The sequence below is a fragment of the Elephas maximus genome, chromosome 12, assembly GCF_024166365.1.
Source record: "Elephas maximus indicus isolate mEleMax1 chromosome 12, mEleMax1 primary haplotype, whole genome shotgun sequence".
NCBI lineage: Eukaryota > Metazoa > Chordata > Mammalia > Proboscidea > Elephantidae > Elephas > Elephas maximus.
Window position 1 is genome coordinate 98,933,300 of NC_064830.1, and position 72,089 is coordinate 99,005,388.

The 72,089-nt window shown below is 42.3% G+C and overlaps 1 protein-coding gene across 3 annotated transcripts; it reads left to right on the plus strand.

Moving 5' to 3' along the window:
* Nucleotides 1–11,284: 11,284 nt before the first annotated feature.
* On the plus strand, nucleotides 11,285–45,899 carry LOC126087140 (cytochrome P450 3A9-like). Of its 3 annotated transcripts, none has more exons than XM_049904229.1 (15): nucleotides 11,285–11,370; nucleotides 13,261–13,354; nucleotides 14,767–14,819; nucleotides 16,951–17,050; nucleotides 18,195–18,308; nucleotides 20,656–20,744; nucleotides 23,625–23,773; nucleotides 25,011–25,138; nucleotides 30,724–30,808; nucleotides 31,614–31,774; nucleotides 32,945–33,174; nucleotides 39,400–39,562; nucleotides 40,322–40,604; nucleotides 43,062–43,238; nucleotides 45,780–45,899. In XM_049904229.1, exons 1-13 carry the CDS (start codon nucleotides 11,300–11,302, stop codon nucleotides 40,415–40,417), a joined length of 1,533 nt encoding a protein of 510 aa, XP_049760186.1. In that variant the 5' UTR covers nucleotides 11,285–11,299; the 3' UTR covers nucleotides 40,418–40,604; nucleotides 43,062–43,238; nucleotides 45,780–45,899. The 3 variants fall into 3 exon arrangements, with proteins under 3 accessions (XP_049760186.1, XP_049760188.1, XP_049760187.1); XM_049904231.1 differs by having other exon boundaries at nucleotides 32,948–33,174; XM_049904230.1 differs by lacking the exons at nucleotides 43,062–43,238; nucleotides 45,780–45,899 and having other exon boundaries at nucleotides 40,322–41,451.
* Nucleotides 45,900–72,089: the final 26,190 nt, after the last annotated feature.

Here is a 72,089-nt window from a genome sequence, read left to right on the forward strand (position 1 = left end):
GTTCACGCCCTAGCAACTAGAGAACCACAGCTTTGTCCCCTTCATGGGCTGGGCTGGGAGCTCTGTCCGGGAACTGCCCTTAGAAGCCCTGGACAGCACTGGTTGCAGAACAAAACCACTGGTAAGCACCTTCCCCCGTCCTCAGGAGTGGCTTGCTCTCTGCTTCCTAGGCTCAGGAGAGAAGAACACAGCTGAGTGAGCCTGTTACACAGCCAAGACGGCCAGATGTCTCCAGCATCAAAACAAAGATTCACCAACTTGGGTATCACCGGTTCACAGTGTTCTTCAGCTGTAGCCTTCAGTGACCAGCTGGTCTGCTTTCCACAAAAAAAGCATCCCTAGGACATAATGCCACATGAAAAACATGGACTTATTTTAATCGGCCCACTAGCAGGGGCTCTACTATATAGGTCAACATAGCTGCACCCACCCCACAAAACTATTTGGGGTTGACTCAGGTAAAGGATAACACAAAGTGGGCTTCCTCCTTTCTCCGCATGTTCCCTACCACCGCGACCTCCTCCCAACCCTGAGTAGAGGCAATGGGTGACCCCCGTTTTCCCCAACCGATGAAAGGCAATTACTTCATTGTACACAGAGACACTAGTTATCAAGGGGCCAAAGGGTTCACAAGAGTCATGAGGCAGTGCAAAGGGTTAATGTGCTCAGCTGCTGACTGAAAGGTTGGAGATTCAAGTCCACCCAGGAGTACCTCTGAAGAAAGGCCTATGAATCTACTTCGGAAGACCAGCCATTGAAAAACCCCATGGGGCATAGTTCTGCTCTGACACATGTGGGGACGCCATGATGTGGAGTCAACTCAATGGCAATTGGCAACAACAAAGGGTTGACAACAGAAAGCACCCGACTGCATTGAGCTGGCAAGTTCCAGGGAGGCCATAGAGCCCCCAACAGCCTTCACTGTGTGATTCTAAGGTGACAGCAGTGGTGACTCTCTGAAGCCTCAATGGTCTTGCTCATCCTGGTTTGTACCACAGAGTTTTTTATAGTGCTAAGAAAATGCCAAACCAAGGACTGGTCTCCAGGTTGGTGACAAAGTCTTGCAGTACTTCCTAAGAAGAATGAAAGCTGTCACAGTTGTTGCTGATTTCTGTTAAATTCACAATTAAGTTTTTTTTTTTTAATTGTGGTAAAGTATAAAAAAAAGCAAAAATTGCCAATTTAAGCATTTTACATTTTTAAGTGTACAGTTCAGTGGCGTTAGTTATATCCACAGCATTGTCAACCATCACCACTATTTGTTTCCAAAATTTTGTCATCACCCCAACAGAAACTCAGGGCCCCTTAAGCAATAACTTCCCATTTTCCCTTGCCCTCTGCCCCTGATAACCACTAATCTTTCTGTCTGTATGAATTTTCCTATTCTAGTCATTTCATGTAAGTGTGAACATGCAATGTTTTCCTGATATTACATGTGTCTGACTTATTCCACTCAACATCTTATTTTTAGGTCTCATCCACGTCACATCATTTCTCTTTATGGCTGAATAACTTCCCATTGTATGGATGGACCATGTTGTGTTTATCCACTCATCTGTTGATGGATATTTGGGTTGTTTTGCAATTAAGTTTTAGAGGTTTGGATTTGCCGTGAAGTGGAATGATTTTCAGATTGTTTTTTTTGGGAGCCATGGAAAGTTTTGAAAACCTTGTGACCAAACAGCCATTTTTTCTAAAACCGTTGGTTCACCAGATGCTTAGTTTAAAATTATTCGAACATGTCCATGGCTTTGCTTGTACAGGCACCTCAGTATTCGCCAACATTCTTTCCTTTTAATGGCTTAACTCAATTAATGGTCAGCAGGGGCACAAATTTCAACCTGGTCTCCCCAGGTAAGGCAATTTTCTGCAGTCGTCAAGCAAATCACTATATTATAGGGTTGAATCTGATCCAAACTCCAATACTTTAATAAAAAATTACTATTTCTGGGGCACCTAAAAAAGCCTTCTGGAGGCAAGGCCAAGATGACAGAATAGTCAGATGCTGTCTGTCGCGCTTCTTACAACAAAGACCAGAAAAAAGCAAGTGAATCGAATATATATGACAATCTAGGAAGCCCAATCATCAAAGACAAAGCTGAAGAATCTTAGCCGCGGTGGAAGGAAAGACAATTCAAAAGCAGCAGAAATGGGGAGCTCAGATCATGGGGTCGCTGGCCCCCACTAGCTGAGTCTGCACAGTCCACACGAGCTGAGGCAAACAGAAACATTCCAAGCCTAGGCCCACCACATCTGGTGCAGTCAAGCAGCAACAAATATGCACGCACCTCCAGAACCAAACAGGAGAGACATCACACCTGCGAAAGTTAAGTGCAAGCTCCCAACCTACCGTGCATGCTGGAAAAATAACCCTTCCCTACACCAAAGCTTCACAGTAGAGAAACACTCCCTTCCCCTCAGTCATCCCCTACCCTGCTCCTACACCAGTCCCATGACATTCAACAATGCCACGTTCCCTAAGCCAGGAACTGAGGATAGGTTGGGAGGCTCTGCCCCTTCACCCAGACACTGGCATAGGAGGTCTATAGACTTGCAGCACATTTTATCCCCATGTAGTGCCTTGTGTGCAGGTTCAACTCTGCATGCACACCCTTGTTAGCATAAAATGGGCAGGGCATACACCTGAAGCCCATTTTCACTTGTAGCAGCCAGGGAGAAGTTACAGATTTGTGACATTCAACACCACCCCACTCCCTAAGAAGGGGCCTTACCCACCCGCACTGGGGGCCTGAGGGCTGGTGGTACCACCTACTCCTTCTAGCTGCCCATTACAGGGGTCTGAGAATTAGTGGTGCATCCCAATTCCTCCAGCCAGTGGTACTGGGTGCCCAAGGACAGGCTGCACTACACGCTGTAGAGGACAGGGACACACCCTCCATTCAGGCACCCAGGGGAAGCCTATAGACCCCTGCCTTTCCCCACACATCACCCCCCCACTGCAACCAGAGACCTGTGCCTGCTGTGAACACCCCCACACAGCCCTGCCCACCTAGAACTGTAAATGAGAGCCTGTACCACGCACTCAGTGACCAACAACTCAGACAACTATGCCCTGAGTAACTGCACTCCTGAAAGAACAGTAAGCAGACTCTCAGGCTCACGCACATAGTAGCTACTCAGACCACCTGGACGTAGTACGTGAGAGCTTCAAAGACACCAACAAGCAAAGTAGCACACGTGCCCAGCCTACACTGATATATCAAAACAAAACAAAAATACAGGACACAATAAAGAAAAATACAATAAATAAATAAAAAGAGTAACTTCTTGATGCCTCGGAGAAGCAGGTCAAGATGGCGCCAGCAAGTGACCAAAATAAAGAACCAGAAAACCTTCCAGAGAAAGATAAGGCAATGATACTAGCTGATAAAGAATTCAAAAGACTAATATACACAGCTCTCCAAGAGATCAGAAAGGAGATCAGGCAAAACTCAGACCAAGCCAAGAAAACATACAGACAAAGCAATAGAAGAATTCAAGAAATCAATAGAAGAGCAAAATGACAGAGTAAACAGGCTGCTAGAACCATACAGGGACAGTAAGTAGAAATCCAAAAGATTAACAATAAAATTTCAGAATTAGATAACTCAATAGAAGGTCATAGAAGCAGAATTGAGACAATGGAAGTCAGAATTAGTGAGACTGAAGATAAACCCCTTGACACCAATTTGTTTGAGGAAAAATCAGAAAAAAAGAATAAAAAAAAGAAAGCCTAAAAATTATGAGGGGTACTATCAAGAGAAAAAACTATGAGTGATCAGAGTACCAGAATAGGTGAGATAACAGAAAACACAGGGAGAATTTTTGAAGACTTGCTGGCAGAAAACTTTCCTAATATCATGAAGGACAAGAAGACATCTATCCAAGAAGCTCAAAGAACCTCATACAGGATAGACAGCAGAAGAAAGTCACCAAGACATATAATTAAACTTGCCAAAACCAAAGACAAAAAGAATCTTGAGAGCAGCTCGGGATTAAATGAAAAGTCACTCACAAAGGAGAGCCAATAAGACTAAGCTCTGATTACTCAGCAGAAACTATGCAGGCAATAAGACAATGGGATGACGTATATAAATCCTTGAAGGGGGGGAAAAATGACCAGCCAAGAATTACATATTCAGCAAAATTTTCTCTCAAATACAATGGCAAAAATAGGCCATTTCCTGATAAAAAGCAGTTAAAGGAATTTGTAGAAACCAGACAAAAAATGCCAGAAATATTAAAGAGAATCCTCCAGTTACAGAACCAACAACATCAGACCATAATCCAAGACTAGTGTTACCAGATTAGGGTCCATGCCCTGGAGCAGTCGAGCCAATGAAACGTACTCCAAGTCAGAAAGAGTGAGAAAGTTTAGTAAGGGGATGTACACATCACCAGGGACCTGACAGTAATACAGGCTATCTCTATGGCATCCCAAAGAATAATTTTACATTAGAGCTTATATAGAATTTTTACAAGGGTTAGAAATGTCTTTGTAGACCACAGATGGCATGGCTGGAGGAGTTATTCATTACAAAATAGTGACAAAAGACTCTTTATCAGACTTAAGAGATATACGCTGGACATCTCTTTATCATCATAGCTATCAGGCACCTGGGCTCTGATTTCCCAGTGGGAGGTTGTAAGTCATAGGTGGTTGGACAGAACAAAACACAGTTATTTGCATCAGAATAAAACAAAGAACAGAGTCTTTAACATTAGGTCAAAACAAAGTAATTAACAAAGGTACACAAAGGAGGAGGCAGACAGAGGAAGAACAAGAATTTACATGTTTATCATGGTGTTAGTATGTCCAGCTCTCAGTTGCCCGTTCTGAAAAGGAGAAAACATGCTGGGGAGTATTAGGGTCACAGTAGGACACAGGACAGGTCAACCAGTTATCAACCCAGATAGAGAATTCACAAAAATAAATCAAAGCTAAAAGACTGACAATAGGGTACTAGAGATGTCAATATGTAAGCAATGACAATACCAAAACAAAAAGGAATATATGGTATAGTCTTAGAACTTCCATATGAAGAGGAAATTAAGGCAAGATGAAGAAATAAAAGGCTGCTTTAAACTTAGAAAAATAAAGGTAAATTTAAAGGTAACCACAAAGGAAGCTAACAAACTTACCCATCAAAATAAAAAAGAAGAAAAACATAAAGGCTTAGCAAACATAAAATCAACAAGAATGAAAGAGATGAAAAGAAAATACATAAACAAAAAGAACTCAGCACAGAAAATTAAGCATAACCAAGTAACATTCAACAACACACACACACACACACACACACAATTAAAATGACACCAGCAAATTCATATCTATCAAAATAACACTGAATGTAAATGGCCTAAATGCACCAGTAAAGAGATGGAGAGCAGCAGAATGGATTAAAAAAAATAATAATGTGTCTATACACTGTCTACAAAAGACAAACCTTACACACAAAGACATAAAAAAACTAAAACTCAAAGAATGGAAAAAAACATATATCATCCAAACAACAACCAAAAAAGAACAAGAGTGGCAATATTCATCTCTAATAAAATAGATTTTAAAGCAAAATCCACCATAAAGGATAGGGAAGGACACTATAAATGATTAAAGTGTCAATACACCATGAGGACATGACCATAATAAATATATACCCACACAATGACAGGGCTCCAAAATACATAAAACAAACACTAACAGTATTGAAAAGAGAAATAGACAGCCCCACAATAATAGTAGGAGACCTCAACACACAACTTTCAGCAAAGGACAGAACATCTAGAAAGAATTTTAATAAAGATACAGAAAATCTAAATGCCACAACCAACCAACTCGACTTTCTAGACATATGCAGAACGTTCCACCAAACAGCAGTGAAGTATATATTCTTTTTCCAATGCATGTGGAACATTCTCCAAAATAGACTGCATTTTAGGCCACAAAGCATGCCTTAACAAAATCTAAAACACTGAAATAGTACAAAGCATCTTCTCTGATCATAATGCCATAAAAGTAGAAATTAATAACAGCAACTGCATGGGAAAAAAATCAAATACATGGAAACAGAACACTTTGCTTAAAGACTACTGATAATAGAAGAAATCAAGGATGGAATAAAAAAATTCATAGAATCAAATGAGAATGAGAACACATCTTACCAAAACCTTTGGGATGCGGCAAAAGGAGTGCTTAGAGGTCAATCTGTAGCAATAAATGCAGACATCAAAAAAAGAAGAAAGGGCCAAAATCAAAACATTGACCATACAACTCAAAAAAATAGAAAGAGATTGGCATAAGGAACCCTCAGGCACAAGAAGAAGGAAATTATAAACATTAGAGTAGAAATAAATGAAATAGAGATTAGAAAAACAATAGAAAGAATCAACAAGACCAAAAGTTGGTTCCTTGAAAAGATCAACAAAATTGACATACCATTGGCCAAACTGGCAAAAGAAAAAGAGGAGGAAGCAAAAAACTTGAATAAGAAATGAGATGGGTGATATCACAACAGACTCAACAGAAAAAAAAAAAAGAAAAAGATCACAAGAGAATACTATGAAAAATTGTATCCCAGAAATTTTTTTTCATTTTAATAATGTTTTATTTAAACTGATATGTCTGAAATATTATCATTTCAACATGTAATCAATATACAACATTAATGAGATATTTTATATTTTTTTCATCCTAAGTCTTTAAAATCCTGTGTCTATTTTACACTTGGTAGCGCAGTGGCATAGTGGTTAAGTGCTACGGCTGCTAACCTAAAGGTCGGCAGTTCAAATCCGCCAGGTGCTCCGGTAGCTATGAGTCGGAATCGACTGGACGGCAAGGGGTTTGGTTTGGTTTTTTTGAGCGCAGTCTGCTAACCAAAAGGTCGGCAGTATGTATCCACCAGCCACTCCTCGGAAACCACATGGGGCAGTTCTAGTCTGTCCCATCGAATTGCTATGAGTGGGAATCCACTCAAAGGCAAAGGATTTGGATTTTGGTTTTGGTAACCTAACCTAACCCCTTGTCCTTGAGTTGATACTGACTCATACTGCACGTCTCAATTTGGACTAGTCACATTTTAAGAATTCCATAACCACATGTGGCTAGTGGCTCCAGTACTGGACAGCACAAATGTCTAGCTTGATCCGGATGGTAGTTACAAGGGTGTTGTGGTTGTTGTTAGTTGCTGTCAAGTTGGCTCCGGCTTGTGGTGATCTTACGTATAACAGAAGGAAATGTTGCCCGGTCCTGCGCCATATTCATGATTGTTGGTATGTCTGAGTCCACTGTTGGGACTGTTGTGTCAGTCCATCTCATGGAGGGTTTCCCTTTTTTTCCGCAACTCTCTACCAAACATGATTCCTCTTCTAGGGTTTGGTCCCACCTATTGACACTTTTTTTTTTTTTTGACATATCCGAAGTAAGCAAGTTGAAGTCTTGCCATTCTCGCTTCTAAGGAGCATTCTAAAAGTATTTCTTTCTTTTTTTAACTATGCTTTAAGTGAAAGTTTACAGTTCAAGTTAGTTTCTCATACAAAATTTATACATACATTGTTACATGACCCTAATTGCTCTCCCTATAACGTGACAGCACACTCCTCCTACCTAACTACCCCCTCCCTCCCTCCTCACCCTCATAACCGTCAAAGAATGTTTTCTTCTGTGTTTAAACCTTTTCTTGAGCTCTTATAATAGCGGTCTCACACAATATTTATCCTTTTGCAACTAATTTCACTCAACATAATACCTTCCAGATTCCTCCATGTTATGAGATGTTTCACAGATTCACTGTTGTTCTTTACCATTGCATAGTAGTACATTATGTGAATATACCATAATTTGTTTATCCATTCATCCATTGATGGGCACGTAGATTGTTTCCATCTTTTTGCTATTGTGAACAGTGCTGCAATGAACATGGGTGTGCGTATATCTATTCATGTGAAGGCTCTTGCTTCTCTAGGATATATTCCAAGGAGTGAAATTGCCTGATCATATGGTAGTTCTATTTCTAGCTTTTTAAGGAAGTGCCAAATCGATTTCCAAAGTGTTTGTACCATTTTACATTCCCACCAGCAGTGTATAAGTGTCCCAGTCTCTCCACAACCTCTCCAACATTTATTATTTTGTTTATTGGATTAATGTTAGCCTTGTTGGAGTGACATGGTAACTCCTTGTAGTTTTGATTTGCATTTCTCTAATGGCTAATGATTTGTGAGCATTTCCTCATGTATGTTAGCCTCCTGAATGTCTTCTTTGGTGAAGAGCCCGTTCATATCCTTTGCCCATTTTTTAATTGGATTATTTGTCTTTCTATTGTTGAGGAGTTGCAGTAGCTTGTAGATTTTAGAAATTAAGCCCTTATTGGATATGTTGCAGCCCAAAAAATTTTTTTCCCTGTTTGTAGGCTGTCTTTTTACTCTTTTAGTGAAGTCTTTTGATGAGCATAAGTGCTTGATTTTTAGGAGCTCCCAGTTATGTAGTTTCTCTTCTGGTGTTTATGCATTGTTAGTTACGGTTTGTATCCTATTTGTGCCATGTATTAGTGCCTCTGGCATTGTCTCTATTTTTTCTTCCATGATCTTTATCATTTTAGATTTTATATTTAGGTCTTTGATCCATTTTGAGTTAGTTTTTGTGTATGGTGTGAGGTATCGGTCTAGTTTCTGCAGATGGATATTCAGTTATGCCAGCACCATTTGTTAAAGAGACTATCTGTTCCCCACTTAATAGACTCTGAGCCTTTGTCAAATATCAACTGCTCATAGATGGATAGGTTTGTGTCTGCGTTCTCAATTCTGTTCCATTGGTCTATATATCTGTTGTTGCACCAGTACCAGGCTTTTTGACTACCATGGCAGTATAATAGGTTCTAAAATCAGGTATTGTGAGGCTTCCCACTTTGTTCTTTTTCTTCAATAATGATTTACTTATCTGGGACCTCTTCTTCTGTGAAGTTGATGTTTTGTTTCTCCATCTCATTAAAAATTGTCATTGGTATTTGGACGAGGATTGCATTCTATCTGTAGATTGCTTTGGGTAGATTTGACATTTTCACAATGTTGAGTCTTCTTATCCATGAACATGGTATGTTTTTCCATTTATGTTTCTTTCCACTAGTTTTTTCAGCTTGAGAAACATCAGATGTGTTCTCTTTTGGTTTTCAATCTCTAGCTGCCATTTAAGATACTGGTCCCATCCAACCCAGAGCAAAGAAGACTGCAGAAAACCAAAGACACAAAGCAAATACTAGCCCAAAGGACTAAAGGACCACATGAGCCAGAGACTCCACCAGGTTGAAACTAGAACTAGATGGTGCCCAGTTACCACCAATGACCACCCTGAGAGGGAATACAACAGAGTCACAGACACAGCAGAAGAAAAATGTAGAACACAATTTAAATTCATATAAAAAGACCAGACTTAATGGTCTGATGGAGACTTCAAGAAGCCCTGTAACTATGGCCCTCAAACACTCTGCTAACTCAGAACTGAAACCACTCCCGAAGCCTGCTTTCCAGGCAAGGATTAGACAGGCTTATAAAACAAAAAATAACTCAAGTAATTACTGTGCATCTTAGTTCAATCAAATATACAAGAAAAAAATGGGCAGCTCCTGTCCAAAAGCAGGAGGAGAAGGTAGGAAGGGACAGGAACTCGATGAATGGACAGAGGCAACCCAAGGGGGAGGGGTAAAAGGGGCATGCTGTCATATTGTGGGGATTACAACCAATGTCACAATATAATATGTGTATAAATTTTTGAATGAAAAATTAACTTGAGCTGTAAACTTTCACCTAAAGTGCAATTAAAATAAAAATTGCAGTAAATAAATGATGCTTCTGTTTCTGTCCAATTCTCCAACAAGATGGCGTCATTGGCCTGCTGGCTTTGTGGGTCCCAAGAATTCCACGGGGTCTCCAAGGGACTGTTTCAAGAAGAAAGTCCCGCTCAGGTGAGAGTCCAGTCGCCCCCCTCCTGGGGAGGGGACATTTTGGTGAATGCTGAGCACTAGAGAGTTGGGGACTTGCTTTCTCCAGACACGAGGGGTGAAGAAATGAGACTAAAAGTCAAACAGGCCACAAAAAAGGTCCCCAGGGGATTTATGAATGGGAGTCTAACCAGCTATGTAAACCTTCACTGAAAACACAATAAAGTATTGTTTTAAAAAAATGACATTCTCGGGGGAAAAAAATGGAATTGCTATAATAAAGTTAATGTAAGTTTTGAACTACAAAATATAACAACAACAAAAAATGACCTAAACATGAACTTACCATAGGACCCTGGACATTCATCCCAATGAGAAAAATTTATGTCTGCACCCAAACCTGCAAACAACGGTTCACAACAGCTGTATTTGTAATAGCTAAAATACAAAACAACCAAAATGTCCCTCAATAGGTGAATGGTTAAACCGACTGTGGAACATCCGTACCACAAAGTCTTGTCTTTACCATGTGGACCTGTGATGGTGCCAAAGCAAGACAGCTCAAATGTTGGAGTTTTGAGTTCACCTGGTGGTGCCTCAAAATAAAGGCCTGGGAGCCACTGAAAACCCTATGGAGTACAGTTCTACTCTAACACACACGAGGGGCACCATAAGTCAGACTTGTTTCGATGACAACTGGCTTTCATTAGAGACAAGAACACAGATGCAAAGAGCTAAGTAAATTTCCCAAGATCACACATCAGTAAGTGGCTGGGTCTGAACTGGAATGTTTCTCAGTCTGAGACCAAGGTTCTCATCTTTTTTCTCCTCTCCAAGGAAAAGAAGGAGTTGGAAAGCAAGAGGAGACCTTGGAGAGGAGGCAGAGGAGCAAACACAGGACCAACTCAGGCAATGGTCCTGTTCTCTGGGGGCTGCAAGGAGAGCAGTTCCTTAGAAAGCAAGACTCCCATCCCAAGTGCACTTGAGCTCATGCAAACCAGGAGACAGATGGAGGCGCATTGCTGGCCATGGGGCTGTGTGACCTGCATGCTAAACCCCCAGGCTAGCTGGTGAGCAGATCTGAGAATTCAGAGGTTGTCCTGCCTTGCATGGGGGCCGACTAGTGACCTTGGGGCTCACCAGCTCCAGAACTAGCCCAGCATTCTGAAACCAAAACACATGTTATTGCAGGGAGTCAATGAGTGCCCAAACCTTCTCCTCCTCCTGGTTAGAGAGGGAGATGGTGCAAGAGGCCTCCCAGCAGGCCTGCCCCAGAGGCACATGTGACCTGCAGCCAAGTAAATAAAACCCCCAGAGCTGCCTTGCACACCTGTTCTTCTGCAGCTGGAGGCTCAGACCCAAGCCTAGCCATGGCCTTTCTGCCCAGCCTGGGAGCAGAGACCTGGGTGTTTCTGGTGACCTGTGGTGCCCTCTTGCTGCTGTGAGTCTTCACCATTTTCTCCCACTCTGGGTTCTTGTGGGAGGGTGGAGTGGGAAGTCTCCATCCAATGTGGGATTAACAAGGGGTGGGTGGGGGGAGCCCACATCCCTAAGATTTGGGTCCCTGAGATTGGTAGGTGGGGCAAAGAAGCAGTGGGAAGCTGTGGCAGGCTGGATGGGGTAAGGAGAGGTGGGGAGGGTGTGGGAGCTGGACTGGGTGAGGAGAAGCAGGAGTGTATAGAGGTACTCCTCTCTGGAAGAAGGAGGAAGCCCTGATCTGTGGACACCTGCTCAGCTGGCTGGGGTGCTTCTGCCCCTCTGAGTAGGGCCTTGGGGTTATACCCAGGATGGGTGCATGGGGTACCCAGGTGCCCACTCCACACAGGCTGGCCCTACCCAGTGCCTGGCATCTAAGCTTGAATTCCCAACACAGGACCCACTTTTCAAAGACCTTGTTTCCAAATAAGATCATGTTCACTGGCACCAAGGGACTAATGGCTCACAGGAACCCCAGCCTCCTCTAACCTGAGACCAGATGAACTAGATGGTGCCTGGCTACCATTACAGGCCACTGACCAGGATCACAGTAGAAGGTCCTGGTTAGAAAGGGGTTAAAAATGTAGCACAAAATTCAAATTAAAAAAAAGAAAGAAAATCCACCAGACTTACTGGTTTGAAAGAGACGGGAGGAACTCCCGAGACTATTGCCCTCAGAGGACCTTCTAACTTGAAACTGAAGGTATCAAGAAGGCCATCTTTTAGCCAAATAATAGTCTGGGCTAGAAAACAAACAATAACACTCGTGAAAAACGTGCTCCTTAGAACAATCAACTATAAGAGACCAAAAGGACAACATTTTGCCCAAAAGCAAAGATAAGAAGGCAGGGACAGACAGGGAAACTGGACTAATGGAAATAAGGAACCCAGGGAGGAAATAAAGAGGGTGCCAACACACTGCAGGGGCTGTAACCTATGTCACGGAAACTTAGTGTAAGAATCATTGATAGAAAAGCTAATTTGCTATGCAAACTTTCACCTAAAGCACAATTAAATGTTAAAAAAGAAAATCTGAAGAAATCATACATATGTAATTATTTTGTAACTTGCTCTTTCACATAAGTTTTGGAGCTCTATCACGTCAGAAGTGACATGAGTAGGACATGTAGGTCAGAGACAATGTTTTTCGTCCGGAGTTAGACATCAAGTCCCTGGGTAGCACAAGCTGTTTACACTTGGCTGCTTACCTAAAGGTTGCATGTTCAAACCCACCCAGCACCTCCACAGAAGAAAGTCCTGGCTATCTGCTTCTGTAAAGATGACAGCAAAAAAAAAAAAAAACCCTCTGGAGCAGTTCTACTTTGTAACACATGGGTTGCCTTGAGTCGGAATCTACTTGACAGCAACTGACAACAACAAGAACAATCCAACTGTAGAAATCCATACGGCAACTTTAAAAACAAGGTAGTACCATGGCGACCCCATGTGTGTCAGAGTAGAACCGTGTTACATGTGGCTTTCAATGACTGACTTTTCTAAAGTAGATCACCAGGCCTCTCTTCCAACACATCTCTGGGTGAACTCAAACTTCTAGCTTCAGTTAGAAGCCAAGTACACTCACTGCTTGCACCATCCAAGGACTCCCCTTCCCTCATCGCTCACTGCAAAAGAAGAAATGAGACAGGTGGACCGAAGGCGTGTTTTGGCTCATTTGACCAACTAACTAGCCCTTACATGGATTCAGGCCCTCAGTCTAATGACATTTCAGGTGTTCAGTAGTCGCATGTGGCTAGTGGCTACTGCATTGAACAGCACCAATATGAAGCATTTCCTTCATGGCAGAAAGTTCCACCGGACAGAGCATCTTCATTTTCAGCCTCTCTTTCCATCACAGGTATGGGATATGGCCATATAATTTTTTTAGGAAGCTGGGTATTCCTGGACCCAGGCCTCTGCCATTCATTGGGACATATTTGGAATACCGAAAGGTGAGTGTGCGTCGGAGTTATTCCCCACCTCCCGCCCCCCTGAACTTGGAATCTCATATCCAGTTCAACTAATTCTAATTCTTTTGCCCCATCTTGAACTTAAGAGGTAGAGTTAGGAAGACATGGAAGAAGGAAGACTAAAACCAAGGCCCAAGGCCAGGCTAAGGGGCCTTGTTACTGCAGTCTCCACAGGAGGTTTGACGGGCTGAAGGTGGAAATAATTTTTCATAAGCCCCTGGCTCAGATGGATTCGCACCATGGAATGTCTGGGTTTCCCTTTTTAAATTTCCTGGGAGCAAAGTCTTCCCCCTGTCCTCTGGGGAGATGAGATTTCATTCCCATATCCCACAGCAATCTCAGCACCAAATGGACGAAGCAGTAGCGTGGAGATTGTTGCCATGATAAATCTGCCCCTTGCAGCTAAGTTCTACTTAGTGGACTAATTTGGAGAAATAGATGCAAACAGCGCTGATTTTTCAGGTTGAAAAGTGGTAGAGTAGAACACTTGGCTTTCTGGGATTTCTGTCCATCCCTGGGTGGGAATTTTATCAGGCCTTAAATTTTATCAGGTTTAAATCCCTTAGTGGTCTCCTTTCTTAGATGGTCAGGATTTGGAGCTAGTCCAATGTCTAAACTTTTGACTTTCAGGTACCCTTTCCACCATGTTTGCCCATATCCAAATACCACCTCTACCATTATTTACTTAATGATTTTCTTTACACCAACCCCCCCCGTTTTTTTGTTTGTTTGTTTTTTACTTAAATCAATATAACCGTTGCCATCAAGTCATGCTCCAGCGGTGTGTGCTTGACTAGTAACCGAAAGGTTAGCGGTTCAAACCCATTCAGTGGGTCCACAGAAGAAAGTCCTGGCCATCTGCTTCAGTAAAGATCTCAGCCAAGAAAACCCTGTGGAGCACAGTTCCGCCCTGTAACACCAGAGTAAATCAATACAGCTTGATCTTAAGAAACCATACCTTAGAAACTCTGAATTTTATGTGCTATTTTTTTTTTTTATAGTTATATAGTAGCCCTGGTGGTGCAGTGTTTAAGAGCTATGGCTGCTGAGCAAAAGTTCAGCAGTTTGAATCCATCAACTGATCCTTGGAAACCCTATGGGCAGTTCTACTGTGTCCTGTAGGCTTGTTATGAGTCAGAATCAACTCGATGGCAACAGGTTTCGTTTGGTTTATACTTACATACCTACAATAAAAAATATATTTTTCTAATTTACCTTAAAATAGTTAACATTAACAGATCAAATATTTGTGCGTGTACATGTAAAATCATATCACTTGGGAAACAATGGACAGGGAGATGGAGAAGGGCCCTTGAGGTGTCTACGCAGTAATTACACAGCATTTTATGTACAGCCCTTTTATCACCTGTCTAACAGACTTTCTTCTTCTTCAGGGAATGTTAGAATTTGATCTGGAATGTTCTAAGAAATATGGCAAAATATGGGGGTAAGACTCTCACAATTAAGCCCTCTCCCACCCCCACAGGAAGGTAAGGCAGCTGGAGCCTTCTCTTTGGAGCAGCACCATGCTGGATAAATGTCCAACCCATCAGCCAGCCTGGAAAATGAGGCAGCAAGGCCTCAGTGTCCCCTGTCATCTTTGTCGTCTAACACCCCGACCTTCACAACCGATCACTCGTATAGTGGATTGGAAGACATTTCAATATCCTAGTCCACTTGAAAATTAATCAGCCGGTATTTGGGCCACAACTATGCATTCAGGGTCCTGAATCAGGCGTAAGACAAGGACTCACCCTTCTGAAATCTTCTTGGAGGAACTAATATCAGAGTAGAATCTTGACAACTGTATTGATGAGGACGTAGCAACTGGAACTCTCATACATTGCCAGTGCGAGTGTAAAATGGCGCAACCACTTTAAAGAATGGTTTGACAGTACTTTTCTAAAGTTAAACATACATTTAGTCTATGGCCCAGCAATTCCACCCCAAGAGAAGTAAGAACATGTGTCCACAAAAAGACTTGTACTAGAATGGTCATAGCAGCTGTCTGGGTTTTCTAGGGCTGCCATAACAAAATACCAAAAAATGAGTGGCTTTAAAAAACAGAAATTTATTTTTCAGGAGGCTAGAAATCCTAATCAGGGTATTGGCCATGTCGATTCCTTCTGAGGGTCCTGAGAGAGGAGCTGTTCCATATTCTTTTCAGAGCTTCTATTGGCAACACTTGGCGTTTCTTTGATGCTTGTAGATGTGTCTTCACATGGCATCTTCTCCCTGTGCAACTCTGTCTCTGTTCTCCCCTTTTATAAGACACCACTCAGAAGGGATTAGGGCCCACCCTACTCTGGTATGACCTTGTTAACTGATCACATCAAACTGATCACATTTGGGTATAGAAAAACCTATATATACCCAAACAAGGTCTCATTCACCGGTATAAGGGCTAGAACTTTGACATGTCTTTTTGGGGAACACGATTCAATCCATAACAACATCCTTATTCATAATCCAAATGCTCAGCAGAAGTGGGTAAAGGAACTGTGGCATATCCATGCCATGAAACACTTACTACTCTGCAATAAGAAGAAACAAACTATGGATACTCACACCAGTGTGCACGAATTTCACCAATGCTGTTTTGGGCAAAGGAAGCTAAACCTGAAGGAATATACACAACATGGTCTTGGTGTAGGGAGATGGGTGAGGGGATGTTCTATATCACATTTTGGGTGGTGGCAGTCACATTTGTCAAAATCGATTCAAAAGGAACTCTTAAGATTGCATTTCCCAAAGCAGAATGAAGGAAAAAGACTCCAGAATATTCTGTGCACAATAAGGGCTAAAGATTTCAACATGGCTGAAAGATACGGTGCTTGATAAAAAGCTGGGTGATAGGTAGGTGTGAAATAGTGAAAAAAATAATATTAGGCTTTATCCTTGTAGTTAGATACTCAGATTTTTATTTAAGCAATAAGGGGAAAAGCGAAAGGGGGGGGGGGAGCGTGTTGCTTAATAATAAAGTTCCTAGAAAGAAAATAACCAAAAAGCCAAGATTGCTAACCAGGAAACTGTGGGTTGGGAGACATGTTTTAAATAGTGAATTAAGTCAATCACAAAAGGACAAATACTGAATGATCTCACTTATATGAAATATCTATAGCAGGCAAATGCATAGAGACCAAATTGTTATCAGTGGTTACCCTGGCTGGCGCGGTTTGCACTCAGCTATTAACCAAAAAGTTCGTGGTTGGAACCTGCTCAGCAACACCGTGGAAGAAAAGGCCTGGTGATCTGTTTCCATAAAGATTACAGCCAAGGAAACCCTACGGAACAATTTTACTCTGTAACACATGGGTCGCCATGAGTCAGAATAGGATCCAGGGCACAAGACAACAACAACAACCACAACCAGAGGGAGTCGTTGTTGAGGGATCAATGAGTGTCTGTTTATGGTGATGGATAATTTGGCCATAATGATTGGTGGTGCTTACACAATGTGATTAATGTAATTGAAATCACTAAATTTTACAAGTGAAAAATAAATAAAAAAAGATATAGTCTACCTCTTGTAGACTCTTTACCTCTTGTCTTGTTTTGGGTATTGACGTCTGCGACAGCCTATATGAAGGCAGACAGCCTATCCTGGCCATCCTGGATCCTGATCTCATCAAGACGGTTCTTGTCAAAGAGTTCTACACCGCTTTTACCAACCGACGGGTAGGTTCTAATGAGAGCTTACTTCTTACATGCGTGTCCTTGAGAGCAAGCGAGTTCAGCTTGGGCTTTCTGCACTGGTGATTTCCTTTCCTTTGCTCTAAACTCAAGATAAGAAAGAATTATGAGTTAACATGCTTGAAGCTCTTTTGCATATTCATATTTGCATTTCCTGTTCTGAGGGCTTTGAAAAATACTCTTCAACTCTTTAAAATCATGTCAGAATTGAAGAGGTTGGTCAGTTGCCTGAGAACCGGTGGTGATTTTCGAAAATAAAGACAGTTAATGTGGAAATTACAATATCCAATGGTGGTATCTAAAGTAGTATCATTTATCCTTTTGAAAAGTTAAAATAGCCATATGCCATGGAGGGCTAGGATCTGAATGATAATGATGGATTAGAGACCCTTGCCCCCTTGCCAACTGGCAGTATCTCATGCAAGAGGGATTTGAGAGATCTTGGCTGCGGTCCTGTCCAAATATCTCCCAGTTCTACCTGTCATAATAACAGCAATGCCACCATTGGAGATTAACTCTTTGGTATCTCTAGAGCCAAGAGCATGTTTTAATCAATTTTATAATCACTCTTCCATTCACCCTCAGCACAGTCATACCAACATTAAACAGTGCCGAAACATGCTCGGCCCCAATTTTCTGGAAAGTTCTCGTCTACTCTTCTCAATCTATTATTAGTGGCAAAGGTTCCAAATCTGATCTTTAGTCCCATTTTTGGCTCAAACTGGCCTTGTGACCCTGGCACAATGCAGGCCCTTTACGTGCCTGAGTCTTCTCACATTTCAAACAGGGTGGGGGAGTGTGATCCACTCTTCATACAAGATTTCAACAATCTTCTCTCCAGTGTGTCGTATTAGACTAAAAACTAATCATTCAGAAACATTCATGCCTAATTATCTTTCTCACCTTGACTCTGGCAAAGACTCAGCACACCACCCCAAACCTACTGATACGTTATGCCTCTCCCCGACAGCCCACCTTTGCATCTCCCTGCTGAACACTCTAGAAAGAGGCAATGTCACACAGTATCTGATTGATTTTTTTTTTTTTTTTTTTTTTTGCTAATGTGTCTAATCCTCCCTTGGATAAACTCCCAAACTATGCCTGTTTTCATTCATTTAATCCTCTTTAGAACTTGGCTTTAAGTGGAAATCTGAAATTGGCCATCACTGAGGTAGAGGATGAGATGTGGAAGCGGATTAGGGCCATTATCTCCCCAACCTTCTCCAGTGGGAAGCTCAAGGAGGTAAGCGTGGGCAAGACAACCCCCAAAAGTGAGCAGGAGGAAGGCTGGGCCCAGGGGGCTCAGAGCCATGAAGAGCAGGCGGAAGGAAGGTGCCTTGGCAGGTGGGGAGGGGGCCAGGATCTTGGGTCTTGAAGCTCTTCCTCTTTTCCATCATTGGGTTCTCTTCCTCCTTCTCTCCTTTCCTTCTGTCCTTCCTTCCTCTCTTCTTTCTATCTTTCTGTCCTCTCCTCTTCTATTCCTTCTATGCTCTCATTTTCTCCCTCTCTCCCTTCCTTCCTGTCTTTCTTCAGTACAGATTTACCATGTGCCTCTTGTTGAGTGATAAACAGTGTGCATAAAATGCCATTTTACACTCTAGTGGCAGACTCAGCCATTGATAAATATTGATATAACACCTCCTTCTTTCAGGGGAAGTTAAACACCTGATTTCAAATTCTCTTAAATTCTTAGATTATAGGTAAACTAGAGCAACACCATTTTATCAATAATATGTGTAGCAACATGGTTTAACTAGTTGCCATTGAGTCAACTCCAATTCATGGGGACCACATGAGTGTCAGAGTAGAACTGTGCTCTATAGGGTGTTCAATGGCTGATTTTTCAAAAGTAGATTGCCAGGCCTTTCTTCCAAGGCACTTCTGAGTGGATTTGAACTTCCAACTTTTCAGTTAGCAGCCAAGCAAGTTAGCCATTTGCGCTCTGTGGTTTAGGCATACATATATCAGTACCATTAAGAAGCAGAGAAGAGAAAGTAGGTCACAGAACTCAAGTGTCCAGATACAAGTATAGTGACAACATTCTCTCTCTTTGTGAGTATCTTGTTTACCCGTTAATCCCTGGGGACCTGGGGCAGGGGTGTTTCGGTAATCGTAGGCTCAGATTCCAGGGACACGGGGAAGCCTGCAGTGGGAATGACCACACAGGGTTTCCCCTTCTCCTCCTTGGAGCCAGGAAAAGAGGAGAGTCTTGGGTCTCTGTCCACACTGAGAAGAGGTTCCTGTGCTGAGCTCACAGAATCTTCTGGAAAGCGTTTTAATAGCAGATTCTCTCATGAGAAAGGAATTTAAGGTGTGGAAGTACAGGGAAAAAGAGCCCTCTAACACTGGGAGAGAAGCAGAATACTTCCTTAAGGGAAACAAGGAGTGGGAAGGTGAGTAGGAGCCACAATGTTCAGTCCAAACAAGTTTTTAGAAGAAATTTAAAACTGCAAGCTCCACAATTAGCTTTCTTCTTGGATAGTCCTTATAAAATCTCCAGCATCTTGAAGGATAAGACAAAATTTGTACTATTGCAAATTTTCATTAGACAGAAACAAACTGAAACTTTCAATTTGGCTAGATTTTTATCTGTACTTGGCTTCTAGGCAAAAGGGGCCAGATGACAGCAGAATAAATTCATAGCTGGATTTAAAATAAAGTCTCTAAAAAAAAAAGAAGTACACCCAGCTTGTACCACTTGTGAAAGTCAACTGTACACATCTCTTTGCAGCTCCATGTTGGGACATCACATTGGTAGCTTGAAATTAGCCATGGTGGAAGTATTTACACCAGGGAAATTGGTAAACACCACAGATCAGGGCTTTTGCACTTGGAGAGCCATTGTTAAGCATTTCCCACCAGACCAAGACTATCCTTCCATCTAGAACTCAAGCCAATTTCCTCTCCTGCATGGTGATTGTTAAAACTAAAGTGGTTCTTAAGTCCCATATCCAAGAAAGATATGTGCTCATGGACACAACTTACAAAGGCAAGGAAGTCAAGTCAACCATCAGAAACATTTTAAGAACCACAGTGAAACAAAAGCCCATCTTATTAATCAGAACACCCCCTTCCTCTTTTAATTAACCTGAGTCCTCCTTTGCTTCAACAGTTCTGATTAATGGAGGTCTTCATGGCCCGATGTTTAAGAGTTTGGCTGCTAACCAAAAGGTTAGCAGTTCGAATCCACCAGCCACTCCTTGGAAGCCCTATGGGGCAGTTCTACTCTGTCCTATAGGGTCGCTGTGATTCAGGATCAACTTGATAGCAATGTGTTTTTTACAGTAGATATACCCAAGAGTTTCTTTTGGTGCTGGTTTCATTCTTGGGTGACACAAATATTTTGCACTCTAACTACTAACTGAACGGTTGGCTCCCTGAACAAGTGGCTCCATGAAAAAAAAGACCTGTCAATCTGCCTCTGTAAAGATTACAGCCAAGAAAATCCTATGGAGCACAGATTTACTCTGTAACACATAGGGTCAGCCGTGAGTAGGGATGAACTTGATGGCAATGGGGTTTTTTTTGTTTGTTTTGGTTTCTCTGGATACACCAATGACTGAATGCAAATGGCTATCATTGTTCTCCAGATGTTTCCCCTCATCAAACACCATGGAGACATTCTGATGAAAAACATTGAGAAGAAAGTGGCTCAGGATGAGGTGGTCAATGTCAGCGAGTGAGTATGGCCCTCCTGGAGGAATGGAGACAAGTTAGCCTCTTCATGGTGTCTCAGGATCAGAGCAAGATGAATGTATGGGGCTTTGGCTAGGAGCCCAGGCATAAATATTCAGGATGTTCTTATCTCCCTTTTATAAAAGATGGTAGTAGGAAGCAAAGGAGCCCTGGTGATGCAACAGTTAAGGGCTCTGCTACTAACTGAAAGGTTGGTGGTTCCAACCCACCCACCAGCTCCCTGGGAGAAAGAACTGGCAATCTGTTCCAATAAATAATACAACAAACAAAATCACATGGGGCAGTTCTACTCTGTCACATGAGCTCATCATAAGTTGAAATCAACTGGACAGCACCTAAAAACAACAGTATGAAGCAAGACAAGCCCCATTAGCTTTTCCCAGTCCCGTACCTTATCAGCATGGGCTAAAAGGCCCAGAGCCTAAATGAATTTAGAACAGGTATAAAAAAAAAGTACGGGAAGGTTTTACTAGCATTAGAATGATGACGCAAAGCCTCAGTCGTGGGTAACTCCTTGCACCTGCAGGCCAGGCCATGGAACGGGAAGGCAGGTCTGGCTATACTAGCTGGAACCTGTGTGGCTACCCAGACGCTGGGCCTTCCAGGCTGGAAGTCTTTCATCCCTCAAAGAACTGAGCCAAGATCAGATTCCTATTAAAATACAAACCCTTCTTTCCCCTAGCAGCATCCGTTCATCCCTCCTCCCCCAGGTAGGCCTAGCATTTTAGAAAGAATAAATGGAAGCTCATTTCTCAGAGGCAGCATTGACTGGAGATGAGGAAGGGATAGGAATGTGTCTACAGGGGGACAGTGGGATGGCCTTGAGGGAGGCCAAGGGTGAGAACTAAAAGCTGAAGGGCAATGAATGACAAGCCCTGCAACTTAGACTATTTACACAGTATTGGCTCCAGGCTGCTTAGCAGAAAGGAGGGAAAACATAGAGGGAGCCTTTGACACCATCTGCATCATCTCCCTTCATTCATTCAACATCTGAGTATTTTCTGAGCGGCTTCTGTTCGTTTCAGACTTGATGCCCCTACTCAGCCCTTTTCAACCTCTCTTTCCTCTCTTCTGTAAACAATTGGCAAAAGGAGAGGAGCCCTGCTGGCCCTACTTTCTGTGTTCTTGGCAAGGGTCTTCTGGTTTCTCTTTGTCCTCTGACACCACAGATACGTGCTGAATTGCTGTAGCTGCTGCACATGGTTATCTGAGTGTTAAAGCAACTTTCAACTTTGGCATTGGACAACTCCCTCAGTGCCATCAAGTACAGGGCATTGTTTTTAGAAACAAAATAAATCTACATATTTCAAAATCTCCATCTTGTTCAATGAAGCTTTGAGGGAAGGACAATTTTGCTTTGGAATACTGATCATTTCAAAGCATTTTCCCTAGTGATGGGCTGGGGTGGGGACAGAAAGACGTCTTGGACAAAGGTTTTTACAAAGATGCATATTTTACAAAGATGCCTTGTGGAAGAGGTTGTAAGAATGAGAAACTACGCAGCTCTTAAGTGTACACTTTGGTGAATTTTTACATAGCTACTCACCTGCAAAGGAGCCCTGGTGGCGCAGTGGTTAAAGTGCCCAGCTGTTTACTGAAAAGTTGGCAGTTCAAACCCAACCAGCATCTTCATGGGAGAAAGACGATATGCTGCCATAAAGATTACAGCCTAAAAAACCCTGTAGGACAGTTCTACTCTGTCATATGGAGTCTCTATGAGTTGAAACCAAATCAATGGCACCCAACAACAACAGTGGCTCACCTGTGCAAACATAAACCAGATTAAGATATAGAATATTTCCAGCATTCCAGAAGGCTTCCTTGTGTTCCTGCCCACACCTTTGCCAGGGTACTGCCAGGGTACTACTCCTCCACTGCTATCACTCTAGATAAGTTTTACCTCTTTTTAAGCTTTATACAAAAATAATCATGTAGTAGTAGTCCTTTGCTTCTGGCACCTTTTGTTCAACATTATGCCTGTAAAATTAATGTTGGGTGTATCCATGTTGGGTGTAGTTGTAGTTCATTTGTTTTCATTATTGTTAGTTTTTCCTTCTATGAATTTAACAGAGTTTATTTATTCATTCTACTGTTGATTAATTCTTGAGAATTTCCAATTTTGAACTGTTATGACTAAAGCTGCCATGCATATTCTTGTGTATATGTTTTGGTGGACATAAGCACTCATTTTCTGGGGGGTATATTCTCAGGAGTGGAATTGCTGGGTCATAGGGTCTGCATGTGATTGGCTTTGGTAGAAACTATATAACTGTTTTCCAAAGGTACAGTACTATTTTGCATTCATGCCAGTAACATGTTAGACTTCCAGTTGTTTCTCATCCCTGCCAACACTTAATATTGTCAGTCATTCTCATTTTAGTCATTCTGGTGGGTGTGTAGAGGTATCTTATTGTGTCTTTAATTTGCATTTCTCTATGACAAGTGATGCTCACCATGCTCTCTTGTTCTTTTCACTTATCTAAATTCTTTTCCACTTTTAAGGCCAGACTCATATTTTCCCTCTTCCTCGAACCCCTTTCTAATGGCTAACCTTCATGATTCATTCCTTCTTTGTCTGTTTGTTGGAAAAGCAGACAATTAGCACACTGCAGATGAGAGCTTAGTTGTTCTCTAATGGATTCTCTGATGTTCATTTCATAATTTTATTGTCCATGTCTTCACCGTACCCAGCAGAACCCTTACACTGCAGGTGCTCAGTGATGGTAGGAAGTTTGGTTTATTCTTCTTGTTTGCCCAGTGAGTCCGACACTGTGCTGGACTTAGGACTCATGAGTTGGCTCTTGAAAGCTTTGCTAACTCTGTTTCATTTCCTTACATTTTTAAGTCATCTTTTCCAATCCAGGATTTTTGGAGCCTACAGTCTGGATGTCATCACCAGCACTTCCTTTGGTATAGACACTGATTCCATCAATAACCCCGATGATATTATTCTACGCTGTGTTAAGAAGGCGGTCTCCGTCAGTTTTCTGAGCCCCCTGATCTTCCTAACAGGTACAAAGACCTCTTACGCCATCAAAAGGCAACATCAACACACTCAGCTTTGACCCTTGTCAGTTTTTTTGAACATGTCACGTTTCCCAGTACTTTGCCCTCCATGGCTCCTCCCACGGGGTTGCGAGAGGGTCAAATGAGCTAAGGTGTATGAGAGGGAATGAATAAACACAAGAGACTGTCTGCATCCCTAGAAAAATTTCTCCATTTACTACAGTATGATTTTGCAAAAGTAGATTTAAAATCATTTTAAAATACAGCAAATCCTTACTACACAACCCCAGTATATTCGAGGGTCTCCTAGCTCTTCCGATCGCACACCCACATGAGCAACAATTTTTTTGGAGCATGCATCACAATTATTTGTGTATTTATTTATTGATGAAGCATGCATATGAGTGACCATGCAAATATATTATGTACATAATTAAACATACACCCAAGTAGATGTTTTTTAAGGATGAAATAAAAATGATGTAGAGAGAAGTTTTGAAGACTATTTTTCCGTTCCACTATGGATTGTTCTGCACACCCCTAGGTGCAGAAGAGCATGCCTGTTCTGTTGATAAGAGGCATTTTTCTCTGGTGAGTGAGGAGGCTGTTAGGACAGTACAAGCATTTCATCAATAGCATGTTCGTCTTGACAGACCTCTTTACTTCCAGAGCTTTTTCGTGTTGGCTCGCATTCTTACCTTGCCAAGACCCTATTTAAGCCCAGGTAGCTTGTCATTCTGGTATGTCACGGACATGAGAATTGTGCTTAAAAGCAACATACGTGGGAGAGGCCATAAGAGGTGTAATGCTCCCAGGGTAAACTTTAGACTCAGGCTGGGCTGGAGTTCCAGCCCTGCCTCTTTCTCACTGTGTGACCTTGGGCAAGTTCTCACCTCAGTTTCTTCATCCTTAAAAATGTATATAATAATGGAAATGACCTCTGAGATTTGAGTACTGAATGAGGCAATGCATGTAAAGCCCTTGCCTCAGAGCACATGTTAAGCACTTAATTAATGGCGACTATTCTTTTTTTTATTCTTTTTTTTAAGCAGAGTTATCCATATTCTGTTCTTTTGGGGAGGTGGGAGTGGCTTCAGAAATCTCACTCCCTAATAGCTTTTTCTTTTTTTTTTTTTTTGCTGCCCAACCCAAGGTCCCATGGGTTCCATATGGGGTTTGGATTCTGTGCTGGGTGGCCCTGCTTGGAGCCTACTGATGTTTTCCTTTCTCTCACTTCCCTTAGGGTTGTTCCCTTTTCTTGTACCATTGCTGGAAAGGATGAATGTGACTCTGCTTTCCAGGAAGGAGTTGGACTTCTTTGTGAATGTAACCCAGCGTCTTAAGGAGCAACGGCAAGCAAGTGGACGCAGTGTAAGCCCAGGGCACCTCATGTACCAGGCTCCACTAACTCCATTATCCAGACACCAATCTGAGATCAGAGAGGCACGTCCGCCTGGGTGGTTCTTGCATACCTGTTTAGTTCAAACTACATGCTTTGAGGGTTGGGTCAACTATCTAAGAAATATCTAAGTCTCTAGAACTGACCTAAATGTTAATGATTCTGGTAGAATTCGAGTGGCTCAGGGTACACTAATGATTCAGGTAGGATTCCAGCAGTTTCAGGGGTAGTAGGCCAAGAAGCAGAGAAGCAGGACACAGAGTTGGATAGTCTAGAGTTGAAGGTGGGTTTTTGTGATGTTAGATTAAGCAAGAAACAAGTGGACATAACCCCTGCCCCTTTTGTAGGAAGGGTTTTGTTGTAAATAAAGATCAAGACAAGATGGTGGCCAGGTGGACTGTACCCCTCTGTTGGTACCCAGTGGAAAGGTAGGCTGGTAGAGCAAGGCAGAAAAATTGAGGAGACAGGGGTTCAACTTCTGACTTTCTCAAACACCTGTGACAGACTAAGCTAAACCCAGACAGTCGAGATTCCTGACTTCTCAGAAATACTCGAAGTCAATGTTCCTGGACCTAATCGTGTTAGTTGAGAGGAATGGACATGTCTTCAGCCCCAGGTTCTCTCATTTATCAAATGTTGACCAAGAACAGATAGAGGGGGTTACGTATGGAAGAACAAAAACACTTGGCTCTAGGGTAGGTTGAGTTGTGGAGTTGGTTTGTATGTGGTACCTGTGACATCATTCAGTGTTTGCTCTGAAAGCAATAATCTAAGACCTAAGAGATTTCACCACTGGATCTCTTACCCCAGCCTGCCACCGATTCCCGTCACTTACCGCTTGACTGTCCTTCTCTAGACTTAGATTGTGGTCCATTATTTAAACGTGCATGTCCTTTCGTGGAGTGATTCATTAACCCATTTCCAGTCATTTCTATCACATTATGAGAAAAGAATAACTTCTTATGACATTTTCCCATGTCCTAACAAATTAAGCACTGGGCTATTACCAAAAGGTTAGCAGTTCAAATCCACTCAGAAACGCCTTGCAAGAAATGCCCGGCAATTTACTTCCAAAAGATCACAGCATTGGAAACCCTATGGAGAACAGTTTTACTCTGTCATATCTGAAGTTGCCAGGAGCTGGAATCGACAGCAACTGAAGCAATTCTTCAACATACAGTTTACAATACCTATATATAAGCTTCCATTATACTAGTATGCCATCATTTATAACTGTTCTTTTGATTCTAATTTTTTTTATCTAGCCAGTAATGCTCCAATGAACAAATTTCTCACTGAGAAAAATAACTTTCATGTGTCCTTAGGGATGCAGGTGTTTTGCTAGCAGTTCTCACACTGTTATATCATTTCATCTCCAAATTGACCTTGCTGTACAAGTTTATTCATTGCTCAGATAAATTATATGACCTGCCCAAACTTATATGGCAAGCAAGTAGAGGGGCAATATTTGAATTCAAGTCTTGGAGGCTCCAGGTCCCTGATGTTTCCCCACTGCCCCAGGATTCCTCAACATAAACATATTTATAGAACCTACCCAAGCATGCATTGTCTGATATAGTGATTGAAGATGAGCCCCTCAGGTTGGAAAGTACTCAAAATATGACTGTGTAAGAGCTGCCTCCTCAAAATAGAGTCAACTTCAATGAAGTGAATGCAGTCAAGCTTTTGGAACCTTCGTTTACTGATGTGGCATGACTCAAAATGAGATCATTAATAATCAGAAAGTGGAATGTATGAAGTAAGAATCTAGGAAAATTGGAGGTCATCAAAAATGAGATGAAACACATAAACATCAATATCCTAGGCATTGGTGAGCTGAAAGGGACTGGTATTGTCCATTTTGAATCAGACAATCATATGATCTACTATGCTGGGAGTGACAAATTGAAGAGGAAGGGAAAGAGATGATGGAAAAGCTCAATATCATCAGTCAAAACAAGGCCAGGAGCCTACTGTGGAATAGACCATCCGTTGCTCATATGCAAATTCAAGTTGAAGCTGAAGAAAATTAGAGCAAGTCCACGAGAGCCAAAATACAACCTTTAGTATATCCCACCTGAACTTAGAGACCATCTCAAGAGCAGATTTGACATACTTAGCACTAATGAACAAAGGTCAGAAGAGTTGTGGAATGACATCAAGGACATCATACTTGAAGAAAGCAAAAGGTCATTAAAAAGGCAGGAAAGAAAGAGAGACCAAAATGGATGTCAGAAGAGACTGAAACTTGCTCTTAAATGTCGAGTAGCTAAAGCAAGAGGAAGAAATGATGAAGTAAAAGAGTTGAACAGAAGATTTCAAAGGGCAGCTCGAGAAGACAAAGTAAAGTATTATAATGAAATGCGCAAAGACCTGGAGATAGAAAACCAAAAGGTAGGAGCACATTCAGCTTTTCTCAAGCTGAAAGAACGGAAGAAAACATTCAAGCTTGGAGTTTCAATACTGAAGAATTCTACGGGGAAAATACTAAAAGATGCAGAAAGCATCAAAAGAAGATGGAAGGAATACAGAGTCACTGTACCAAAAAGAACTGGTCAATGTTCAACCATTTCAAGAGGTAGACTATGATCAAGAACCGATGGTACTGAGGGAAGAGGTCCAATCTGATGTAAAGTAAGGCTCCAGGAATTGACAGAATACCAATTGAGATGTTTCAGCAAACAAATACAGTGCTGGAAGTGCTAACTCTTCTATGACAAGAAATTTGGAAGACAGCTACCTGGCCAACTGACTGGAAGAGATCCATATTTGTACCTATTCCAGGGATAGGTGATTCAACAAGATGTGGACATTATCAAACAATATCATTAATACCACACACGAGTAAAATTTTGCTGAAGATCATTCAAAAGCAGTTGTAATGGTACATCAACAGAGAAATTCAAGCCAGATTCAGAGGAGGATGTGGAACAAGGGATGTCATTGCTGATGTCAGATGGATCTTGGCTGAAAGCAGAGAATACCAGAAAAATGTTTATCTGTGTTTTATTGACTATGCAAAGGCTAATCTACCATGTGGATCATAAGAAATTATGGACAACATTATGATGAATGGGAATTCCATAACAATTATGCTCATGCAGAACCTGTACATAGACCAAGAGGCAGTCATTCGAACAGACCAAGGATGTTACTGTGTGGTTTAAAATCAGGAAAGGTGTGCATCAGGGTTGTATCCTTCACCACACTTATTCAATCTGTATGCTGAGAAAATAATCTGAGAAGCTGGACTATATGAAGAAGAATGGGGCATCAGGATTTGCGGAAGACTCATTAACAACCTGCAATATGCAGATGACATAACCTTGCTTGCTGAAAGTGAAGAGGACTTGAAGTACTTACTGATGAAAATCAAAGACCACATACCTCAGTATGGATTACACCTCAATATAAAGAAAACAAAAATCCTCACAACTGGACCAATAAGCAACATCATGATAAACAGAGAAAAGAGTGAAGCTGTCAAGGATTTCATTTTACTTGGAACTACAACCAGTGGCCATGGAAGCAGTAGTCAAGAAATCAAAAGATGCATCACATTGGGCAAATCTGCTGTAAAAGATCTCTTTAAAGAGTCAAAAAGCAAAGGTGTCACTTTAAGGGCTAAGGTGCTACTGACCCAAGCCATAGTGTTTTCAATCACCTCATATGCGTGTGAAAGCTGGACAATGAATAAGGAAGACTGAAGAACAGCCAACTTCGAATTATGATGTTGGTGAAGAATATTGAATATACTATGGTCTGCTGGAAGAACGAACAAAACTGTCTTGGAAGAAGTACAGCCAGAATGCTCATTAAAAACTAAGATAGCAAGACTTAGTCTCACATACTTTGAACATGTTATCAGGAGGGACCAGTCCCTGGAGAAGGATATCATACATAGTAGAGGATCATGGTAAAACAGGAAGACCTTCAATGACTTGGACTGACACAGTTGCTGCAAAAATGGGACCGAGTAAAACAACGATTATGAGGATGGTGGAGGACTGGGCAGTGTTTTGTTCTGTTGTACATAGGGTAGCTATGAGTCAGAACCAACGGGATGGCACCTAACAACAACAATAGCCCAAGCATAGGAGAAGCACAGGTGGCACAATGGATAAGCCCTTGGCTACTAACCAAAAGGTTGGTAGTTTGAATCCATCCGAGGCACCTCAGAATAAAAGCCTGGCAATCTACTTCCTAAAGATCACAGCCATTGAAAACCCTATGGAGCACAGCTGTACTCTGACCCACATGGTGCTCCCATGAGTCGGAATTGAATGGATCGCAACTGATTTGGGTTTTGTTTTGTTTTACCCAAACATGACACTTTGTGGTAAGGAAGAAGGGAGCATATGGAATCCCAGTCTGAAGAAGTAAAGAAGTCCTCGAAGAGGGAAAAGAAAGGAACTTAAGGACAATTTTTATTTATTGAAAATGCAAATATGAAGCTGGGCAAAATGTTTGTAGCAAAGATGACAAATGAAGGGTCACTAACTTAATTTGAAAGAAGAAAAATTCAATAAGAAACTTACAAAGACATTCATAAAAGAGGAAACACAAATGCAAATAAACATATGGGAAAACCTTAAACCTCATTACCCACCAAAAACCCACTGCCGTCCGGTCATTAGTAACCAAAAAAGTGGAGTAAAAGAAGATCATAGTTTATTTTCCTATCAAATTAGAATTTGAAAATAATAGTATGTTATGTTGGTAAGAATCGGAGGTATGGGCCCCATTAGTGGGACTACACAGTTGTTCAAACTCTCTAGAAAACAGGCAATATGGATCAGAAGTCTTAATGATTCCCACCCTTTAACCTGGGGATTCCACTACAAAAAAAAAAAAAAAAATCCATTCACTTATTCCAATATAATAATTAGAACTATGTACAAAAAGATTCTCAAGAAATTTTGTTTATTGGAGTATTACTGGCAAAAAAAAAAAAATTAGAACCAAAAGAAGAGTGATATAAATGGTGGCATACTCATATGATGGAATCTTACACAGGTATAGGAACCTATGTGCTGAAGAATTTCTTAGGGCATGGAGAAATGTTCTAACCACAATGCTAGGTGAAAAATACCAAAATACAACATTGTACAGAGTGTGAGCTTATGTATGTAAGCAATCCTTGAGAAAAGACTAGAAAGAAACACACAAAAATGCTATAGCACAATCACACATATCTTTATGTATTAGATTATGAGTCACTGTACAACGTTTTTTAATTTTCAAAAATGTACGTACATCTAAAAATATAATTTGGACATAAGCATAATTTTAGAGATTCCTATTTTAGTATTTTTGCCCAAGGCTAGCTCTATAAATGAATGGAGTGGGAGGTGGGAGTAGGCGGGATGCAGACCAGAGCAGGAGGTGACTGCCTTCTGGTTTTGTTCGGACAAGTTCCCAAATGTGACACAGGCTAAAGCTTGGAAACCACAAGAGTGGCCTCTCTTCTTGTGGGAGCCATGAGTGCTTCTAAGACTCAAGTCGCACTTGGGCTGTGTCGGCCTCACTTTCTCCCTTCTCTGGCTCTCTGTTCCAGGACCGTGTGGATTTGCTACAGCTAATGATCGATTCCCAGGCCACAGTCAGCCTGGAATCCAGCAAGTCAAACCACTTCCCTAAAGGTAATACCCTAGAGGTACTCAGGGTCTTGCCTCCAGGCTGACTTGAGGCCATCTTCGATGCCTGCCTCTAAGAGACCACTAGCGATTTCCGAGAACAAGTCACTACATTACCAGCTATAAATACCAGGTTCTTCTGTTAAAAACATGTTGTTGTTGCTGTTAGTTACTGTGGAGTTGATTCCGACTCTTGAAGACCCCATGTGTGCAGAGTAGAACTGCTCCATAGGGTTTTCAAGGCTGTGGCCTTTCGGAAGTAGACTGCCAGACCTATCTTCTGAGGTGCTTCTGGGTGTGATCAAACTGTCAAACTTTGGCTAGTAGTTGAGCACCTAACTGCACCACCCAGGATCCTATTAAAAACCTACCTCATACTAAAAGATCTGGCTCAGCTTCTACTTCACCATGACCTTGGCTGAGTCACCTCTTGCCTCTGGCGTCATCATTCTCATCTGTAAAATGAAGAGGTTGGCTTTCATTATCTCTAGTCTCCAGACCACAAAATCCTGTTAGCCTTTGATCTCTTTCTACTACCCTCTTCTCATAGGAGCCTTCACCAGCTAAACTTTATGGATGGTTGCTCATAGTTCACTGTGTGCTGTTAAGAACTTCCTTCCCAGCTTCTTTCTTCTTTCTCAAATTGGCATTTCACAAGAATGGAAGAGGGACGGTAAAATTCCTGTGGCCAAATAGTCAGAAACATACCATAGGAAACTTCTCTTTAGGTCCACAGACCAGGGAGGTTCCCAGAATCTGGTCTGTTGCCGATACATCTGTTCATGGAGAAATTTTGTTTCTTTCCTCAAAGCTTTGACGGACGTAGAGATTACTGCTCAAAGTATCATCTTTATTTTTGCTGGATTTGAGACCTCAAGTTTAACCCTCAGCTTCATAGCTTATAACCTCGCCACTCACCCCGAGGTGCAAGAGAAACTTCAAGAGGAGATCGACAGTGCCTTGCCCAACAAGGTGATGTTGCCTGGGAGCCTCCATGTGGCCAACAATTCTGGATTCTTAATATCACAGTTTAAGTCTGAATCTAAACCCTAGAGTGTTCCCAGAAGGCCTGATGCTGAGGTCCTTGGACCACTGAAAACGTGTTATCAGACAGCAGATGTTGACTCCAGAATCTCAAAGGAACAGGGCAAAATATAAATCCTGCATCCAAAGACCTACTTAGGAAGGCATGAATTAAAATTTGGAATAGTTAAGAATGCCTTGAAATTACATAATATGTGCAAAGTGGCCTGACCTCCATACTTTCAGCAACTCTTTATTGATTATCTAGAGTAGACCAGATCGTAGTCATGCTAGGTGTCAGGGGTATAGTTGTGGACAGCTAGACCAGGACTCTGTTCTCAAGGAGCTTTCATTACTGTTGTGATGGTTGGGAATGAGGACAAGTTCATGAGTGTGCTACCTTTGCTTGTTGTGTAGCTGCTCCTGGGTGGGAGGAGGCAGACAGGCAATGAACAAGTAAACCAATAAATGTGCAAGATAAATTCAGATGGTGATAAATTCGGTGAAGAAAATAGAAGAAGACAATAGGTCAGAGATTGGGGAATGGACAGAGAGTGGGGGTGGGGTTGGGTTGAGATCAATTGTCTCTGGTTACCTCCATGATCAGTAGCCCCTTTGCCACGAGACCAGAAGAACTGGATAGTGCCCAGCTACCATGCCTGTTCTAAAGGGAGAAGAATGTGGAACAGAATTTCAAATACTCAGTGGAGGCTAGAATTTCTGAAGCTACTGAGGCTTCAGAAACTATCGCTTTGAGATAGTCTTTAAACTTTAAGCCAAAAATATCCCCTAAAGTCTTCTTTGAAGCAAAAAATAGTTTACCTTAATGAGATATCTACTTTGAGCTTTGTGCAATTTGAAAGAATTATCTATGTGTGACTAAACTGAAAACTGGGACTCAAAGTCAGATGAGAAGCTTAGGGGGCAGTGAGTTTGAGTTAATGGTGATAGAAAAATTTGGAGAAGAATGGTGCGATGTTTGCAGAAATTGAAAGATGTAATCAATGTCACTGAACTGTACATGTGGAAATTGTTGAAATGGCAAGATGTGTATAATTTCATCAAAATATTAAAAAAATGACAAGTACAAAAAATAAATCAATAAACTCTTCTCTCCAGCAGGAGGACTTCACCTACGATGCCCTCTTCCAGATGGAGTATCTGGACATGGTGGTGAATGAGACCCTCCGGCTCTTCCCTCTGGGGGGACGTCTGGAGAGAGTTTGCAAGAAGACTATTGAGATCAATGGTGTCACTGTCCCCAAAGGAACGGTCGTGGTCATTCCCACTTATGTTCTGCACCGCGATCCAGCATATTGGCCTGAGCCGGAGAAATTCTGTCCTGAGAGGTAAGTGGGCTGGGTGCTCCAATGTTTGGGAACTTTCAGAGTTGTGTTACTATGGAACTTTTTTTAAAAATTATTTATTTTTGTTGTTGAAAATAAACACGGCACAACATACACCAATTCGACAATTTCTACATGTCCAATTCAGTGACACTGATTACATTTTTCAAGTTGTGCAACAACTCTTGCCTTACTTTTCTGAGTTGTTCCTCACCCATTAACATAAAATCACTGCCCCTTAAATTTCCTATCTAAACTTTCAAGCTGCTGTTGTCAGTGTCATCCCATATAGATGGTTCTTAAAAGAGCGTAATTCCCAAGGCAGACATTCTTTATTAATTAAGCTAAACTATTGTTTGGCTTTTACTGCTTGGTTTTAAGAAGGCTCGGGGGCATTTTTTGAATAAAGTTTAAAGACTATAATAGGACAATAGTTTTGACAGTTCAGTCAATCTGGCTCCAGAAAGTCTGGAGTCCTTGACAACTTGAAATTCTGTTGTCATGGAACTTCTTTATTATGAGGTAATATACATGGGAGCTTGGGTGGCACAAAAGTCAAGTTCTTGGATACTAACCTAAAGTTTGGCAGTTGAAAGCCACCTAGCACCTCTGCAGAAGAAAGGTGAACTGCTTCTGTAAAAATTACAGCCAAGATCAGTCTTAATGGTCTGACTGAGACTGGAGGGACTCCAGAGATCATGGCCCCTGGACTGTCTGTTAGACCAAAACTAAAATCATTCCTGAAGCCAACTCTTTAGACAAAAATTAGACTGGACTATAGGACATAAAATGATAACTGGTGAGGACTGTGCTTCTTAGCTCAAGAAGATACATGAGACTATGTGGGTAGCTCCTATCTAGAAGTGAGATGAGAAGGCAGAGGGCGACAGGAGATGATTGAATGGACACGGGAAATATACAGTGGAGAGATGAAGTGTGCTTTCACATTGTAGGGAGAGAACTAGGGTCACATAACAATGTGTGTATAAGTTTTTGAATGAGAAACTGACTTGAATTGTAAACTTCACTTAAAGCACAATAAAAAAAAGTGAAATATTTATATAGTCCCAAAATATCTCCATACAAAATGCTTATTAACTTAAAAGGATAAAACAGTCACTTTGTAGTGGAGCAACCTGGCAGGCAACACATTAATGAAGTGATCAAAGCGAACATCACAAGCAATGGAATAAGCCAACATCCTGCACAACCTCATGGACTGCAGCAAAAAAACATGTCATTACTTCTGTGATATTTCTGCCATCTCCATCTGCCAAAAAATATAGAAATCTAATTTTCAGTAAACATCTAAATCAAAGAACATTCTACAAAACCCTAGCCTGCAATCTTCAGATACAGAGAGACTCTGAGGTCAAGGGAGGATTAAGAAACTGTCTGACATTGAAGGAGACTAAAAAAAAAAAAAAATAACATTTAAATATAATGCATAATCCTGGGTTGGATGCTTTTGCTACAAAGAAAATTATGGAACAATTGCCAAAACTTGAAAGTGTTTCTGAGTGAAGTGTATACAGGACTTCTTTGTACTGTCCTTGGAACATTTCAAATTATTGAAAATAAAGTGATAATAAAAAAAAAAATACTGCCAAGAAAACCCTATGAAGCAGCTCTACTCTGTAACAAGTGGAGCTGCTATATGTTGCGGGTCAAATTAATGCATTTAACAACAACAACAAAATGTTTACATACAGTGAAACAAACAAGCCAAAAGTGCACACTTCAGTGAGTTTATATAATCCTGTAACCACCATGCCAATCATGATATGGAACATTTTCATTATCCTATAAAGTTCCCTCACGGCCCCTGCCAGTCAATTTCCACCCGCTGGTAGTAAAATACTGCTCTGATTGCTGAAATTGAGGAGAACTTGAAGAACTTAATGATGAAGATCAAATAATGTAGTTTTCAGTATGGATTACACTTCAACATAAAGAAAACAAAAATCCTCACAACTGGACCAATAAGCAGCATTGTGATAAACTGAGAAAATATTGAAATTGTCAAGGATTTCGTTTTACTTGTGTGATGGTTATGGTTGTGTGCCAACTTGGCTGGGTAATGATTCTTAGTGCTTTGGCAGTCATATGAGGTAATCACCTCCATGACGAGATTTGATTTAATGTGATTATCTCCATGATAGAATCTGCTGAATGTTCTCAAAACAGTTCCCTACTATTAATTTTCGCTTCTAGAACTATAACTAGACTTAAGTCCCAGTGAGCCCCAAAAGGTGAAGTACAAAGTGTGACCCAGGAGGAGGTACGATACACTTCGAAAGAATTTCTTGACTTTTCTAATATGCACAAACAGAAAGCTGGGGAATATGTGTGGGAATGGCTATTAAGAGTGTGGGATAATGGTGCAAGGAACATAAAGATGAATCAGTCTGAGTTTATTGATAGGGGCCCAGTATGCAGAAATTCTTCTTTCACTGTTTCAGCTCAAGAAATTAGGAAAGATCTAATAGTTTATTTGGTTGGGTCGCTGAAGTATGGATTACATGGTGGTCTACACTAAATCAAGATGAAGTACAAGACCTGCCTTGATATACTGTGGAGGAAGGTATGATAGTTAAGGATGTGTGTCAACTTGGCTGAGCCATGATACTCAGTGCTTTGGCAGTCATATGATGTGATCACTTCCAAGATGAGATTTGATATAATATGATCACCTCCATGATGGGATCTGCTATGAGTAGCCAATCAGTTGAAAGGGAGTTTCCTTGGGCATGTGAGGTACATCTAATATACGCAGACATTCTGGCAAGGATTGTGTTTTGCTCTGGATCCTGCAGCTAGCTCCTGTTTGACTGACCTCTGGTTCTTGGGACTTGAGCTAGAAGCTTACCTGCAGTCTTGCCTGCTGATCTTGGGATTTGCTGATCTTCACAGCCTGTGAGCAAGAGCTCTGCTCTCTGACTGGCTGATCTTGGGTTCATCAGCCCCTGCAGTTATGTGAATCAGGATAAGCCTCTACCCTGACCTATGGACTTGGGACATTTCAGCCTCTACATCTGCATTAGGCATTTCCTTGATATAAATCTCTCTATATATGTATTTATATGCTTTACTTGTTTTGCTTCTCTAGAGAACCCAGCCTAAGACATTTTGGTACAAAGAGTGGTCCTAGAGAAAAAAAATTATAAGGATGAGTTTTTTAAATTAGTTCTCAAGTCCAGTTAATCTTAAAGGTGTTGTTGACTCTGCTTTCAGTAGTAAAGAGGGCACTGCTAAGCTATGGTGTGAAGTGGCAATACAAATACGCAAAATATCACCAATAGATCAGGTATGGAAGAAAGGTGAAGCTCTGGGTGACTGCATATGTGATACATTTCTACAAATTTATCATAATGAGAAGCATAAGGAAGCTGATTGGTTGGTCCTACTTTCACTTCACAAAATGGTGAAAGAATGAGATGAGCTCAGGACTTCAGAGTCAAGGCTCAAGTGACACATAAACAACCTCAAATTTTCCATTTATGCCATGAAAGAAAGTCTTATTTCTTGTATTAACAGAGCTGATATAGCCAAAAATCAGACCGAGAGTCTTATCGTAAGAGTGGCTAAATTACAATGCCAACTCAATTGCCAACCTTGAGAGGAGTCTGAAGTTAAAGTGAGGGCATTAATTGGGAAGAAATGGGATCCTGAAATTTGGGATGGGGACATATGGGCAGATAATCAGGAAGCTGGAGACACTGAGTCCCTAAATTCTGTTGAATCACTCCTGCCAACAGAACCAGCCCTCTCACTCCCATCTGAAGAGGTTATTTCTTGACTGTCTGCTAAACCACCCTCCCCAGTAATGCCATTGGCTCCTCCAACCCCATCTAATGAGATGAACAGATTTGTGTCTAGAGAGCCTTTGTCTGAGACATTGCCTAGGGCATTGCCTGATGCAGATGATTTACAAGACAATGCTGAATGTTCTCAAAACACTTTCCCATACCCGATTTTGGCTTCTAGACCTATAACTAGACTTAAGTTCCAGTAAGCCCCAAAAGGTGAAGTGCAAAGTGTGACCTAGGAGGAGGTACATTACACTCCAAAAGAACTTCTTGACTTTGCTAATAGGTACAAAAAGAAACCTGGGGAGAATGTGTGGGAATATATTAAGGGTGTGGGATAATGGTGCAAGGAACATAAAGATGAGTCAGTCTGAGTTTACTGAGATGGGCTCACTAAGCACAGATTCTTTATTGAATGTTTCAGCTCAAAAAGTTAGAAAAGGATATAATAGTTTATTTGGTTGGCATCATAGATTGAATTGTGTCTGCCAAAAATGTGTGTATCAGTTTTGCTTGGCCATGATTCCTGGTATTGTGTGATTGTCCACCATTTTGTCATCTGATGTTGTTTTCCTATGTGTTATAAATCCTGTCTGTATGATGTTAATGAGAGGGGATGGGTGGCAGTTGTGTTGATCAGGCAGGACTCAATCTATGGGATTGGATTGCGTCTTGAACCAGTTTTCTTTGGGGATATAAAAGAGAGAACCAATCACAGAGACAGGGGATGGTGCACTGCTGTCATTACTGAACATTTTGGTTAAAGATTCCATAGAAGAATCTTGATCAAAAAAGGGGAAACACAAAACAGAATTTCAAATTCTCATAAACTCTAGACTGAAGCCCTGAAACTATTGCGCTGAGTTAACCTTTAAACCTTAAGCTAAAATATCCCTTGAAGTCATCTTAAAACCAAACAATAGTTTAGCTTAACTAGTAAAAAAAAAAAAAAGGCCTGGCTTGAGCATTATGGGAGCCCTGGTGGCACAATGGTTAACAGCTTAGCTGTCGACCAAAAGGTCAGAAATTTGAATCCACCAGCTTCTCCTTGGAAACCCTATGGGGCAGTTCAACTCTGTCCAGTAGGGTCACTATGAATCAAAATCAACTCAACAGCAATGGGTTTGGTTTTGATTTTGAGTGTTATGCTGTTTTAAGATCTATATGGGATCAAATTTACAAAAGCAACTTAAAAGATTAGATAGGAACTTTAGGAGGCAGTGAATTTATGCTAATTGCAGTGGAACAACTCAGAAAAGGAGAGTGAGAATTGTTTCATACCTCAAAGAATATAATCAGTGTCACTAAATTGTACATGTAGAAACTATTGCATTGATGTGTGTTTTGCTGTTTATATTATCAACAATAACAACAAAATAAATAAAATTTAGGAAAACAAGACAGAAATCAAACAACGTATTGCACTGGGCAAATATGCTGCAAAAGACCTCTTTTAAGTATTAAAAAGTAAAGACATCACTTTGAGTACTAAGGTACCCTCAACCAGATGAACTGACAAGGTGGCTGAAACAATGGGCTCAAACACAGCTATGATTGTGAGGATGGTGTAGGACCAGGCAAATGTTTTTGTTCTGTTCTATATAGGGTTTCTATGGCACTAACGGAAACCCTGGTGGCGTAGTGGTTAAGTGCTATGGCTGCTAACCAAAGGGTCAGCAGTTCAAATCTGCCAGGCACTCCTTGGAAACTCTATGGGGCAGTTCTACTCTGTCCTATAGGGTCACTATGAGCCGGAATCGACTCAACGGCACTGGGTTTGGTTTTTGGTTTATGGCACTAACAACAACATAACAATGTAATTTCATCTGGGAATAGGGTTTTCTTTGTCATGTTAATGAGATCATAGCAGTGTAGGGCATGCCTTAAACCTAAAAAGAGCAGATTAGACTCAGAGAGAAACACGAAAACAAAGTGGGAGAAAGATAGGTGCCACGTGGATATCTCCAAGGAACACCAAGGATGCCAGAGAATCTGAGACAAAGGTTTTTCTTCAGAGCACATAGAGAGAGGCTTCCCCCAGAACTAGCACCCTGAATTTGGACTTCTAGCCTCCTAACCTGTGAGAAAATAAATTTATGTTCTTTAAAACTACTCCCTTAAAAACAGCGCCCATGAAGCCTAAAACAGTGCTTTATTTATACATTACAGGTGTCAAATAAGTATTTGTTGAACTCATTCATGTATTCTCATTAATTCATTCATTCAACATGATAGGGTCACTATGAGTTGGAATCGACTCAGTGGCACTCAACAACAGTACATGCCAGGTGCTGGAGAGAAAGCAGTGAACCATGCTTACCAAATGATTTCTTTCACTCATTTGAATTTATATGAATGCCCAAAAGCAAAGATGCTTCTCCTTTCTCATCTTGGTAATGCTCTCATTTTCTTGAACTAGGTTCAGTAAAGACAACAAGAAGGGGTTGGACCCCTATGTGTTCCTCCCCTTTGGGATCGGGCCTCGGAACTGCATTGGCATGAGGTTCTCACTCCTTTCTCTGAAGGCAGCCCTTGTCCTGCTTCTGCAGAACTTCTCCTTGGAGATTTGCAAAGAGACTCCCGTGAGTCAGCCTTCTCTTTGCTTTTAATGAAATTCGATTAGAAAGTCCCCATGGTCTTTGGGTTGGGTCTGCAGAAAGCCAGGTAAGTGTGGTGAGGAACCCATGAGTGTTTCCTAGACATTAACCTGGGCGACTCCTATCTCATCCTTGAAGTTGCAATGTCAACCCTACCAAGTAGGGTTTAGAATCTAGATGCATCATGCCTCCAAACCTGGTCTTTCTCTGAAGTTCTACTCTATAACACTCAGGGTTGCTGTGAGTTGGAATCTACTCAACGACAGTGGGTTTAGTTTTAATTCTTTTAAATCAGACCCACTCCAGCAATACAAAGACTTTGGGCTTTAGGAAGAATTTTAGAAATCACTTAGATGGGGGAAACTGAGACTTGTTTAAAACCACACCTTGCAACTATTACGTGTGCTTTCTACTGTGCCAGTAGGGAGGCCTTGGACAGCTATGTCATTTCTTCTGGGTGCTCTAAATGGTTAACCCGTTCAACTTCTAAATGAAAGATTGGAAGTTCAGTCCACCCAGAGGCACCTCAGAAGAAAGGCCTGGTGATTGATCTTTTTCTGAAAGATCACAGCCATTGGAAATCCTATGGGGCACAGTTCTACTCTGTCTGAAACACATGGAGTCATCATGAGTCAGAGTCAACTCGATGACAACTGGTTTTGTTTTTGGAACTTGACACTGCAGCTCTGAGAAGCAGGTGTTCTTTTTCATCTTTTTCAAAATCTTGTCTACTTTTCTCCACAGATCCCCTTAGAACTGAACACCAACAGCTTCATGGTACCCAAGAAGCCTATCTTTCTGAAGCTCACACCCAGAACAAGGGTTGTGTCCCAGGAGTGAAAAGCAAGTGCTATCTGGATTGAGGTGCATGCTGGCCTCTCTCCCCACAATGCTGTACACGATACTGGACAACCCTGCCTTCCGCACCCACATTAAAAGAAGCTTGACCTGGAATTCAATGGCTTTGTTCTTTTAAAAAAGAGCTCTGGGTGGTGCAAATTGTTTGTGCTCAACTATCGACTTAAAGGTTGGTGTTTCAAATCCACTTGATGGTGCCACAGGAGAAAGGCATGGTGATCTGCTTCCTTAAGATTGTTGTGTGCTGTCGAGTCAATTCCAACTCACAGCGACCATATATGACACATTAGAACTTCCCCCTAAGGTTTCCTAGGCTGTAATTTTTACTGGAGAAGATTGCCAGGTCTTTTCTCCAGCAGAACAACTGGTAGGTTCCAACAGGTAACCTTTCAGTTAGCAGTCAAGTGCTAACTATTGCTCCATGAGGGCTCCCTTTCAGTAGAATTACAGCTAAGAAAACCCTGTGGAGCAGTTCTACTCTGCAACACGTGATGTCACGCTGAGCTGGAATCAACTCAATGACAATGGGTTTGGTTTTTTTGGTTTGGTTTCTTTTAAATCAGACTCATCATGGCAATGGAAGAAACAGTGAAAACCCAACCACTTCTCAGCAAGGTTGAGTTTTATGTCCCTTGTTTACCTGGAAGGTGGGAACTTCGATAGGCTCATTGCCACATTGCCCAGTCTATGAAATCCTTACCCAAAGTTAATGATCACCGAAGTGATTAGTGTAACCTCAGCTTAACTTGTACTCTGTGACTGCTCTGAAGAGGAGGCCTCCACTCAGGCACAGGACTGGAAGAGTTCACGCAGCTCCAGACTGCACAATCTTGTAGGCTGTGCTGTGAGCCCACAGGGTGTAGGTGAACTTCACCCTGGGGAGAAACATAGGTGGCTGAGCCCAGCTGCATGTGCTGGTGCTGGCCGTTCAGGGAACCTGGTGTAACTTCATCCCTGAACTTGGCTCCTAACTGCCTCCCCCTGCTTAGATGCACTTTTGTCTTTTCTCTCTCTTTAATGTAAAAATCTCACTACCATCTTTTTTGAGTAAAAAAACAAAATTGTGGTAAAACACATATAAGAAAAAAAGCTGTTTTTTCCCATTTTTGGTAAAAAATATGCACAGCAAAGGATAGACCATTTCAACACTTTCTACGTGTATGTCTTAGCTGTACTAATTACATTCTTCAAAGTGTGCGACCAGTCTCGCTATCCCTTTCCAACTTACTCCACCATCTTAATCAGTTTCAAATGCACAACGCACAAGCACATTTACCATGTCGTACAACCGTTTGTCACCACTATCCATTTCCAAACAGAAATTCTGTGTCTCTTAAGCAACAACTTCGCCTCCTCTGCTCCACCACTCCCCCTCCCCATCTCCTGGCAACCACTAATCTTTCTGTCTCTTTATGCATTTGTCTATTCTAGATACTTCATATAAGTGGGATCATATGATATTTTTCCTTTTGTGTCTGACTTCGTTCACTTAACATAAGGTTTATAGTATTCTGGATTACTTTTTTTAATTTACTTCCAAACCTTTCCTTCTGCACCAGATTGTAAACTCATCAAAGGGGAAACCTATTAGGAATTCCCCATGACACCTGGCATGGTGAGGACTTGCACACACTTGATTCTGGTTAGGGAATTATACCAATTCTGCACATAGCCTGTCCAGCCCTACAAGGAAAGCATCCTAGAAAAACACATCAGGAAAACGAACCAATTCTCAATGTTTAGGCTTGTCCCAAAGAGGGGAATGGAGAAAGAGAATGCCAACAAAATCTTAGCATAAGACGCATTAAGAAAAGTCTGTATGAGGGACTTTGTAGCTGAAAGAGGTATGGAATGTTCTTGAGCTGGTGGACAAGCAGGAGCCGTGAAAAGAGCAAGTGCCGGAGAAGCCAGAACACAGTCTAGCCCTGGAAAAGCAGATGGCATTAATACAGAGGCCCCCAAACAAACAAACAAAAAAAAACCAAACCCAGTGCCGTCGAGTCGATTCTGACTGATAGCGACACTACAGAACAGAGTAGAACTGCCCCATAGAGTTTCCAAGGAGCACCTGGTAGATTCGAACTGCCAACCCTTTGGTTAGCAGCCATAGCAGTTAACCAGTACGCCACCAGGGTTTCTCAGGCTGCAGAAATCCCACTGCAGCTTGCTTGGCCAGCCTCACAATTTTTGCCTGAGAATTTCAGTCCCATTGCTCCGCTGACCTTGCAATTTGTATTAGAATTCCAACCACATTGCTCAGATGGCCTCTCAAGTTTTGCATTAAAATTCCAGTTCCTCTGCTTGCCTCACAATTTTGCATTAAAATTGAAAGTCCTTTGCTTGGTCTACCTCATGAAAATCCTGGCGCCTGTCTGGTATGATTAAGAATGTTGCTGATGTAACTTGTATGAATCCCCTACTTGTAAACCCCTTAAAAATAACTTTTCCCCTCGCCCTCTCAGAGCAGTCGTGGTGGCAGCTGCCACAATTGCTTCCTGTCCTTGAGCAACAAAATAAAGTCACCTTTCCACTCTGCCACCTCAGGCTCTTGTTTATTGGCTGATACCAGTCATGCTGAGGAAAACCTGGGGTTTCTACTTGGTAACATTTCTGTTGGGGCCGCCAGGAGTCATCTGCTCGGTTCCAGAGGCGGACCAGACAACAGACCGGCCCTGACATCTGGCACCACCAGGAGATTTCTTCTGGAAACCTTGGAGCAGCCCTGAAAGCCGATCCTTCTTGGACCTAATGGTGATTTCATGGGAGATGAGAAACGTGCCTGGGTTATTTGCTAAGTCCCGAGGTAAGGCCTTAGAAGAGACCCAAGAAACAGGAGGAATTGACCATTTAGGGCGTAAAAGGCTCTAGGTTTCTGTTATTAGACTGGGGTACCAAATTAGGTTGTGTAAGTGTGTCAGTGTGTGTGCGTCTAGAGAATGGGGACTGTTCAAGGGATTCTGGATTGCAGCCCCTTAGGTTGCATTTTTTTGAATTGGAAAAATTTCAGGCCAAGCCCTATGAAAGAGAAAAAAAATGATTTTCCTTCTCAACACTACCTGGGCAAAGTATAAATTAGCAGATGAAAAAGAATGGCTAAAGAACGGATCCCTATGTTTTAATACTGCCTTTCAGTTAGACCTTTTCTGTACTCGAGAGGGAAAGTGGGATGAGCAGTATTATGCAGAAGCTTTCATGACCCTATATCAGGAAGAGGGATTGTGGAAGAATTGTAGAATTTTAGTCAGATCACGACCGCCAGTCCTACCTCCTGACCCCAAGGAGGATTTTCTGGCCCCATGCTCCCAGCCCACGAGCTGCCCACCCTCACCCCAGCATCCTACCATGTCAGCACCCACACCACCCCCTCCCTATGCCCTGCTTCCATCCAACAGAATCTACACCCCAGTGACAGCTCCCACTGTTAAGCACCCTCAACCTCTGTATCCACCCCTCCCAAGCCCTTCTGCCCTGAAGTCAGGTTCGCCACCCCGTAGGCAGAGCAGAATGGCATTTGGTGCAGAGCAGAATGGCCCCAATTCGGTGACTACGGAGAATGAAAGTAACACAAGGGTGACAGATTCTCAGGAAAGCCATAGCACAGCTGAACCCAGGGGCATGAGCCCCCTTAGACAAGTCCTGGCAGGAGACTTCAGCATGGTCTGGGTCAACCAACCTTTTTCAACAAGTGACGTTTATAACTGAAAAAAAACATTGCCATTGGGAAGACCCTAAGACAATACAAGATCTTTGTTACTCCATCTTCTGCACCCATAACCTTAATTGGGCAGATTGTCAGGCACTGCTAGATGTGCTCCTGACTCCAGAAGAAAGGTGCATGATCCTAGAAAAGGCTAAGGGTGAGGCCGACAGACACCATGAAGTGCAGGCAGTAAATCAGCTAGGGGCAAATACTTTCCCCATGGGGGACCTCGGCTGGGATCAGAATATGGCTGAGAGATGGACTCACTTCACTTGTTACACAGAGTGCTTCTTAAAAAAAAAAAATTAGGAGGGTTAAAAAAAGGGGTGCCTAAACAAAAAAAACCTTAGCAAAATATATGGAACCAACGGAAGATCCCTCTAAGCTTCTGGAAAGAATTTATGAAGCTTTTAGACAGTTCACAGATGTGGACCCTGAGAGTCTCGAAAACTCATTCATGGTGAATATGATTTTTATCTAGCAAATTGCCCAGGTATACAGAGAAATCTCCAAAAACTTTGGGGAGGTGTGGAGTTAGGGATCTCAGGGCTTGTTGAGCTTGCTTACTAGGTATGTTCCATTTGGGACCAGGAAGAGAAAAAGGGAAAAATCACCAGTCAGAAGAGACAGGCTGCATTCCTGGACACTGCCTTGCAGGGAAATGGCCTGTCTCCCAGCAGCCCAAGAAAAGGAGGGTCCCTGAGGAGAGAAGGAGATGAGAGGCTCCAACCCCTTTTAAGCTGAGACCACCGCACCTGGTGCAAAGAGAGAGAACACTGGAAGAGTGTCCTAAATTCCTATCCAGAGATGAGAAAGAGCCTGGGGCTGCCCTCCAGTCCAAGACTTGGATTGAGGAGAACCAGAGGCGAGTCTCCCACCTAAGCCTCCAGTTATAATGAAGGTGGGAGGGGAACCTGTACAATTTCTAGTGGATAGCAGAGCAATCCACTCTGTCCTGACCCAGAAAAAGACAGCCCCAACAAAACTGTGTTGTTCGTGGGAGTCTCAGGTAAAAGAGAGAATTCTTCCTTCCTCTAGCCTCTAACCTGTTTCTTACAAGGGAAGTCATTAATACATTCCTTTTTCTATATGCCCAACTGTCCCATCCGCTTGCTAGAAAGAGATTTGTTGTGCAAATCACAAGCTCAAATATCTTTTGATAAAGGGACCATGCAGATGCAGGTAGGTACCACCAGAAAATAGATGGCAACTGCAGATCACCCTTACTGATCAGTCATCCATCAATTATAGGGTGGAATGACACTCACTACCTAGGATCGGTAGGGCCAGACATTAGTGACGAAGTTGCCCTGAAGGTATGGACCAACTAAGTGCCAAGATGTGCCAGAAATGTTCCCCTGGTAGCAGTTGAGCTCCTACCAGGCATAGTTCCCCCCTCAACTTAAACAGAGGCCCAACAGGCACTAGGAAAAATCATCACCAGATACCTGAACTGGTAATACATGGACTGCTCAGACAGTGTCAATCACAGTTCAACACCCCCATCCTGCCAGTGAAGAAGAAAAACAGGGAATACAGGCTCATTCAGGATCTCTGAGCTGCCAACCATGAAACAATTACAATCCACCTTGTAGTTCCTAACCCGTATAACCTGCTGTTGACCTTGTCACCTGCTTTTTCCAGGTTCACCGTGCTAGACCTGAAGAATGCCTCCTTTTGCATCTGAGTGGAAGAGAAAAGTCAGAAAATCTTTGCCTTTGAGTGAGAAGACCCAGGAACAGGACAGAAACAACAGCTATGCTTGCAAGTCCTCCCACGGGGCTTTCAAACACTCATATTCTATTTGGATCAGCTTTGGCCCAAGAACTGAGACATCGTGCCCTAACCAGTGGTGTTGTCCTCCAAAATATGGATGACCTACTTACTGCCAGTCACAGTGAGTACGACTCAGTCCAGAACACTACAGAAGTTTTTAACTTCCTGGGAAATGCAGGGTATCGGGTCTCAGAAGGAAAAGCTCAGGTCAAAAAAAAGGAGGTGATTTATCTGGGTTTTAAAATCAGACAGGGAGAAGGAGAACTCCTCTCCACCCAAAAAGACACTACCTGTAGATTGGCAGCCCCCACCAACTGGAGACTGCTGAGGTTTTTTTGGAATGGCTGGTTTTTACCATATCTGGATCCCAAATTTTGGACTTCTTGCCAATCCTTTGTACTGAGCCTTAGAGGGAAAAGACACAAACCCCTTAGAATGGACTGGGACAGAGCAATAGGCTTTGGATATAATTAAAACGAAGTTGATAGAGGCCCTTGCCTTAGGAATCAGTGATACGAATAAACCCTTTGACCTGTTTGTACATGCGTCTGCCAGAGTGGTGGCTGGTGTACTTACCTAGACTCTCAGAACTTGGAAGCGGCCAGTGGCTTATTTCTCATAGCAGTTAGACTGGTCACTGGAGGATGGCCAGCATGCATTTGGGCAGTAGCTGCAGCAGTATTAATCATTAAAGAGGCCGAGAAACTCACCCTTGGCCTACCTCTCCAGGTGACCATGCCCCATTAGTTTGTGACAATCCTAGAGCAGAGAGGGTTTCACTGGACCTCCCCAAAACTAATGGCCCAGTACCAAACAGTGCTGTCAGACAACCCAGTCTTCACCCTATGAGAAACCACCGGTTTAAACCCAGCTACCCTACTGCCAGCCTTGCCAAAGCAAGAAAAGGAACAAGATTGCCTAAAGACCAGTTGACCTGGTGTACGCCAGGTCAGTGACCAGCCACTCCAAAACCCAGTCTTCACCCTATGTGAAACCAGAGGTTTAAAGCCAGCCACCCTACTGCCAGCCTTGCCAAAGCAAGAAAAGGAACACGATTGCCTAAAGACCATTGACCTGGTGTATGCCAGGTCAGTGACCTGCCACTCCAAAATCCAGAACTGTTCATTGATGGAAGCAGTTACATGGTACAAGGAGAAAGAAAGCTGAATATGTGGTGGTCACTTTGGAGAAGGTTCTAGAAGTTAACACCTTCCCCCAGGTACCTCTAATCAGAAGACTGAGCCATTGCCATGCTGCAGGCCCTTAAAATCATCAAAGGTAAGTGAGTAACTACTGATTTCAAGTACATATTTGAGGTATTCCATGCACACGGAACAATCTTGAAGGAAAGAGGGCTCCTAACGGCAGGAGGTAAAAACATTAAATATTCTCAAGAGATCTTACAACTTTTACAAGTTGTTCTCCTACCCACCCAAGTAGTGGCAGTACACTCCAGAGGGCATCAGAAAGGGGGCACCATGGTGCCCAAGGGCAGTTACAAAGCAGCTGCAGCTGAGAAGAGAGCTGCAATCCAACAGGACCCTATCATAGTAGGCCCATTAGTTCCCCACCAGGACTATTCCCAACAAAACAAAGACATTGACAAGACCCGGGGGCCACTCTAAACAAGGATGGATGGCTATATACCCCCCTACAGAGAGCTCACTAGGCCACTCACTATGGAAGCATCAGACTGTGTGATTGGACTAAGAAATATTTAATTGGACCAAAGGTCCATGCCACTACTTTGGCAGTGGTAAAGAGCTGCCCCACCTGTGTGAAAAATAATCCCCCAAACACTGCTGAATTGCCCTCAGGAGTCCAATGAACTGGGGCATGCCTGGAGACAACTTGCAGGCAGATTTCACTGAGATGCCTCAAGCTCCTGGGAATTATAAACATCTGTTAGTCTTTATCAACACCGTCACTAACTGGGTTGAAGCTTCTTCTTGCAGGACTGAAAAGGCCACTGAGGTTGTGTAACATCTCCTGAACAAAATCATCTCTCGATTCAGGCTTCCTGTCTCCATCAGCAGTGACAGCAGGCCCCATTTTGTAGCCTTGGTGGTGCAACCAGTGGCAACAGCCCTAGACATTGGAACTTACACACAGCCTGGAGACCCCAGTACAATGGTAATGTAGAACAGGCTAACCAGACTCTAAAGAGACGCCTAGCAAAGCTGTGTCAAGAGGCCAAGTTGATATGGACAAAGGCACTGCCTATGGCCCTCTTGAAAGTTTGGTCTGCCCCTAGAGGCAAACTAAAACTTAGTCCATTTGAGCTATTATGGCACCTTTATTACAGAACTCCAATATGACCAACGTAGCTTGCCTCCATGAAGTTGGAGATGTTCAAGTTACTAAATACTTGCAGTCCCTTTAGAGGACTCTGTCTTCTCTCCACAGATGTTCCTACCTGAGGAGCCCACCTGAGCCAGAGGTTCCCATCCATCCATTCCAGCCTAGTGATTGAGTCCTTCTCAAGGTGTGGAAAGCCAACCCCCTTCAGCAGAAGTGGACCAGCCCCTTTGAAGTCCTTTTGGCTACTCTTTTGGCTGTCAAACTCAATGAACTCAAAGCTTGGATCCACCATACCCAAGTAAAGAAAATTACCCCTCCAGACGCTGAGGGACAAACTCTCCAGAACTCTAAGAACTGGGCTTATGAGCCAGTCAAGGACCTTAAGTACTTATTTTCCTGACACCCTCCTCCATGGGTGTCCTTTTCTTTTAGGGAAAAGACTCTTAACACTGCTAATAACCTTGTTGTTAGCATTCTGTTTTCTACACCTGTGTGTTCTACTTGAACAGGTTAGATTGCTGTAGAGCTTTGAGTAAGCCAAATCAACCATGAACAGGGAGATGTGGTTATTCCTAGGAGTCACCCTGTGTGTAAATCCTAGATGAGATTTCAATGTTCTTAATGGGTTGCACCAGGCAGTTGTAAACCATACTACATGGGCCAATGGTTGCTGGATTTGTTCACACTCCCCTTCATATAGAGGGCAAGAATTACCCATAATTCCTGTACCTCTCCATCCAACTTACCAGCTAAGAGAAGAGGGGGCACAATTAATAAATAAAAACAAAACCCCAGACAGAGTCTGATACACCACGATGAGTTATGACTATTCTGCAGCTTGGTGCGTACAGCAGCATCCTACCTGCAATGCCTCAACAGTGGAACAGTGGCCATGATGCTGTACTACCAGGGACTAAGCTAACCAAACATGGACTAAATTCAATACCAACATCTCTTTTAAATGGGTCAGCACTAGCCCGTTTATGTCAGAAAAACTAGAGTACGATGAAACTGATCAAAGCATTATAAAAGCAGTCTTCCGATTTCCCCTACAGCCTACTTATTAAGACATCAAGGACTTTTATTGGTTATGTGAGCATTCAGCCTATGAGACATGATCAACTAATTATACTGGCGCATGTACGCTGGGCTGGATATGGGCAGGAGGCATACATTTACTCTGCCTAGAAGAGGTTCTGTATTCCACCAAAAGTATCCATAAGTTTACACAGAACTATGGACATCACTAAGAGTGCTTGGAAAAGGCACAGAAGGTGCTGCTCCCAATGCCTGAGGTTGGGAAGAATTATGATGACATTTATACCCTGTACCAGTTCATTAAGAATGTATTTCTGTCACCGGAGGCAGTAGCCAATACCACCAAAAGCTTGTCCCAGACTTTGCACTCCGAAGTAAACTCCATTGAAACCATGGCTCTACAAATCGAGTTGCTTTAGATCTAATGTTAGCTTCTTAGGGAGCAGTTTATGTATATATCAATGCTAGCTGTTTCTCTTTAGTCAATGCATTTAGACAGATTAAACATGACCAAGAAAAGCTAAGTTCAGTAGTCAGACAACTACAATGAGATCATGTGACCACCAAACAATTAATGAGGTATTCCATGCACGCAGAACAATATGGAAGGAAAGAGGGCTCCTAACAGCTGGAGGTAAAAACAGTAAATATTTTCAAGAGATCTTAACAAGTTTTACAAGCTGTTCTCCTACCCACCCAAGTAGTGGCAGTACACTCCAGAGGGCCTTTGGGTCCTGATTTTAGCTGACTGGCATCATGGTTACACAGCCTAGGATGGTTAAAATCATCGGTTACTTTTATAGAGTTAGTAATGGCCATAAGTATATGCCCCTGCTGTTGCATACAACGTATCCCTGCCTGCATGTCCTCGTTAGAAAGGCCAACTGTTTAAGCCTATATCCAGTATTTGCCCCCTCCCCAAGAACATGTCAAACAATTCAGAGCCAAGGCTATAGTTCAGAATGAACACTGGTTCTGTCTGAATGATCAGTGTCCAAAAAAAAGAAAATGAGGGAATAACGCAGAGGTCTCTGGGCTGCAGAAAATCCCTCTGCAGCTTGCTTGGCTACCCTGACAATTTGCATCAGAATTCCAGCCCCATTGCTTAGACAGCCTCTTGATTTTTGCATTAAAATTCCAGTTCCTTTGCTTGGCCAGCCTCACAATTTTGCATTAAAATTGCAGCTCCTTTGTTTGGCCTAAACAAAATCCTGGCACCTGCATGGTATGATTAAAAATGTTGCTGACATGTAACTTGTCTGAACTCCCTACTTGTAAATCCCTTAAAAATAACTTTTCCCCTTGCCCTCTCTAGCAGTCTTGGTGGCAGCAGCTCTGATTGCTTCCTGTCCTTGCACAACAAAATAAAGCCACCTTTCTACTCTCCCACCTCTTTCTCTCATTGATTGGTGGATTTGAGTCTCGTTGAGCAAAAGCTGGGGTTTCTACCCGGTAACAGCATTACCTCTGATAGAATTTCTGTCTGAACGTTTTAGGTTAACAAATAAGAGGTAGTTTTGTAGTTGTTGGCCTTGGAGCTATTTAGAAAGATCAAGCTGGGCAAAGGAACGGATGAAATGGCTTTGACAGAGAAAATGCTGACCCCTCTGGTGTCTTAACAAGGAAACTGTCTCACCCCAAATGTCACTCGTCCTGAATACATTCCCTGAGGGTGGATGACGGTCACCGAAGGCCTTTGTTCAGAGTGTCCAACCTTTAACCCTGTTAATCCAGCTGATTTAGGGCAAGTATAGTAAAAGCTAGAAGGCAGTATGGTTCAGTGGTAGAATTCTTGCCTTCCATGCAGGAGACCCGGGTTCCATTCCCAACCAACAACCTGTCCTTCAGTGGAGGCTTGTGTGTTTTAGGATGCTGAATAGGTTTCAGCAGAGCTTCCAGACTAAGACAAACTAGGAAGAAAGGTCCAGTGAACTACTTCTGAAAATCAGCCAGTAGTAACCCCATGGATTGCAACAGTCCGCTCTGCAACCAATCGTGGAGATGGCACATTTCTGGGCAGATTTTATTCCATTGTACCTGGGGTCACACTGAGTCAGGGGCTCACTCCACGGCAGATAACAACAACAACAATAAAGCCTAGTATGAGGGAAAGACTGTCTCCATGTGTAGAGGATGCTTTTCCTGGGATCTTGAAAAGAATCAGGTATTGCTGAGTGGGAAGGAGAACATAGCACACACAGAGATATTGGGAGGCTGCCACAGGAAATAAATTTTTGCATTTTTATACTTAGGCTAATGATCAATGAACCCTGATGGTGCACTGGTTAAGTGCTCAGCTGCTAACCGAAAAGTCAGTGGTTCAAACTCACCAGCCTCTTCCTGGGAGAAGAAGGTGGCATCTGCTTCTATAAAGACTGCAGCCTTGGATACCCTATGGGTCAGTTCTACTCTGCCCTACAGGGTCGCTATGAGTGGAATCGACTTGATGGCAATGGTTTTGTTTTGGGTTAGACTAATGGGCTGGGCTGGGCAATGAGCTTAAGATCCCTAGGTACTGCAAACAGTTTGTGCTTGACTACTAATCTAAACTTTGGTGGTTCGAACCCCTCATTAGTACCACAGGAAAGAAGGCCTAGATGACTGCTTCCGTTAAGATTACAGCCAAGAAAACCCTATGGAGCAGTTCTACTCTGCAACAAATGGGTCACTATGAGTCAGAATCAATCAAATAGAAACGGGTTTTTTGTTGTTGTTTGGGTTCTTTTAAATCAGATCCATTCTGGCAATGCAAGGCACACAGACTAAAATCCCAACCACTCCTTCAGCAAGTTTGAATTTTATGTCCCTTCTTATTTACCTGGGAGGTTGGAACTTCGATAGGTTCAAAGCCATGTCACCCAGTCTATCAAATCCTTGGTAATTACCCAAAGTTAATGACTACCGAAGTGATTAGTGTAACCTCAACTTAGCTGGCACTCTGTGGCTACTCTGAAAAGGAGAGGTCTCCACTCAGGTACAGGAGTAGAAGAGTTTATGCAGCTCCAGATTGCAATATCTTGTATGCCAGGCTGTGAGCCCCCAAGGAAGACGTGAGCTTTGCCCTGGTGAGAAACACATGGAGGCAGAGTTCAGCTGCACGTGTTGGTGATGCCTGTTCAGGGAACCTGGTATAACTTCAGCCCTGACCTTGGCTCTTAACTGCCACCTCCTGCTTAATGCATTTCTACCTTTTCTCCCTCTGTCTTTTTTATGTAAAAACACCACTCCCATCTTTTTAAAGTAAAAATAAAAAATATTGTAGTAGTAAAATACATATAGCAAAAAAAAAAAAATGCCATTTTTTCCATTTTTGGTGAAAATATGCACAGCAAAAGATATGCAATTTCAATACTTTCTACATGTACAGTTCAGCAGCATTCGTCAAGGTGTGGGACCATTCTGGCCATCTTTTTCCAATTTACTCCACGATTTTAACCATTTTTTAATGTACAATGCAGCTACTTTAATTGCATCCACCATGTTCTACAACTGTCACCATTATCGATTAGTAGATGGTTTTAACAAAGAGGAGTTTATTCTTTCACAGACCAGCAGGCTAGAAGTCTGAATCCAGGGTGCCGGCTCCAATGGAAGTCTTTCTGCCTCTGTCGGTTCTGAAGGAAGGTCCTTGTCATCAGTCTTCCCTTGGTCTGGGAGCATCTCAGTGCTGGAAACTCAGGTCCAAAGGATGCACTCTACTCCTGGTGCTGCTTTTCTGGTGATATGAAGTCCCATTGTCTCTCTGCTCACTTCTCTGTTTTATGTCGCAGAAGAGATTGGCTGAAGACACTCTCTAATCTTATAGATCTCGTCAATATAACTGCCACTGATCCATCTCATGACATCATAGTGATAGGATTTGCAACACATAGGGAAATCACATCAGACGACAAAATGGTAGACAATCATACAATACTGGAAATCATGACCCAGCTGAGTTGACGTTCATTTTTTGGAGACAAAACTCAATCCATGACACCTGGTTATCTGCTCCCATAAAGATTACAGCCTAGAAAACCCTTGGGGAAAGGTCTACTCTGTCACACGTGGTCATTGTGTGATTTGGAATGGACTCACAACAATAACAACATTAAAGCTGTCAGAGGCCCTAGGTGATGCAAATAGTTAATGTGCTCAGCTGGTGGCTGAAAGGTTGGGAGTTCAACTCCACTCAGAGGTGCCCTGGGAAAAAGGCCTGGAGATTTTCTGAAAAATCAGCCATTGAAAGCCCTGTGGAACACAGTTCTACTCTAACACACATGGGGTTGCCATGACAGCAATGGTTTATTGAAACTATTAGCCTTTTTCTACCTGGTTTTCTACCTGGTTTAATTTCAAAAGCTTAAATTAAGCTTATCGAGAAAATAGCATTTGAAAATAAAATGTGAATGTGTTATTTTTCTCTGGCTGCCATAACAGTTTCACAAACTTGGTGGCTTAGAACAACAGAATTTTATTGTCTCACATTTTTGGAGAGTAGAAGCCAGAAATGAGGGCGTCAGACCTGTTGATTCCTTTGGAAGGCGCTGAGGGGAATTTGTTCCATGCCTCTCTCGTAGCTTCTGGTGACAGCCAGTGATCGTTGTTGTTCCTTGGCTTGTGGATGCATCGCTCCAATTTCTGCCTCCGTCTTCATATGGCCGTCTTACCTCTGTATCTCTGTATCTTTTTTCCTGTTTTTATAAGGACACCACTCGTATGGGAATAGGACCCACCGTACTCTGGTATGATGTCATGTTAACTTAGCTGTTAACATCTTCAAAGACCCTATTTCCAAACAAGGTTACACTCACAGGTACTGGGGTTAAGACTCAAACATGTCTTTTGGGGAGAAATAATTTAACCCATAACAGTGAGTTTCTGAGGGAAATATGGAAAGAGAGGGAGCGTTTCAGATAAAAAAGGGACTTATTAGATGTGAGGAGTACGGTCTAGAGTATTCCTCAGTAGCAGAAACCTCTACCCAACCTCTCACTATGCCCCAAAGGTATGCTTGGACCTCAGAGTCAAGAACCACACAATGTCTGAGGAGTGTGGATCTGAGCTTGGACTCCAAGCTTCACCAAGTGTTCTAGAACCCAAACCTCATCAGAGCAGCAAAGACAACCTTCAAGCTGAAGGGCTCACAGGGACCATGCAATGCATGTCTTGTTCATCACCAACATGGATGGGCCATCTATGACCCAAGGGGCTTCTGGCTGTCTTGGCTGCACATGGAACTCCAAAACCTTGGCCCAACCTCTGGAAGAAGCTCAGAAAAATGTCTGAGGTTGTATCTCATCAGCCAGGCAGGAAGAGGGCCCCCAGACAAAATCAAATTGATTTAAAGATATTAAAGACAATAGACATTTCTGTCATATCTGGACTGTGGACTAAGATTCCCAGCCACTCATACCTCTAACCACACACACACACCACCACCACCATCCAAACCAGTTGCCTTTAAGTCAACTCCAACTCATGGTGACCCCATGTGTGTCAAAATAGAACTGTGCTCCGTAGAGTTTTCAGCGGCTGAGTTTTTGGAAGTAAATCACTAGGCCTTTCCTCCAAGGTGCCTCTGCGTGGTCTTGAACCTCCAGTCTTTTGTTTTGCAGCTGAGCGTGTTATCTGTTCCACCACCCAGGGACAACACACAGACACTCACGTTCACTCACACACACACATGCACACACACACACAATGTTGCGTTTGTTAGGTGCCATGGAGTTGATTTTGACTCCTGGCAACCCTATGTGTTAGAGTAGAACTGCTCCACCCACGGGGGTTTTCTAGGTTGTAATCTTTAGCGGAGCAGGTTGCCAGGTCTCTTCTCCCTTGGAGCCTCTGAGTGGGTTTGAACCGCCAACCACTGTTTAACCACTGCACCGCCAGAGTTCCTTACACACAATAATAAATAACAAACAGAGATGTAAACTTTGTAGAAAGAATTCTCACCAAAAATACGAGGCTGCCAAAGCTAGGGATTCTTACTCAGCCAAGTGATTACACCTCAAGTTTTATTTCTAAGCGTCTTTTTCACATTAAGTTGTCACCTGTAATGAGTAGCACTTCTTGGGGAAGTGGTAGCAGCTCCTAATTGGCCCTGGAGAGGGGATTTTTCATATGTTGCACCAGGCGAAAGATGGGCAGCATATGCAGTTATACTAATGGTTTCATTTTTTAAGACACTGAGTGTTGTTTATGCCCTGTTCTCATTTTATTGCACGCAGATTCACGATTGCTCATCCCAAGCCAGAGCGGTGTTGGGGAGGGTGAATTTCATTTACTGGCTGTGACAAGGGTTCCTTGATTGGTTTTCTCTGCCCGGCTGAGGTCAATAACTGGCTCCAATGTGATTTCTGCTGAGTCAGTTTGGCACAATTTGTCTTGTCCTCCTTCCCCACGTTAATTATATCTCCAAATGAGAGCTGGGCTAAAAAACAGAGCTTATTTCAATCTTGGGAAAATATGTATTTCTTCTTATATCATGGTCCTTCATTGTGACTTTAACTCCCTCACGACCTGACTGTGGGCTGTAATCAATAGTCACATGGCTCCAGGTCCCATATTCAGGAGACGCAGGGGGTTTTGTCAGCGCTTCCTTTCCAGATGCTAGAATCTAGAGTGAGTGCAGGGATCGAAGGACTTCAAGTTCCTTTCCCTTCTAGAAAAATGCACTCTCAGACCCTTATTTTAAAATAGTTCTCTTTTCTAGAAATCTGCTAAATTTTCTCTTCTATCGTCTGAGAATTTATATGGTTCATCTTTGTGGTTATTGTTAGTTGTCATCGAGTCAATGCCTACACATGGCAACCCCATGAGTGTCACAACAAACGTTGCTTTCTCCTGCACCATCCTCACAATCGTTGCTATGTTTTAGCCCATTGTTGCAACCACTGCTTCAATCCATCTCATTGAGGGTCTTCCTCCTTTTCACTAACCCTCTACTTCACCAAGCATTATGTCCTTCTCCATGGACTGACCCCTCTGATAACAAGTCTAAAGAATATGAGACAAAGCCTTGCCATCCTCCCTTCTAAGGAGAATTCTGGTTGTACTTCTTCCAACACAGACTTGTACGTTCTTCTGGTGGTCCACGGTATATATATTAAATATTCTTCACAAATGCCATAATTCAAAGGAATCAATTCTTCTTCAGTCTTCTTTATCTGTTGTCCAGATTTCATATGCACATAAGACGATTGAAAACACTATGGTTTGGGTCAAGTGCACCTTGGTCCACTTAGCCCAAAGTGATATCTTTGCTTTTTAACACTTTAAAGAGCCCTTTTGCAGCAAATTCGTCCAATGCAATATGTCGTCTGATTTCTTGATTGCTGCTTCTGTGGGCATTAATTGTGGATTCAAGTAAAATGAAATCCTTCACAACTTCAGTCTTTTCTCTGTTTATCATGACGACACAACCTTGCTTGCTGAAAGCTAAGAAGACTTGAAGTACTTACTGATAAAGATCAAAGACTATAGCCTTCAGTATGTATTACGCCTCAACATAAAGGAAACAAAAATTCTCACAACTGGACCAATGAGCAACATCATGATAAATGGAGAAAAGACTGAAGTTGTCAAGGATTTCATTTTACTTGGATCCACAATCAACAACCATGGAAGCAGCAGTCAAGAAATCAAACGACATATTACATGGGGCAAACCTGCTGCAGAAGACCTCTTTAAAGTATTGAAAAGCAAAGATGTCACCTTGAGGATTAAGGTGTGCCTGACTCACACCATTGTGCTTTCAGTTGCCTCCTATGCCTGTGAAAGCTGGACAATGAATAAGGAAGACCTAAGAAAAATTGATGCCTTTGAATTGTGGTGTTGGGAAAGAACATTGAATGTACCATGGACTGCCAAACGAACAAATGTTGTCATGTAAGAAGTACAACCAGAAAGCTCCTTAGAAGTGAGGATGGAGAGACTGCATCTTACATACTTTGGACATGTTATCAGGACGGACTAGTCCCTGGAGAAGGACTTCACGCTTGGTAGAGTAGAGGGTCAGTGGAAAAGAGGAAGACCTTCAATGAGGTGGATTGACTCAGTGGCTGCAACAATGAGCTCAAGCATAACAACAATTGTAAGGATGGTGCAGGACCAGGCAGTGTTTTGTTCTGTTGTACATAGGGTGGCTTTGAGTTGGAACTGACTCAATGGCACCTAACCATAACATTAACATCATGATGTTGCTTATTGGTCCAGTGATGAGGATTTTTTTTTCTTTATGTTGAGATGTAATACATACTGAAGGCTATAGTCTTTGATCTTCACCAGTAAGTACTTCAAGTCTCCTTAGCTTTCAGCAAGCAAGGCTGTGTCATCTGTATACGGCAGGTTGTTAATGAGTCTTCCTCCAATCCTGATGCCTCATTCTTCTTCATATGGTCCAGCTTCTCAGTTTATTTGCTCAGCATACAGACTGAATAAGTGTGGCAAAAGGATACAGTCCTGAGGCATGAGTTTCCTGACTTTAAACTATGCAGTGTTCCTTTGTTCTGTTTCAACGACTGCCTCTTTACACTTTACCTATGAAAACCTCTCCTTCCTGCATCCCATTCCCTCAAATCCCTGTTAAGATGAATTGATTTACTATCTCAATTTAAGATGTCAGGCCCTTAAGTATTTCTCCTCTCAGAAAGACCAAGAAATTATCTTGAGTAAAAAAGAACTGAAAGGAAATATACCAAAATGTTGACAATGGTTCTATCTCTGATGAGAATATGTACAGTATGATTTTAACTTTATTTCTGATTGCCAGAGTTTCTACAATTAACCTGTATTATTTTAGTCTGCTCGGCTGTGAGCCAAAAAGTTGGGGGTTTGAGGCCACCCAGAGGTGCCTCAGAAGAAAGCCCTGGCAATCTACTTCTGAAAAACCAGCCATTGAAAACCCAGTGAGCACAATTCTACTCTGACACACATGGGACGCCATGAGTCAGGGCCAGTTGGATGGCAACTGGTAACTGATCTTTTCTAATCAGAAAAGAGGCAATGTTGTTGTTGTTGGCGTCTGTCAAGTCAATTCTGATTCATGGAGATCCCATCTTAATGGAAGCAGATCGTCAGGGCTTTTCTTCCAAGGTGCCGCTGTGTGGGTTTGAACTACCAACCTTTCAGTTAACAGTCAAATGTAAACACTTTGCACCACCTAGAGGCCTTGAGCAATAGCTGCTAAAAAAAACTATGAACAATTTATTGGCATCTATCCCTTCAGAGCTCTGGTGGCACAACTGTTAACTCCTCAGCTGCTAACCGAAAGGCTGGTGGTTCAAACCCACCCAGGGGCTCCACAGGAGAAAGACTTGGTGATCTGCTCCCATAAAGATTACAGCCTAGTAAACTATACTGGGAAGTTCTACTCTATCACACAGGGTCATTACGAGTCATAACTAATTCAACACCACCCAACAACCTCATGCCTTCAGAGAAGCCTGGGTGGCTGGCAGAGCAGGTCCCTTCCAGGGAGTTCTCCAGTGAAATTTCCCTCTAGGTGATCGTGGTGGTTTTAAAATGTGTCCTTAGAATTCTTAGATTCTATGTCTCCTCCACTTATAACTGGGGTGACCTTAGCAACTTGCTTGTAAGCATAGAACGGCGCAGAATCGTTGTGTAACTTCCAAGGCCAGATCAGAAAAAGCTTCCCCCTCTTTCTCTTTGGATGCTTGCTCTTGTGCTCTGACATCTCCATGTTAGAGAAGCTATAGGTGCCCTTGCCACCAGTGCCATCAACCCTAGCCTTGTGCTATCTTTTATGTCCAACCCAGTTGAGCCTCAGATGACCGAAACGCCAGGCACCATCTGATGGCAACAGCAAGAAATACCCCAACTGAGAACTGCCCTTGCTAAACCCTTCCTGAATTTTTATCTCATAAAATCATGAGCAAAATAAAAGGATTGTTGTTTTATACCACTAAGTTTTGGGGTAATTTGTTATACAGGAAAATTCCCTGTATTTACACTCAACTTCTAACCTAAAAGTTGGTGGTTCGAACCTGACAATCTGCTGCCATAAAGATTACAGCCAAGGAAACCTTAGGGAGCAGTGCTACTCTGTTATACATGATGTCACCATAAGTCCAAACTGACTCAAGAGCAACAGGTTTGGGTTTTTTTTTCTGTGTGTGTGGCGGGGGGAGTGGGGTGGGAGTTTGGTATGCATATACTGGAACAATATTTCTCCACAGAAAAACAGAGAGTGGTTTCCTAGTAGTTTCAAAGCACTGGCAGTGACTCCTGCTGTGTTAACAATAGGGTGGGCCACCCAAGGGTCAGTGGGAATGACCACTCCCAGAGGGTGAGGCAGGCCATTGGGGTGGGGGGTTAGGTGCTACTGGTTTCTCAACTTTGGCACATTTGCTCTCCATTCCTCAGCTCAAGCTATATGACCCATGTTCGCACATACTTCAAACCACACACGTGCAAACTCAGTCTCAACCCAGTCTTTAAGACTGAGCAAAACCTTGGGTAGAGGGATTTATATAACTGTGTCCCAGCAATGTGATCCTGCCTTGCTTCATGACTTTTTGACCCTATTCTGGGCATTTGCTTAGAATCTTTTTCAAGGAGCTACTATGGTAGAATTGAAACTACAAAGACTTTGGAGGCACACAGCTCTGAAAACATTCTAGCTAATAAATATCAGGAGTGCATTTAGCTGCAATGAAGAGAAAAATAACACGGGTTCTAAAAATAGTGGTTATTTCTCTCACAGAAATCTGGAGGTAGGCAGGTGTTGACATTAAAAAGCAAAACAAAACAGTTGCCATCGAGTTGACCCAGATTCATGGCAACTACACGTGCATCAGAGTAGAACTGGCCACCATAGGGTTTTCAGCGGCGGATTTTTCAGAAATAGATCTCCAAGCCTTTCTGAGATACCTCTGGGTGGACTTGACCCTTGAACCTGTCACTTAACAGCCGAGTGCTGTTCTTTTGCACTACCCATTGCCATTGAGTTGATTCTGACTCACAGTGACCCTATAGGACAGAGTAGAACTGCCCCATAGGGTTTCCAAGGCTGTAAATCTGTACGGAAAGAGATTGCCTGGTCTTTTTGTTACAGGGCAAGGCTTCCCAGCTCGAGACTAAGCCCTGCCTAGGTTCTTACCTCCTTCTGACCAAGAATGACCAGAAGAGGCTCAGCAGTTCCACACAAACAAAGGTTTATTATGGACAGAAAGAAAGTAAAAGGCTCATAAGGGAGAGAGGGAGAGGGGTTTCCACCTACACTAGCCTCCAGTCTCTCCCTGAACAAAGGGTTCCCTAGGGCTTATAAAAGTTTTCGTGGGGGAAAAAGGCATTATCTTTATTCATAGATGGGTGGAGATTTCCAGGAGAAGGGGAGGGATTATGAAAATCAAATGCACAAGTAGTTAGAATTCAAGATGGACTTCCTTGCAGAGGTTGCTGGAACCAAGATGGAGTCTGTCACAAAGGCTGCCAGGATGTCGAACAAGACTTATTCTGGGATGTTGTACATGCGTGATGCCTCTGGATCTTGGTTTGAGCCCCGGTGAGGAGTCTCTGTTCATGTTTGTCTCATGTGGAAGGTCATTCACAGGCCACATTGATCTTTACCGTGCATACTCTGCACCTGGTGAGGCCTTGAAAAAGAACTCAGGAGGACTATCAGTAATTTATAGCTGGTCAAGCACACAGGGCCTTGAAATGTAGCCTCTTATCTTGTCTAAGCACCTAGTTTGTTAATTACAAGTAGTTCTAGAGTGCCAGCAGTAAGTCATATGGTGGTCTGCACTTACGTTTAGATTTAATTATAGCTGGTGTAGCACACAGGGCCTTGAAATGCAGTCCTTATTTAATTCAGCCAGCCCAGTCTCTTCCCAGTCTCATTTTCTCCCTCAGAGCCACTGGGTAGGTTCGAACTGCCAACCTTTTATTTAGTAGTCGAGCAGTTAATCACTGCACTACCACTATCCAGGAACATTGTTTAACAGCTTGATAGAGCCAGGCTGTATTAGCACTGAGACTCCTGATTTTTGTTGGTTTGCTTTTGCCTCACAAGATAGCGGCTGCTAACCTAGATATGATATCTGCTGACAAGGCTGTGAGAAGGGAAGAAGGGTGAGGAGTCAATGCTAGCCACATTTTTCCTTTCTTTCACAAAAAAGCAACTTTTCCCATCACTCCATGTAGCAATCTTCCCCTCAGGTCTTATCGTCTAGAACTGGGTCAGCAGGCTTCCCAATCTGCAGGAGAGGCTGGAAGCTGGGAAACTGCTGTGTCGTGATTACCTTGGACAACTGTAAACCATCACTCGGGGCTGGGGGCATTGCAGCCCTCAACAAACTCAAGTTTCTCTTAGCAAGGAGGAAGGACATGGTATTGGTTTCCTAGGGCTGTGACAAAGTACCACAAACTGGGTGACTTAAAACAACAGAAACATATTGTCTTATAGTTCCGAAGGCTGGGAGTCCAAATTCAGGGTGTCAGCAGCACCAGGATCCCTCCACAGGCTCTAGGGAAAGGTTCTTCCTTGTCTTTCAGCTTCTGGTGGCCCTAGGCATTCCTTGGCATGTAGACCCATCTTCACAAAGCCTTCTTCCCTCTGTCTGTCTCTTTGTATTTCTTCTCCTTTTATAAAGACACCACTCGTATTGGTTTAGGACCAACCCTACTCCAGTATGACCTCTTGTTAACTGCTAACATCTTCAAAGACCCTATTTCCAAATAAGGTCATGTTCACAGATTCCAGGGGTTAGGACTTCAACATATCTTTTTGAAAGATACTATTCAACCCACCAGGAGCCCTGGTGGCACAGTGGTTAAGAGCTTGGCTGCTAACCAAAAAGTTGGCAATTCAAATCCACCAGCCGCTCCTTGGAAACTCTATGGGGCGGTTCTACTCTGTCCTATAGGGTTGCTATGAATTGGAATCGACCCCATGGCAACGGGTTTGGTTTTTCTTTTTTGTTATTGAACCCATAACAGGGGTTACAGGTTTTAGGTACACAATGAGCAGTACCTACCTTAGCCACTCAACTAGCTTAATGGCTTAGTGACTTGAGTCTCGTAGGCCTCAGTTACCTTATCTGTAAAATGGACAATGCCTGTCTCAGTAAATATGTCCTGAATAAAGGAATTCATGGAACGAAGTATGGCTGCTTTATCTATTTAAATACATTGCAAAATGTATGTAATTAACCTACTGGTGGGGTCCATAGTCAAAACACAGAAACATTTAAAGTTTTGGCTCTGGAGGCAGCAGTTTGCTTCATAAGAAAAGAATGCTCTAGAGGAAACTTTGTGCCGTGAGTCATAGTCAGGTCTAGCAAATTAAATGGAGCTGTACTCTCTCTGCCTTTATCGGGCTGTAGACACCAGAGGGAGTCAGAGTTACGGCCCATCCTGCAGCAGCCACTTTCCTTTCGTTTATGGCCTGTGTTTGCTGTGGCTTGCAGGGGAACCCCACTGCCTACAGAGATTTCTCTTTGCATTTGCTCAGTGACATTTGCACATTCATTTTCCTTGGAGTCTCCTCGTTTTTGTAGGATCATTACCTGCTTCTGAGGTATATGTGTCTGGGCCAATTTCAGTTATAGAAAACAGACTTACATTTTGCCCAAAGCAATATCGTCAGCGTTGTCCTGGGACAGCAGACAGTGATACACAGCTTTCCTACCTAACCCAGATGCGTTGGCTTCTCCTAGCCTGACCTGGTAGTTAATCAAGCTGATTTTCTGCCAGCCGCCTAAATTGGTCTTAGCTGCAGTCTCTTCACCCTACAGAGAAATCCCTTTCACCATCCCAAGGAGGCTGAGTCCTTGGCTCGTTCTAACCAGGATAAAGTGAGTTGTTACAATATGCCACTGGCTTTCAGAATGAACATGGCAGCATGAGAGCATTTTTCTATATCTCCTCCTGGAAATCACACAAAAGGAACAAAGAGAATTAAAAAAAAAAAAAAAAAACTCATAAACTCCAGTTTCAGGGAAGCTAGAAAATAGAGTCCACAGACTTCAATGTGTGTAGGCAGTCTGACAAAATGCCTGAGGTTAAGCAGAACTGGGCAGGAGGGGAGGAAGTGAAGAAGTGCGGAGAGAGAGCCCAGGGTCGCGGAAGAAGGCACCAGCTAAAATGCACCGGTTCACCTTGAAGCCCAACAGCTGCCCCCATTGTCTGCTCAGTGTTGTAGAAGCTTTCTTGGACCTTATCTGAGTTTCCTGGGGCTCCCACAACAAAAAATACCACAAACAGATGGCTTCAAAGAGCAGGAATGTATTTTCTCACAGTTCTGGAGGCAATAAGTCCAAACCAGGGTCTTGGCTGTGTTGATTCTTTTTCTATGCCTCTCTTCTAGTTTCTGGTGTTTGCTGGTAATCCTTGGAGTTTCTTTGCTTGTAGACGGGGTCCTCACACGGCATCTGTCTTTCCCATAAATGTGTGTTTGTGTATGTATATTCTGGTCTTTTTATAAGACATTGCACAGAAGGGATTAGCCTTAGGACCCACCCTACTCGGGTATGACCTCATTAACATAAAAGAAGAAAAACTCTATTTCCAAACAGGGTCATACTACAGGTACAGGGAACCAGGGTGGCGTGTCAGAGTAGAACTAAGCTCCATACGGTTTTCAATGACTGATTTTTTTGTAAGTAGATCACCAAGACTTTCTTCCAAGGCACCTCGGGATAGACTGGAACATCCAACCTTTTGGTTAATAGCCAAGCATGTTAACAATTTGCACCACCCAGGGACTTCTGGTTGGAAAAATTTGTAATGCCTGTGAAGTCTAGCTAATCCTTGCTGCTTTTAGCAAATAACTATAAGACAGAGATGAGATCAAGCAAGAAGGGGCCACTCAAAAAGCAGGTTTGGAAGGAAGTCATGCCTGTTTAAAAAAACAAGCAAGAAGGGATTTTTCTGTCTGCAGGCTACAAGTTAAATTGATGATCAGTTCAGGAATTGGAGTCTTGGAAGGATGGAGACACCAACTCTGTAATACAAGTTGCAGAAGGTAAAATTGTTGCTTAGAGAAAGGCCATCTGCTAAAATCAGATTAAGGGTGTGGTCTTTCCACACAAGGATGCTGTTTCCAATGGTCTCAAGCTCCAGCACTTCTTCCCAACTGGTTGCCCCAGGGGTCTTCCCATCTGAGTCCATGATGACTCCATCTGTCCAGCTGCTCAGGTTAAAACCTTGGAGGCATTCTTTTTCATTTTTAAATAATTTATTATTGTTATTTTTGTTGTTGAAAAGATATGCAGCAGAACATACACAAATTCAACAGTTTCTACATGTACAATTTAGTGACATTGATCACATACTTCAAGCTATGCAACCATTCTCACCTTCCTTTTCTGAATTGTTCCTTCCGTATTAGCATAAACTCACTGCCCCCTCAGCTTTCCAGCGAACCTTTTAAGTTGCTGTTGTTAACTTGATTCCGTATAGACAGTTCTTTAAAAGAGCACAATGCTCAAGGCAGGCATTCTTTACTAATTAAGCTAAACTATTGTTTGGTTTTCAGAAGATTTCAGGTTTGAGGTATTTGGTTTAAAGTTTAAAGATTATCTCAGGGCAATAATCTAGGGGGTTCATCCAGCCTCAATGGCTCCAGAAAGTCCTAATTCCATAAGAATTTTCAGTTCTATTCTACATGTTCCTCCTTTTGATAAAAATTCTTCTATAGAATCTTTGATCAAAATGTTCAATAATGGAAGCCAGCTCCATCCAGTTCTTCTGGTTTCATGGCAAAGGAGACAGTTGTTCATGGAGGCAATTTGGAGAAGTTCTCGATTCTTCTCTTTGTCTCTCACTTGATGGTTATCTTATTTTTCTGGTGCTGCTCTAACAAATGCCACAAATGGGTGGCTTTAACAAAAGGAAATTTATTTTCTCATGGTTTAGGAGGCTAGATTCAGGGTGCCAGCTCTGGGGGAAGACTTTCTCTCTCTATTAGCTCTGGAAGAAGGTCCTCATCTCTTTTGAGCTTGTGCTCCTGGGCAATCTTCATGTGACATGGCAGCTCTCTTCCCCATCACTGCTTGCTTGTTTAACCTCTTTTATATCTCAAAAAAGATGGACTTAATACATATCTCACACTGATACCATCTCATTAATATAACAAAGAAAACCCATTCCCAAATGGGATCATAACCACAGATATAGGGGTTAGAATTTACAAGACATTTTTTTTGAGGAGGGAGGGACACAATTCAATCCATAACAATGGTCAAACCATCAGGAAATCTTGTAGCTTCCACTTTGATAGTATACCCAAAAGACAACCAAGCCTATCATCTCCTCTGCTTCCAACCTGGTACAGGCCACCATTACCTTCTGCAGGATCATTGCCATGACCTCTAACTGGTCTCCCCACTTCCTACGTTGCCCCTTACTTCTGTTCTCCATACAGCAGGCAAATGATTCCATTAAAGGATTAGTCAGATGATGTCACTTCTCTGTTCAGCCCCTCTCATTGACTCTAAATTTCTCTTACACATCTGCACATTGACTACACACACCCCTACCCCTTCTCTCCTTGTCCTTCCCTTTTCTTCACTCACCTGTCCTCGTCCATTCCATTCCTGCCTCTTCACCATCCCTGTAATACCTCAGGACTATTGCACAAGCTGATTCACATCCCTAGAACGGACTTCTTCCAATATCTTGTGGCTCTCCCTCTCTCCTCCTTCAAATACTTGCTCAAGTGGAACTTTCTCAATGCAATCTCTTCTGACACTCATCCAAAATTGCAACACCTTCCCCAGTATTCCCGATTTTTCTTACCCTGCTCTACTTTTTTTTTCCCATACCACTTATCACCTTCTATGATTTATGTTCATTGCCTGTTGTCTGCATCTCCCTAATAGATGGAAACTTCAGGCCAGCAGAAATTTTTACCTGCCATTTTCCCTGATGTATAACCCAGAACAGTGTCTGATGTGGAGAAGACACTCAATAAATAGTTGTTGAATAAATCAGTGCAACACGAGTGTCAACTTTTTCTGTCATACCATAGTGCATTTGTTAAGACTTACAAAATAAATGAAATCGTGTGGGCATCAAAACTTATTGTCTGTGTTGTAACATTTTGAAATACGATGATATTCAGGTTTTCTAAAATGGTTGTAATTTTTTTCATCTTATCAGCTACATTTAGAATCCTTCCCACTTTGTCAAATGCAGCTAAAAACTTACTACTGAGAACAGAAGCATTTTCTCACCAGTCAAGGCCAAGACAAGAGTTGTAGAGGACACACTGAGAACATTTGTAACCCTCCCACACACACTCCTGAGGATAGGGTACCTGATGCTACAGTGACGAACAGCCCCAAGACTTCAGAGACAAAACAGCAAAGGCTTACTTCTTGCTGACACGAAGTCCCTTGTAGAGCTCCATGATTCTTCAGGCAGCTGTTCTGTATGTAATGGCTCATTTTTGCACCCCCAAAAATAAACCTTAGAAGAAATGCAGCCAGAATGCCCCTTAGATGTGAGGATGGTGAGACTTTGTCTTGCTTACTTTGGACACATCATCAGGAAAGACCAATAGCTAGAAAAGGACATCATGGTTCATAAAGTAAAGGATCAGCAAAAACAAAGGAAACCTTCAATGAAATAGATTGACACAATGGCCTTAACAACAGACTCATACCAATGATCATGAAGATGGCATAGGACTGGGCAAGGTTCTGTTTTGTTATACATAAGGTCACTATGAGTTGAAGCTGACTGGATGGCAACTTACAACAACAATTTTTTGTGTACAGTATGGAGTGTGTTTCTTTTGTTTATATTGCTTTCGTGATTCAATCTAAAAATCTCTTGGCTTTTGGAAGCATCATTCCAACCTCTGCTTCCATGTTCACATGGCATCTTCCCTCTTTGTCTCTTCTCTTCTTTAATAAGGACACTACTGAGTTTGGATTTAGGACCCACCCTACTCCAGTATGACCTCATATTATCTTAACTGATAACATCTTCAAACACCCTGTTTCCAAACAAGGTCATATTCACAGGAACCATGAGTTAGAACATCAACATATGTTTTTTTGGGGGGGGACACAATTCAATCATAACACTTATACAGTAAAACCTGTGAAAGCCAGAATCTGTGTAAGGCCAAAACCTGTCAGAGAGTGAAAACTCAAATATTTCTCACTAATAGAGAGCAATGGAAACCCTGGTGACATAGCAGTTAAGTGCTATGACTGCTAACCAAAAGGTCAGCAGTTCGAATCCACGAGGTGCTCCTTGGAAACTCTATGGGGCAGTTCTACACTGTCCTATAGGATTGCTGTGAGTAGGAATTGATTTGACAGCAACAGGGTTTTTTGGTTTAGAGAGCAATAGTAAAGTGATAAGACTGCACCTGTCAAAGGTAGAAAACTTGTGAGACCTGGAAAAAACAAGACAGTCCCATCCAGCTCTGTTCTCACAGGTTTCACTGTATTTTCTTTATTCTCCTTCTCTTCCCTCTCCTTAACACTATTTTAGCCCATAATAGTTTTCGTTTTTTTAGTTATATATCATAAAATAGTATTTAATTTGTCAACGTTATGTGATAATCTTTGACTGATAGCTATTACAGATGAAATTACTTTTCCTCCTATGTTTTACCGCTTATCTTTATTTTTGTAAGTCGTATTATTTCTACATTCTACGCGTCGTTCTAATGCTAACAATATTTTATTCTTTGTTGTACTTTAAGGATATTTAATGTTCACTACCTGAGCCCCCGTGAAGTAGTGGTTAAGAGCTATAAAAAAATGCTAACAAAAAGGTCAGCAGTTAGAATTCACCGGTCACTCCTTGGAAACCCTATGAGGCAGTTCTACTCTGTCCTGTAGGGTTGCTATGAGTCGGAATTAACTCAATGACAACAGGTTTGGTTTTTTTGATTAGTGTTCACTACTAGTCCCTGAGTTGACATTTCTATTTTCTCCTGAGTTCTGATGACTTTGATTACCTCCTGCTCTCTACTTGAGATTCTAATTTTTTTTTTGACTACTGCTGCATTAATTATTTTAAATTTAATGGAGAAAATTTTTTTGTTTTTTGCAAGTTTCTTCTGTGCACCACAGTGCTGTGAGCAGAATAGCATCATCTCCCACCCAAAGATGTCCATGTCCTAATCCCTAGAACCTGTAAGTATGTTATGTTACATGGCAAAGAGGAAATAAGACTGCAGACAGAGTTAAGATTGCTAATCAGCTGACGTTAAAATAGGGAGGTTATCTTGGATTCCACCACCCTTCTGTCAGTTTGTTGTACTTGTGTATTGCTATAATGCTGGAAGCTACCCCACTGGTATTTCAAATACTGGCAGAGTCATCCATGGTGGACAGGATTCAGTGGCACTTCCAGACTAAGACAGGCTAGGGAGAAAGGCCTGGTGATCTACTTCCAAAAATTAGCCAATAAAAACCCTATGGATCACAACAGAACACTGTCCAATATAGTGCTACAAGATTGGAAGGTACTCAGAAAACACAGTGGTCACAAAAATGCATTTGAGCATACCAGCAATCATGAAGATGGTGCAGGACCAGGCATCATTTCTTTCTGTTGTATATGAGGTCACCACGAGTAAGAGCTGACTTGACAGCAGCTAACCACAACAACATCCTAGATTATCTGGGTGTTACCAACATAATTAAAGAGGGAGGTAGAAGAGAACATTGGCAGAGTGATGGGATGTGAAAAAGACTTGACTGGTCATTGCTGGATTTGAAGATGGAAGCGGTCACAAGACAAGAAATGCAGACAGCATCTAGAAGGTGGAAAAGAAATCAGTGCAGCTCTGCTGACACCTTGCTTTTAGCCCAGTGAGTCCTATTTCAAACATTTATCCTCCAGAACTGTAAAAAAATAGATCTACATTGTTTTAAGTCACTAAGTTTGTGGTGGGGGCAGTGATGGTTCAGTGGTAGAATTTTCACCTTCCCTGTGGGAGACCTGGGTTGGACTCTTGGCCAATGCACCTCATCTGTAGCCACCATCAGTCTGTCATTGGAGGCTTTCGTGTTGCTATAATGCTGAACAGGTTTCAGCAGAGTTTCTAGACTAAGACAGGCTAGGAAGAAAGGCCTGGTGATCTACTTCCAAAAAAATCAGCCAGTGAAAATGCTATGGGTCACAAAGGTCCAATCGCGTTGTGCATGGGGTTGCCATGAGTTGAAGCTGACTCAAAGAGAACTGACAACACCAACAAAAACAAGTCTGTGGTAATTTATTACAGCAAAGAAACTAATATGCATTACAAAATATCCTATGGGTATTTTTTGTCTGTTAATAATTTAACTGCTGCTTTTCTCTCTCTCTCTTTTTTTCTTCTAGTATATTTTTGTAGATGTTCTGTGTGATGGTTAAGGATGGGCCATGATTCTCGGTGGTTTGGCAGTGATGAAGTAGCTTGCTAGCTGCGTAATAATGTGATCACCTCCATGACAAGATCTGCTATGATCAGCCAATTAGTTGAATGAGAGTTTCTTTGGTGGTGTGACCTGCAGGTGGACTTTCTGGCAAAGCTCCTTGGCTCTTATTCACTCTGGATCTTGCAGCTGACTCCTGTTCATCTAACCTCCAGTTAATGGGATTTGAGCTAGCAGTTTACCTGCTAACCTTGGGATTCATTAGCCTCCACCGCATGTGAGCAAGAGGCCTGTTATCTGACCTGCAGATCTTGGGCTCATCAGCCCCTGCAGCTCCTTAAGTTAGGAGAAGCCTCCAGCCTGACCCACAGATTTTGGACTTTCCAGCCTCTATAATCACATGAGCCATTTTCTTGATATACGTGTCTCACTCTGTCTATATATTTATATGCCTCACTAGTTTTGCTTCTCTAGAGAACCCAGCCCAAGACAATAAGTACCAAAAGTGGTTCTAGAGAAACAAAATTGTGAGGATGAATTTTCTGAATAGGTTCTCAAGCCTAATTAGTCTTAAAGATGTTGATGACTCTGTTTCCACTAGTAAAGAGGGCATCACTAATCCATCACATGAGGTGGCAATAGAGCTATGCAAAATGTCACCACTGAAAGATCAGGTATTGATGAGAGGCAAGGCTCTTAGTGATCGCATATTTTTGTCATAATAGGACATATTAGGAAGCTGGTTGGTTGGCTCTACTTTCACTAGACAGACTAATGAAATAAAGAGATGAGCTCAGGGCTTCAGAGCCAAAGCTGAAGTATCACATAAATTACCTCAAATTTTCCACTTGCGCCTTGAAAAAAAGCCTTATTTCTTGTAGCGCTGATATTTCCAAAAACCAAACCCAGAATCTTATCATAAAAGTTGATGAATTACAATGTCAATTCAATTCCCAAATTCAAGTGGTGTCTGAAATTAAAGTGAGGGCATTGATTGGGAAGAAATGGGAGCCTGAAACTTGTAATGGGGACATATAGGCAGATAATCAGGAAGCTGGAGACACTGAGACCCTACATTCCATTGAATCATTCCTGACAACAGACCCTCTCACTCCCATCTGAAGAGATTATTTCATATTTGTCCCCTAACCTACCCTCCCCAATAAAACCATTGGTCCCTGCACCCCCATCTGATAAGATGAACCCAGCTGAGTCTAAAAAGCCTTTGAGTCATTGCCTGAGACATCACCTGAAGCAGATGCCTTACAAGACATTGCTGAATGTTCTCAGAACACATCCCCACCACCAATTTTTGCTTTTAGAACTATAACTGTACTTGAGTCCCAGTGAGCCCCAAAAGCTTAGGTAGAAAGCGTGACCCAGGAGGAGATATGCTACACTCCAAAAGAACTGCCTGTGTTTTCTAGTATGCACAAACAGAAACCTGGGGAATGTGTGTGGGAATGGCTATTAACAGTGTTGGATAATGGTGCAAGAAAAGTTAAATTGGATCAGTCTGAGTTTATTGATATGGAACCACTAAGTACAGATCCTGCATTCAATGTTTCAGCTCAAGAGGTTAGGAAAGAATCTAATAGTTTATTTGGTTGGTTCACTGAAGCATGAATTCTGCAGTGGCCCACACTAAATCAAGTTGAAGTACCAGGCCTTCCTTGATATACTGTAGAAGAAGGTATCGAAAGCCTTAGGGAAACTGGCATTTTAGAGTGAATTTATTAAGTTAGATCCAAAAACCATACATGGAGTGCCCAGAGGACACACCTTTAACCAAAACAATGAGGAACAAATTTGGGAAGGGAACCCCAGCATCCTTGAGAACTGTTGTGATTGTTATTTTATGCAAGTCAGATTTGACGGTAGGAACTGCCCTAGCTGAATTAAGACACTAACTACAATGTAGCTGATTGAACCCCATTGTTGTAGGTTCCAAGTGATGGCACTCAATTGACAAAGACAAGGTTAGCATGGTTACCGTAATGGACAGCGGAGTCAAAGCAGTAATCAGAATAGTTTGACTCATATGGACTTATGGCTTTGGATACTTAGTCATGGTGTCCCTAGGAGTGAAATAGGTCAGAAATCTACTAAATATTGACTTGATCTGTACAAGTGGAAGAATTCTATGTCAAGTGAACAGCACTCTAACTCAAATCGCCAGAACAGAGAGTCATGGGCCCTCAATCAAATCCCAGGCTTGAGCCAGTTTACAGACTTCCAACCCCTTGAATGAAGGGGAGGCCGGGTCCCCTTGAGGAAAGACCCACTACACTGCCAATATTTTAAACTGCTAATCTTTCTCTCAGCCTTCCCCAAGAGATCTACAACCTTTTATGCCAGTGACTGTTCATTGGTGAAAGGAGTTAATCAGACTCTTCAGAGATTACTGGATACTGGCTCTGAACCGACGCTAATTCCAGGAGACCCAAAACATCACCGTGGCCCACCAGTCAGAGTGGGGGCCTAAGGTTATTAATGGAGTCCTAGC

What these genes read in the sequence shown, in the direction of transcription:
- LOC126087140 (XM_049904229.1), top strand. Translation starts at nt 11,300, where the DNA reads ATGGCCTTTCTGCCCAGCCTGGGAGCAGAGACCTGGGTGTTTCTGGTG. An exon ending in GGCAAGCAAGTGGACGCAGT is followed by an intron (nt 25,139 to 30,723) that starts GTAAGCCCAGGG and finishes TCTCTGTTCCAG; the next exon opens with GACCGTGTGGATTTGCTACA. An exon ending in GTCAAACCACTTCCCTAAAG is followed by an intron (nt 30,809 to 31,613) that starts GTAATACCCTAG and finishes CTTTCCTCAAAG; the next exon opens with CTTTGACGGACGTAGAGATT.